Raw genomic sequence first — 51514 nt, 5'->3', positions numbered from 1 at the left:
CGAGTCGGCCAGCTGTGTGGACGGGACCTCGATCACCACTGCACAGACTCTGGCTCCAAATTAGGGCTGAATGATTTTAAAAAATAACGTTTTAAAATTTTTACTTAATGTCATACTCCTATTGTCTTTGAAAAATGATTATGGTGTGATTTTTGTGGGGATCTATACCAAACAAAAGATATTTTCTCAAGTCTGTGTATGATATGTTGGCCAGGACACATCTATTGTTTTTCCAATCAGGTTTAAATAAAACCACACCCACTTCCAGATGATGAGAATGTCTGTGATATGTGACAGCCAATGACAAGTGTACAAGACTGGAAGCTTATTTTTCTGCGGCTGGTTTTAACAAACAACCAACTGTGGTGCTGATACAGCAGATTGTGAGCCAACACATGGACCTCTTAATCTGCGGCTGCAGGAGCAGCAGCCCTGCTAAAGACACTCTTCACTTCCAGAATGTCTCTGGACGAGACAGAGCAGACAGGCTGGGTGTTCACGGGCAGAGCTGTCGCTCTACACACAAAGGGCATGGAAAAGTGACAGGCGCTGCCAGAAATACTTGATTCTGGCAGCAGCACTGCCAAGATGTCAACGGCAGGGGCTACCGAACAGCAACACCCCCGAGAGGAGCCACAGCACCCCAGGCAAACTACATCTCACAACCCGCTGTATGAGCTCTGTATAGGGTTGTGTTACAATCCAACCATAAGAAAAACCAGAGCTACACATAATAGAGCCTCTATTCTCAACTGAAACTCTTAACTCACCCTGAATTAATGTGAAATTAAAGTAAATTAAATTACTGACATTAACTGCCAAAAGTGGCCATTTTAGTTGCCTTTAGAGCTGTAGACTCTGATTGACTGCCATGTGCTGTGTCATGCAGAAGTGGGCGTGGCTTCATCTGAACTGGGTTGAAAAATCAACACACGTTGCCAGGACATCTCTGCAGTGCGACAACATTGAGTCTAAATTGGTATTTTGACACACATTCTGCCTTTAAGATATATTGGCTCTCCTACAATCTGAAAATTATATATTGCAATTAAGACAAAATTTTAATCAAAGATTCAGTGTGTAAGATTTATAGCGATTTGTTGGCAGATTGTGGCAGAAATGGAATATAATATTCGTGGTACGTTTGTATTAGTGCATAACACTTGATATAAAAAGCTAATTCCACGGTTTTCAGAGGTCGCAGATGTTCTGCCACGGACTCCACCATGTTTCTACAGTAGCCTGGAACAAACAAATTAAACACTGGCTGTTGATACAGCTTTTCACAATTTTCTTGAGTTTTGTGGTGACCATAGGTTCTCCTACAGCAGGGCTCTGCAACCTGCGCTCACAGAGCCACATGTGGCCCCTTTTCAGTTGCAGACAAAAAAAAAATTGTATGAATAACACTTTTTTTTTTTTTTTTTTAACATTTTCAAGCAAGATTCTTCAATTAAAATTGTGGAGCCTAAATACCAATTAAAAAAAGTGTATATATATATATATATTTCTAAATCAAAGCAGAGGAGAAAATCTGAGTTTGTTAGACTTTGTTCCCTGCTTTCTGGTGACCTTAAAGAATGAATATAACAGAACAAGTAACATTAACATTTTTTGCTAGCAGATGTCTGCAAATGACTTATGAATGACATTTACTAGCTGGAATACCCAATGTGACCACAGCATTTAGCCTAGTAGTCCAATTACAAACTTGATTCCACTATGACAGAAAAAGAATATTTTACAAATGTTTTTCTGAGAATAAATTCATTTTAAGCCATCTGAAACAAAAAAACATTGTAAATGTGTTGTAAATCTAAATGGCTTGTCTGAAGTCTCCCCAGGCTAGCTACAGACTGACTAAAAAAAAAAAAAGTTGAAGCTCTCCAGACTGACTTTCTTTTTTCCTTTTTGTCCAAAAAGGCTTTTTTGATAGTAAAGGCTGCAGACCCCTGTCCTACATGCAACATGTTTTCAATCTGAAAGCTAACTGTGAGATGCCAGTATATATCCTCTGTACTGGACCTTTAATTGTTCAGCAGAGGAGCTGGAGATGTGGTGTCCATCTTTATTTACAGTCAGTGATTTTCACCTAAAAGGTGGAAGTTTAAACCCTATAATTTCCTGTCAATATTTACCTGCACTCGGCTCGTGTTCACTTTCCATCTTGCCTGCGTTTGTGTCTCTTTAAAACCAGTCAGCTGTTCATCTCCATCTTTCAGAAGCGTGGAGTTGGATGATGATGGTGATGATGGTGTGTCCCCAGTTGTCCACTGTTGGCTTTGTCTCTCAGCATGGTGAGCGCCGTGTTGGAGAAATCCCTTAAGATGTCCACTGTCTCCCGCTGCAGCAGCAGAGACTCCTGCACAAACTCCTGCTGGCTCTCCACCAGCAGCTGCACTGACTGAGCCAACATCTCCAGAGACTGAGACACCGAGGTGAGGAGCATTCGGCTCGCCCGCTGCTGCTGCACGCTCTGAGATGCCATCTGAGCCACGTGGTCCTGGGCCCTGCAGGAGGACGCTCCGGCCGGGAGGGGGTCAGGCAGGTTTGAGCCTGAGAAGGCGGAGGGAGGATTGGGTGGGAGGCCTGATGAGGAGGGCGAGGAGGGAGACAGGTGATGAGAGTTGGAGGATGAGGGAGCAGTAGAGGTGGCGGTGGAAGCAGCAGAGGAGGAGACAGGTGGTGGTGGGATGGAGGAGGTGGAGGGTGCAGGAGGAGAGGTAGAGTCATTGGCTGCAGCAGGTTTGGAGGTGGAGGCAGGAGGAGGAGGAGCAGAAGAAGCAGTCATGTTGGAGCTTGAGGGGGACTGTGGCGGAGGAGGCGCAGCAGAGGATGAGGCGTCGTCTGCGTCAGGGAAACCAGAGGATGAAGAGGGTCCAGGTGGAGGTCTGGAGGAGGAGGTGGTGTGATTCTGGCTGTTGTTTCGGGAGTAGGTGTGGACCGGCTTGACCCTCAGCAGGGCGTTGTCGGGTAGGGGATCCAGGGAGGTGGAGGAGGAGGGCGGAGGGAGAGAGGAAGCGTAGGAGAACGTGGAGTCGTCGTTTTCGTCAAAATCCATTGTACGTTCTGTTAGGTGAGAGACAAAACATGTCAGTCAGTTTAACACTCACAAGAGTAAATTCTTTAAGACTAAAATCAGAGCAGTTTCATTCGTCAACATTTCTTCCACTTTTCTTCTCTTGGTTTCCTGTTCATGATCAAGATGTGCACAAAGCCTGGGTCAGAAATCACAGTCCTAAGATGTTGTGATAACTAATTTATGAACAGTTTCAGTTTTAAAGGGATAGATCAGATTTTCTATGAGGTGCTTATTAGGTCTAACATCTAATAAGAGCAGCAGGTGTGGAGAAAACTAAGTAATGTTCTGCTATGGACAGGATCAGCAGCATCATGTATTCTAGTATCTAGTATTTTCACTCTGCTCTGGTCTCCTGTCAGAAATGTCTGTCTGACAGCAACATAACGGAGGTCAAAGGTGGGGGTGCAGCAGACCATAGCCGCACTGCTGGCAAAAAAATTCAAACTATACCTTTAAACTTGTGGAAAGTTCAATTGAAACAAGGGGCCCTATCTTACACTGATCTAAAGCGGAAGTGGAAAGCACGAGGTGCAAATCCACCTTTGCTGTCTTGTGCCAGGGGTGCAGGGGGATCCTGCCCTGTCCCACCCCTTGTGCCTGCAGCACACAGCAGGATACACCTATCAGGTGTGTCCACGTGCCCTCATTAATTCACTGGCGAGCTTAGGTCAAATACGCAGTAAATCAATCAGAAAGTTGGCTCTGATCATCTTTAGATCAGGGGCGCAAGTTTTGGCAGCATGATGGGGGATTTACCAGGAAGAACAAAAGAGAAGATTTTCAAGCAAGGAGACAGGTCTCCTGGTTTGAGAAGTTAAATTACAAGAGCGTGCACTACATGGAGACGACAGGACGTCTCCAAAGCAGCTTCATGTGTAAATAGTTTATTTTACATTAGCGCCTGCAAAAAGCATTAACTCAAAAAACAACATGCACATCCAAAAATGATAAATACTGGGTGCTGGACAGAAGAACAAATACAAAAAGTTCACTTCTAAGTTTGTTTGAAATGTATCAGGCTTTCTAATTATAATAATAATACATTATTCTTTATAAGTGAGTTTAACTTTAAAGACACACACACACACACACACACACACACACACACACACACACACACACACACACACAGCTGTTAAACATAAATGAAAGGTGTTTTGTGATGGTGGAGGTATGTGTGCAACCCTTAGCCAAGCATGAGACATACACTTCAAATGACACTTAACTAATCCACACTGTGTGTGTGTGTGTGTGTGTGTGTGTGTGTGTGTGTGTGCACCTCGGCTGTGCTGGTTGCTGTCTTGTGCATTCAGACGATTGCGCCACAGACTTAATGCTTCAACCAGGTTTTATCTGGTCGAAGTGGTTTTTAATCCACCTGGCTATGCCTTTGCTTTGCCTTCATTTTTAGACTTCTGGCCCACAGCTGCACAGACCAGGAAGAAGTTCATTTGCTATCTTGCAGATGTGGCAAAAATGGCACTTGTACTAATGTAACATAGCAAAGCCACCTGTACCACCAGCGCAATGGCTCTGTGCTGAGTGTAAGACAGGACCTAATGTTTATAGCTCTTAAAAAATCATTATCACTAAACTGTTGTGTAATTCTAAAATCTCATAAGGTCCTGGAACCAACAAACCATCTCATTATGCTTGATTCATATGAATTTAAACAGAAGTGTTGGGTAATCATTTGTATTTAAACTTCCCCTGCAGCCAGAAACCAACACTCAGCTGAAAACATTAGTTCAAAACTTCATTCTCACCTCCATCATCAGCGAGGTCCAAGTCAAAGTCCGAGGAGGAATGGAAAGGATCGCCTGCAAAACACAGCAGCATCACATCATCAGCTCAGCAACAGTTTGAAATGTTGTAGTGCAAAATTTGTAGGAACACAAACTTTAAGAGTTTTAGAAAAAGAGGCAATAGAGCAGAAACTTTTTTAAGTTTGTAATCACAAGTAAACTGTCTGACAGTCTGTACAGTCATACCAAATTAATATAAACTGTCAGTCACTAATGGTTATTTGAAAGCAGAATAACATGGAAATATCTGTGTGCTTTTCTGTTCTTTATTAAAATAAATTTACAGACATACTACTGCATATTAAATAGTAATTTTGAAACACGGATATTTGTGTTTGCTTTGGTGCAGGACAAGCATTTTACTTATCTGGGTCACATTCTTGAATGTAAATTCTTTGAATTTGGAGTTACAGGTAAACAAGCTTTGAGGAGTGGTCTGGAGTGAGATTCAAAGAGTCACAAGATGTTCCATATTTTTTTCAGTCTCCTTTTTGTTTTCTCACGGTGGAATTCTTGTTCAGATTGTTATAAAGATAAACTAAGCTTTTATTATGATTCTTTTACCCGATTCTTTTAGATTAAGTGCAATTTAACAAAGTAAATAAAGATATTTTCATGTTGTGACACCTCATGACCATCAGACTGGGACTTTTGTCTTTTGTGATCTTTAAAGTTTTCTTCTGAATTTTTTTTTCACTGCCTGATGAGAGGTCTGTCCCCGTCTCCTCTCTGATGTTAGATTCAGAAACAGACTTAATTCACATATAAAAATGAACATGACTTTTTTGTGTTTCTGTTCATTCTGTCTAAAGTCTGTTTTTCTGCACAGTTGCAGAAAAACATCAGGCTGCACAAACATTATTAGTATGAAACTATTTGTAGAATCAGATTCCAGTGCTGCCTGCATAGGATTGTTTCCTTTCTGTTCATCAGCAATTTATTATTACTTCTATTTTGTCTATACCTTCATATATGTAGTACTGACATAACAATATGGTAATATGTATTAGAATTCAACTGTTTAATACTCTGTACAATTATAACAATTTAGCAGTGATTACTACTAAAGTTAAGTTATTATTATTTAGTAGTGATTACACTGGCATCACTACTGCAGTTATGTATTTATACTGTACATTTAATCCAATATACCCTCATTTATAATACTCTGCATCTTCAGCATTATTATTGTTTTACACTATTATGTCTTCCACTGTTGCATAATTTGTTTTTGTTCTTTTTTTAAACAGATTTTTTATGCCTCTTATTTATATTTTTTTCTATATTGTTTTACATAGTGGTAACATATTTCTTTTGTTTACATACTTATGGTTTCGGTTTCCATTATTATATATCCATATGCTCATATATATACTTGTATTCTTAAATGGGAGCAACTGTAACACAAACAATTCCTCTCCAGGGATCAATAAAGCATTTCTGATTCTTAAGTCCAAAACCTTTAATCTAGATCAGAATTATATATATTCACAGATTCTGTAATCCCTGTTTTTATTATTCCAGATAAAACTGATCTTGACGGTTTCGTTCTGGTTTTGCAAAGACTTTTCAGATAAAAGCACTGTGATCCAGGATCACAGAATCTAGACTTGCAGTCTTTGGAAGGGACAAGGTCCTGTTGCAGTGCTGCCATGTGTTTGGGCTGTGATCTAAACCTTCGCTAAGCCCCACCTCTAACAGCAACTGTCCAATCATAGCTTAGCAACCGTAACTAGAGCTGTCAAGCTTTCCATTTCTCTCTATGTTGACATGGTGTGCAGGAGGCTCTGAGGAGAGAGATACTCAGAGTTTCATGAGTCTGGACGATGACGTCTTTTTTGTTGTGAAACACGAGATCACATGTGTGGTTAGTGGATCAAACTCTGTCTTCATCTGCTCTGACATAAGCTGCAAACGTTAGCATGTCCGGCTAACTAATGTTAGCTTACTATCTGCAGTAACTTTACCTCCAGACAAACTTGTTAGATCCACTACATCTGCATTTGTTCTGTGGGGGTTTGAGGAGATGGGTTACACTTACATCTGTTTGATACAGAATCAAAGTGGCTGGCTCGCTGTCTCAGGTCTAAACCGGGTTAGCTTAGCTCTTAACCCGGCTCTCTTCCTGTGGTGATCGTGGTCCAGCTGGTCTGGCTCGGTGACCCGTCTCAAGGTCCGCTGCACTAATCGAGTCCCTGCTCTTCCTTTTCCCACGTTAATGAGTGTATTTCTGTCATCTATCTTGTAGATATACCTGCTGTATTTCACCATCTGACCAATGTTTGCTGAGATGCAAGCTAGCTTTAGCCTCAGTCTGTTAGCATTAATGTTATATCATGTACACATCTGTTAGCTAACTTTACATCAACACTTTCACAGGGTTCTTGTTTTAAAACGTGTCAGATGGAAACATTAAAACAGACTTTTCAGCCAAGTCAAGGAATTAGCATTAGTATTAGCTTACACCAGCCAGCTACACTTAAGAAATCTGTTTGTGAGTCCACAGAAAGTTTGGCAGGCTTAGTAACAGTAACAAAGGAGGACGAGGCTTAGTGAAGGGTCAATTATCAGCCCTTCTGTCACAGTGAGAGACATTGTGCTGTTCAAGGTTACTATGAAGCACAATGCAGGTGAGAATTATGTTGCACACTTTGTGTGGTTTTACATGTCAGGAGTTCAGGCCTGCAAAGTGTCCTTTTAACAGCCTATTTAAATGTTCAATTATGTTTCAAGTTCTTCCAAGAATGATTACATGTGTCATGTGTCCTACATGTCTCCTTGTCCACCTTGAATCCTGCTGAATCCACCTTTCCAGTCGGATCAAGATTATCCTGATTTTTGGCATCAAAATTATCAGATTACCAAATCCATATCCACATTTTGTAGGATCAGGATCACAACTCATGATTTTGAAAAACCCAGTTTTAGGATTTATCTTATCTGCATAATACTGATCTTAATTACAAGTCTTGGTCTCAGAAGACTAAATTTATATGAATAGATAGATGTAATTATTTCAAACATTTAAAAAATTCAGAGGCGTTTTTATCTAATGAAATATTCTGCCTCAATCCATGTTTGCTGGCATTCAGCCTTTCAAAACAACAAGAACACACCTGTATTTCTACCTGCATTTATTTATGTTGATGAAACTAGCAAGTTATGTTCATTTAAGGAAGGGGATTCAATAACTTGATTTCATTAACTAAGAATTAATTGTATAATTAATAACTAGATAAATCAGATTAATCACTTTATTCACATTCAGGATTTTGTTAGAGAACTTTTTTTTATTTTAGGGTGATGACATAAAATATGACGAAAAACATTCAATGCTTCTTTTGAAAACCTAGATAGAAGCTTTGAATGTAAAATCAAATGACATTATGTCCAGTCGTACACTTGACATACTGCAAATAAACATGTCCAGAGGAACCTGTGTACAATGTTAGCCACTGCAAATCCTTCTGTCTTGGTGCACATCAGGAAAAAAAAACAAAAAACTTCTGATCTCACTTTTGGTTTAGCTCTTTCTAAAGCACGTGTCAAACTCAAGGCCCGCGGGCCAAATGTGGCCTGCCACGTCATTTTATGTGGCCCACAAGAGCTTAAAAGGTCTGATTGTCTTATCATAAATAAGTCAAAAGGGTACATTGACCATAAACTACATTTCCCATAATGCATGCCGATCATGTTACCCGTGAAGTGACGGCATCCCGCCAATAGACTGCAGTGTTTCCACATCAACCAAACAAGTGGAACTGAGAAATACAAACAATGATCCCAAAATGTCCAGGAAGAGAAAAACTGATGGAAGGCTGATGCAAGAAAGATGGGAAGGTTAATAACATGTCATAACCTGTTATTTTTCCTTATTCACTTGAATAGTTTGAGCGTTGATTGATGGAGTAATGTGGGTTTCATGACCTGACAAATTAAAAGGATTTATGTTTTAACAGAGCAACAAGCAAACATATTTGTTTTTACATCTATGCAAATATATATATGTAATATTTTTAAGTTGAATAAGTAAAAAATTATTTAGTTATTTAACATTAAGGAGTAGTTGCATTTATTTTACATTACATTTAGCTACATTTATACTGTCTTAGTTACATCTGGCCCTTTGAGGGCAGCCATTATGCTGATGTGGCCCTGGGTTTGACACTCCTGCTCTAGACGCTCTGAAAGTCAGTTTATACAAGTGAACTCCTGCCTCGTCACTGGTGCAGACTTGCGCTTAACTCACCAGGGAGCTCTTTCTCTGGTGACGACAGAGGAGAAATGTCATAGGAGGATCCTGCAGGTATAGAGTAGGAGGAGCCGTCTGTCATGCTGAGGTAGGAGTATGAAGAGGGGTTGGAGGAGGAGGAGGGAGTGCCGTTACTGTAAAGCTTTGGAAAATCATCTTCTTCACCAAAGTCCAGATCACTGTCGCCATCTGACAGCCAACAAATGAACATCAGTTCAATAAGGAGAAAAAACAGTTTAAATCAACTAAAATTATGTTTGTTTCTATAAAGTCTCTTTTTTGTAGCATCAGCTCTTTTTTTTTTTGTTTAAACACAACTGTTGTCCCAGTATGATCCACAGGAGTTTGAAGAAATATCTAATAATGATTATTTTGAGTGATATTGTAATTGTGATATGATTTGTGATATCAGAGGTAATGATAATTTTTACATCATTATTCTTATCTTGATTGAAAAACATGTTAAAATGACTGTGGTTTGACTTATGTGCAGGCATCTGAACCAAACGAAGACATTTTTAAGTCTGCAGGACGTCTCTGTCTCACCACATTCACTCATTTAAAAGCTTTTTGACGTATTTGAACTTCATAAATTTTGCACCTCCTCCGGTCTGAACTGCAGAAAGCAAAGTTACAATTTCAATAAAATCCTGTTTTAATTTTTCAGCCCCGATCCACAGGACTGGTTTAAAATCTGATCCAAGCATATTTTGATAATCATGTAATATATATATACATATAATGATAATTTATATATATAATATATAATTTTATAATGATCATTTATCAGCAACAACCTGATTAATTTAAAAACAGCGAGTTAAAACCTTTTAACAGCGAGACAAAATAACTCGAAGTCTCTCCTCTGATGTTTTGAATGAATTTCGGAAACACGACTTAGAACCACAGATGAGCTGCTGCATTTGATTTGTGGTATTTTCTGTATAATGGAGATAAACAGAAGCTGTCAGGTCATTCCTACAACAACAAACACAAACTTCACACACACACACACACACACACACACACACACACACACACACACACACACACACTCCACAAACCTCATCTTTGTTGCCTTAATAGTAACATTATAAAAAAATCGTTTTATGATTGATGAGTTACTCCTGAGCATCTTTCTTTGACTCTATATACTGAATATTTTCTTAAAAATGTATTTTGCAAGGTTTTTTTGGCTAAAGAATATTTTGAGGGCTTTGATCTCCAGTTCCCGACAGTTCTGGACATGTATGAATATGTACAAACATTGTCAGGTTCAATCAGTAATGTGACCTGCTGATTATGTCTTTTTATATAATTATTCATCCCTGCTGAACGACTTATGAAGCCCTGTTAAATACTGTAGAGGCTTTTATATGTAAAATTTATGATGGATATTGACTTTTTTAGATTTTTTTATTTTAGATTTTCTGAACACCAATTTCATCCACAACGTTGGAATCTGATGAATATGAGTATATTTCACTGCTGTCCTTTATTTACAGGGACATAAGTGATTAAATGTGTGCAGTTTGAACAGGACAAACTCTGATTATTGTTATTTAACATATTATATCTTGATGAATTACTTGTTTTGTTGTTTCTATGATGTGGGGTTCTAATTATTCAATGATGCTGTTTTTAATTGACAATGTAAATGTTTCTCTGTTGGCTCATTTTCAAATATAAACTGCAATATTTATGATTGTAATATCTAGAAACTTGTTTGTAAGTGGTATATTTTCTGTGAATGTGTTTTAATCTTTATGTATTTACTAGTGCTGTCAATCGATTGAAATATTTAATTGCAACTAATTACAAATTAATCACATATTTTTTATTGGTTCAAAATGTACCTTAAAGGGATATTTTGCGAGTGTTTAAAATGTAATTCAAATGTAACTGTATTAAATAAAATACACTGACCAAAAACAATGACAAATATTGTCCAGAAACCCTGCACTGCATTTGGCATAAAAAATAAGCTGAACTAGTAACATCACAAAAACTATCAGTCCATCAGGCACAGATGAACATATTGATCTGCTCAATTTAACATTAAGGCCAAAATGCACTAAAAACTTCAAAACTGTTGTATTATTATTGTTAATAATAGTTTTTTTCTTTAATAAAATCTGGTCCTCTGAGGAGAAAAATCCTCTCCTTTATTCAGCTCAGTCTGTATAATGACGAAACAGTGTTTTTGTATTAATGCAGCAGGATCATTTCCATCGGTGAGGATGTTTTATTCCACAGCAGACAGTAAACTGCACACAGACACACACTGAGGACATGAAGAAGACAGACACAGTCTGGACTCTTCATCATGACTTACAATAATGCAACTCAGAGACAAACGTTTCATGGAGGAGACGAGCGTCTGTCAGTTTGGTCTTTACAGAGACAGATATTTTAATCTGTAGTGTTTAAACCACAGAACTGTACAGTAACATTAGGATTCATCATCAATAAAGTTTTTATATCAGTCGGTACTTCACTCACTCGCTCCTCCTCCCTCCCTCCTCTCTGCAGCTCCTCTCTCCTCCCTCACTGTTACCATCGATCAGCAGGAAGTAATCAAGTAGTTAAAAGTACACAAATCAGACGTGGCCAATATAACAGAACGTGTCTTAGTTGTGTGTTAAAAAAACGGTGGCATTAAAAGGAATTTGCGTTAGTGCATTATTAACGTGTTAACTTTGACAGCCCTAGTGTTGACCCATTCAAACATGTTGGGGACACATTGTTATCATACAGAGTGTTATTTTTCTAACTCTGAAATACTGTTGTGTGTTTAATAACCCATTGATAATTTTGTCCCTTCATTTGCACATGATAAATGTGATTGGTTGTAGACTAACAACCACTCCCTATTGGATTCTCACTGACGCAAACTGTCTGCCTGATGAAGGTCTGCTAAAGAAACATCACAAATAAATGTTATATTGCACATTAAACAATGTGCAGGAGTCCTTCTGCAGCTAAAAAACATTTTATGAAAATATTTCAGGAGCAAAATCTGTCTTGTGCTTTATGTTACTATACATTTACAACAAAGGCCCCACCATAAATTCACTTTGAACTGGCTGAACTGGATTGCACAAACTCTTGTCCTCACCTCCTCTGGGACTCATCATCAGGATCTTATGGACCATCTTCTCCACGGGACCTAAGTTCTTCTTCCTCAGGTTGCTGCCATTCGGGCCCCGGAGGGCAATGATGCGTCGCTTTCCATCACATTTGAGGTCCGCCCACTTCTTCATGATCTGACGCACCTGAAAGAGAAAATCAAACATTCTATTGTCATGGTGTGCATCTTTTCCATGTAAGCGCCTCCTGCTACTGCTGCCTCCACTGATGCTTCAAACTTAGTGCTTTGGTCAATAAACAGAAAATTAACTGCCAAAACCTTTGATCATTAATCAAATACAAACATCAAATCAGAGTCCGGTTCCATATCATCTTCTGTTAGACTGAATAACTTTTTATAGGTACAGTAATGAAGACAAAGGTAATACTACAAGAGGAGTTAACCATTCTTCCTCACCAGATAAATCTGGTTAACAGGACAGAAAAAAGAGAAAATCACTTCTGCTACACAAACAGGACAGATGCTGCTGTGTGCAGCTCAGCTCTGATTTAAAAGTCGTCACATCGCCTCGAGTGAAATCATTTTCACTGATGAAACTCTGCTATCACCATAGAAACAGATCATAAAACTGTGATGTTCATTTAAACTTTGGTGATATCAGCTGTCTTAACTTCTACACAGCTCCTCTCTGCTCACCGCTGCAGCTCTGTCTCACCCAGTCTGTGACACAGTGTGTCTGCTGATTGATCGTGACTTCTAACCAATCAGATGTGCTGCTGTAGGCGGGACATTGAGCCAGACTACAGAGTGTAGTTGTGTATTATACTGTACAGTGTATAATGATCTAATATATGTATAGTATATATAAAACCGTGATATGATCCGAACCGTGAGTTTTTTGATCCTTTGCAGTCCTAACTACAAACCTCTTCCAGCACCTAAAAAAACATCACAAAGCCATTTACGACAGTTGTATGGCTAAAATGCCGAGCACCAGCACGCCACACGCTAAACCCAAGACAGGCATCATTGCCCGACATGTTTGAAAGTGTCACTCTGTATGAGCGTAGTTCTAAACGTCACGGGGAAGTCACTCGGACAATAACCGAGTTCAATGCTAAAGATATGGTGCCTGTCAGCGCGGTGACCAAGCCTGGGTTCACAGCATCGATAAATACGCTTAATAAACGGTACAGTATATCTCCTGTACATACTTCAGTCAGACTGCCATACCAGAGATTTAAAATGATCTTTATTTTACAGAATGTTTAAAAAGTGTATTCTTTTAAACAGTACCTTATTTTCTGTCAGTGACTAAATACATTGAGGCAAAGCCAAAGATTTGTTGCTCTTATGTTTCTGTAATGAGCAGTTAAATAAAAATGTTATTTATCTCAACTCTTGTATCTTACTGTGACATCTTTTAATTCTAACAAAGACACCAAGCCTGTGGGAAAGAACATTTTATACTAAATGTATCTAATAGTGTGATGGCCATATTAAAATAATTCATGACGTTTTGTTGGAAAAAAAAGAGGATAAAATAATAATTTTTAAAAAATCTCATGTTAAGTCACAATATTGGAGAAAAAAATCGCAACTAGATTATTTTCCCAAATCATTCAGTCGTAGTCAAGCAGTTATTTCTCTGTTACTTAAAAAGGATAAAAACCCTCTCAACTGTAGTTTATACCACCGTTTCGCTGTCGAAAACAGATGCTACAATCCTTGCTAAAATTCTGGCACGTCACCTTGAAAGGATTATCTATTATTGCTTCCAATCAGACAGGATTTATAAAAAATCGTTATTCTTTTGTCAACATTGGGTGATTATTTAATATTCTTTGTGGTCCCACTCTGCCTGATCCTGAGAATATTGAGGTGATACTTTCAGTTGACGCTGAAAAAGCATTTGATCAGGTGGAGTGGGACTACCTTTTCAAGACCCGTTAAGTTTTTAATTTTGGACCTAAATTCATATCCTGGATTAAAATTCTGTATTCTCTCCCAACGGCTGCAGTGTGCACCAACAACAAACTATTCACCTACTTTAAGCTCAAAAACACACAGATGATAACGTGTGAGTAAAACACAGAATGAATCTTCACATGGATAAAACACACTTCATAAAAGATAAATAATAATAATTAATTGATTAATCATGAAAATCTCTGTCAGATTGATCAAAAATTGAAAGTGAAAATGATCTTTTGTTGCAGCCGTAACGTATACCTCAAAAAAAACCTGTGAATTTACTCAATGAGTCTGACAAACATGACGGTAACAAACCTCTCTGTGATTCTCTCCCAGTCCATTGATCTGATTGGTGATTTCAGTCCAGGTCTGTTTCTTGGTTTCAGCCGACACGCCCTGGTTAAACTTCCCTGTAGGGAGGAAAGCAGAAGAGACGAACGTCTGGGTCATCATGGTTCACATAACACAGTAAAAGAGTAAAACCACCATAATGCTGAAGGAGGATGAGTGTGTTAGTGTGCAGGGTATCATAAATAAGACAATATGTTGGTCTAACTGTACCCTACTAATCAACAAATATGGTAATGATGTCACATGGTTGCTATTGGCTGAGAGGAGCTAAAGAGAAAAAAAACTGATTTTACAATTCACTGCAAAAAAAATCTGCTTACTTTTAATGTCTGAGTCAGTTTTGGTCAAATTCAGTAACTATGGCGCTACATTTTGTTTACGACTATATATATATGTGGGTGTGTGTGTGTGTGTGTGTGTGTGTGTGTTAGGGATGCACCAACACATGAATAATTTCACAACATTATTGTGGACTTGCAGAATTAATTTTACTATTATAAATGGTGTTATACATGATAATTATTTCATTATCATTTACAGCATATTACCTAGTATTTTAATTTAACCTTTACATGTGTAGTATTGAAGTTTCTTCTTGTCTAAGAGATAATTAGTTCCTTCCTGTCATTGTTTAGGGGGACAGGTATGAGTGTGGCACCATGTGTGTAACAGTTTTGCTGACCTGCTGTGAACCTCAGAGTGAAGTTGTGTGTCCTGAGCTGTCAGGATGTTTTGGTGAAGAAGAAGTTCACAAAGAGAAGTTGTAGCAGCTTATTATGAAGAACAGAGGGTTGCAGACGGTGGCAGTGGTGTTTTTTATTCATCTTTGGATTAATTTACCGAGACATCAACTAGTTTACACTCGCCAGGACTTATTGGACTGCAGCTGCAGTCTACAGCTGCACTCTGTGCATTTATTTCAGTTTTACATGGACTTACATGAAATTTTTTAAGTCTCTGTGATCATTAGTGGATGATGTTGAGGACAGCAAGTCTCTCGCTGATGATGACGGCGAGGCCAAAAACAGTGGGTAAGCATCAGCGAACGTCTTGAACTCTGCGTCGTGGCGGTTCTTTAGATGTTTACTCGTGACGTGGTATCGGGTGTGGGGTATCGGGGTAGTTTTATGAGTATGAGTATGTGAGGACAGCATCAGACTGATACCTGATGCCGGTATCAGTATCGGTGCATTTGGCCTTTAAACAAATATTGTACCACCTGCAATTTGAAAATTGTAGCAGACCATATTGCAATTTTGATAAAAATTAAACTAATTCCATTAAAAGCTAAAATTTAGAGCTGTTCATCACACCTAGTTTGTGAAAAAAACATAATATCTAGGATCTAAAGATGAAACAACTCATATTAGTGGTCATAAACATAAAGGATATTTCTCTCATGTTCTGTGTTAAGAAATATTGAGGATATTAAAAAAAAAACTACTTAAACAAGGAGACAAAATAGGAAAAATTCTTCCAGAACCAGCAGCTCCAATCACAAGTCGACTTTGTTTCACCTTGTTTCCACTTGAATCTGATTCTTGTGTAAGGCAATAAAACAATAGGTGTTTCCTTTTTTCATGGTGGATGATGATAAGTTGAATAACGTTTCAGTCAAATATACAGAGAAATAACACCACTTTCTACAAGCTGTGGATGACAGGTAGGGCCAGGCGTGGCGTTATGGACCACCGACCTCTACAACTGGCCCACTTTAAATTACTGGGAGAAAATATATTTCCTTATTTTTTTATTTTTAATTATTAAAATCAGCATTTTAGGACACCCTTAAGACAAAAAACTTTCCACTGAAAAACATTTATTCAGCTATTATCACATGTGAGGTCTGGACCAATTACAACGGGCCATTATTCATCACTCCAGACATGTTACCCTCATGCACGCACGTCAAACTATGGCGGTTGTTCAGCAGAGGTGATGACCGGTGTACTGAGGAAAGCTTATCATTGTTTTTTACCTGCATATGCATTTCTCATGAAAACTAGAACTTGTAGAAATGGAAATAATACAGGAGGTGGAGCTGAATGTTGCTGCCTGACTTGATTGTCTTCAGATGAGCCTCACAGCACAGATAGTTTATGAATGAACAGCGCATCGCAGCGCGCTCTCTCTCTCTCCTGTTAAAAGTCATTGTAGCTCACCCATCATTCTGATTGCTCGATTTCTCCCTGAAATCAATTTAAAGAGTAATCCAGCCAGATCAATCGAAATGCATTAAAAGGAATCAAAATGTTAAAAATTTTCTTAATGTATTGATCTACTTGATCCATACTGAAAATACAAATAAGGAGATATCCTGTGCCACTTGAAATAAATAGAAACTGTTGTGGTGAAATAATAAGATATCTCAGCACTGAAACTGTTTTTAAAAAAGATTTTTAAAGTGTCATAATCAACTGGAAGTGCTGGTCACCCTCCACAGCATGATACCAGTCATTTTTGTTAAAGTCAGATTACCAGTTGGAAACAGTTTTAACTTCTGAAATGCAAAATCCCACACAAACTTACTGTGACCCACCCAAAACTGAAATCCTGGTGCCGTGCCTGGGTAAGGCTGTACAATTTGGTTTAAAAAAAAAACAAAAACAAAAAAAAAAGTCATATTATTATTTTTGACTGAAATTGTGATTGTGATTAGTGGAAATGATCATTTTTGCATCACCGTTTTCATGTTCACTGGAAAAAAAAAACACTATAAAAACCATGATGATGTGATATTTATTAAACATGTTTCATCTGATTTTTAGTTCAGTTCATTTTTGCACCTCTACAGAACCTCATTATAATGATTCACATTTTTCCTTTTAGCTCTGGTTCTGTGGTTTTGATGCTGCACTTGGCCATTATGATTTTATTGTGATTGTGATTAACTGTGCAGCTCTAACAAAAGGTACCACAGAGATCCAAACAAAACAAAGGAATAACTGCTTCCTACTCACGGAGGATGATGTATCTGTTCCTCTTTACTGCCTCCAACAGCAGTTTCACCTCAGTGAAGGAGAACCTTGGTTTGGCTTTCAACGCTCCTCCTCCTCCTCCTCCTCCTTTAGCTCCTCCCACCTTGAACTCCTCGTCGTCATCACGCCACGGGACCGACATGGCCGCTCCTCCTCCACCCTGTCCACTCACTTTGGCACTGAGTCCAACTTCAGCTCCCTGCAGGACTGCGTCGTACTGATCCACCTGCCAGTCTGTCAAGTACAACACGCAAAATTAACAACTGTTTTTAATGAATTGTTCAGAATCAGTGTCTTTCTCTGATTTCAGCTTCTTAAATGTGAATATTTTCTGGTTTCTTTACTCCTGTCTGGCAGTAAACTGAATATCTTTGAGTTGGGGACAAAACAAGACATTTGAAGGCGTCACCTTGGACTTGGATCAATAACTGATTAGCGGAGAAATTATTGCCAGATTGATCACCAGTTGAAAAATAGGTCCAAACATGTGAAAACAGGTACGCTGCTTGAGACGAGTATCTAAGTAAATAAATAAATGTGAACAATCTCTTTTCTGATTATCAGTGGCATTGACAGCTCCACCTTGGCTAAGCATATTAAAAATTAGAGATGTTTTTTTTCTCTTTCTCATGTGTCTTTGCTTGTATTTGTTTGTTGTCTTGTTGTTGTTGTTGCTGTTGTTGTGCTGTTTGCTTCTTGTCTTTTTGAACTATGTATCACACCTTTACAACTGTTGTTATAACTTGTTTCTTACTTTTTACACTGATTGTAAGCTGTCAACTTTACATCTGGCAAAAGACTACTGATGAAAAAGAGCCTTTTGGCTAATTATGGCCAATCTATATTAATGTTTATTAATATGCACGCTCCCTGAGAATAAATCAATAAATAATGGTGTTTTCTGCCATGTGGATCGTCCTGTCAAGACACTTGGTGACAGTATTAAACAGAATCCAAGAACAAAATTGTGAGACTGAGGTTTTTTCTTACCGAGATAATCACACATATATTACACAGGAAGAGCGACACTTGCTCAACTTTGACTAAAGACTCACAGAGTGATGGACTCTTGATAAAAATTAATTCACCACTAAGATATGATAAAATAAGGATCCTTTACTACAGTAGCTCATTTGAGGCAGCAGAGTTGGTTTCCACTGTGAAGAATCTTTAATCTGCAGTAGAAAATCTATCAAGAACAAGTCAGCCTGAGTTCCTACACTGCCCCCTGCTGGTTGAACTTTAAAAGTAAAAAACAGAGGATGAGTAATGTGACGAGTCCATCTGGATCAAATGACCAAAATATCTGTCATTGTAAACATTGCTCTGTGATACACACACCCTAAAATTATTACAAACAACAAACACCATGAAAATGTTTTAGTACTTTTCAAATTAATGTGGTTGTTTGTTTCCTGTTTCTCTTCTTAATTTGTTTGGTTTGTCTTTAATTATTTCATAAAGAGTGGTTTCATTGCTGAAAAGTCCTCTTTTAACTCACGTAAACTTATCAATTTCAAAATGAAGAAATACTTTATAACAAGAAAAAGTCCTGCATTCAAAATTTTACTTTTCAAAAATATTACAATCAAAACATACTTAAAAGTAGAGCTGAATGATTTTGAAAAAATATCTAATTGCAATTATTTTGACTGATTTTGTAACAGAATATGATTTGAGATATTAGCGTGATCTTTTTATATTATTATTCTTATTTTCATTGAAAAACATTAAAACCATTATAGTGTGTTTTTTCAGGGATCTAAACTAAACAAAGAATGAATGAATGAATGAATGAATTTTTTATTTTTGTGTCATGCACCAACAAGTGCCCAGCCCAAACAGGCTTACAAGACACCATTATTTAGATAAGACAGACCAGAAACCAGAGAAACAAAAAAACAGAACAAAGATGTTTTTTTCTTAAGTCTATGATTTGAACATTACAGAAGGCCGTAACTTCAATTAACTGTTCAGCCCTACTTTAAAGTACAAAAAGTAGAAGTACTGATTATGCAGAATGGACCATTCCATAAGAAATTAGATTACTGAATTATAATTACTGATATACACAGCTATTTTTTTAAACTAATACTACTGAGCTGTTTTCATGGCAGCCATTTTGACACAAACTAGTTGGATAAACACAGGTGTTACCAATGATACTAATAAAGGCTCTGTTCCATTCAGGTCAGAGTCAGGGTGCTGCTATTGAGCATCCTGGTTCACTGCAAAGGCTCTGCTACAATAAATGGAACAACACCTTCATTAGTATAATTGGTAACACGTGTGTTGACACTATTATTTCATATCAATATGGCTGCTGTGAAAAAGTTTCATATTTAACCAACACCCCATAATTTGTTCATTATATTTTCTCTGCTGCAGAGTAAATCAATTCATGGATGTTTATGTTTACAACTAAACACAGAAAAAACTAGACTCAGAAACAAAACTAAAATCAACTGAAGTTTTATCAAACTCACACTATGGCCTACGACAATTTTCAAAACACAGGAGGTGAAATGTGTGTTAAATGAAAATGTTTTAACATTTTAATTTGAACCCGGTGCTGTAGAAATGTCCTGACCTACACAGCAGATGTTTAGACTTGAGAAAACATCTTTGTTGAGACAGATCCTTACAATAATCACTCCACTATTATATGTTTTAAATGAAAATGAGAAAAATAATGAAGACATTAGCCTTCCCTCTAACATCAGCAATCATATGACGGTTGCAATATCATTCAAAATAATCACAATTATAGAAAGATATTTTTTCAAAATCGTTCAGCTCTTGAAAAAAACTGGGATTATTGTTTTGGACAACAGCCATGTAAAGATAATTACTAAATCAGCCTGCTACCACCTTAAAATCAGACCAGGAATTAAAGGATTTCTGTCTTAACAAAATGCAGAAAAACTTTTTCAAGCCTTTATTTGCAGCCAGCTGGATTCAGAGTTCTCTGTGAGTTCAGCTCATTACATGCAAAGATTTTCTGGTTTCTTTACTCTCTGATAGTAAAATTAATATATTTGAGTTGTGGACAAAACAAGACATTTCAAGACATCATCTTGGACTTTTTGAAACGCGGACCATTATCTTTCATAATGTACCAGACAACTATTAATCGATTTAATTAATCTTTTGTTTTTATGATCTCACATGTAATTTTAATATTCTATTAACGCCTAAATTTATTTCTATGCTCCTGTAAAGCACTTGTGTCTGAATGGTGCTTTAAAATAAACTTACTTGTTTACTTGTATCAAATAAATGTGGGGACTATAAAGTACTACATTTCCTTCTGAACTGTAATAAAATAGTAGTAAAAAGTATAAATTAGGGAAAATGAACATACTCCAGTAAAATACCTCAAACTTGTACTCCAGTAACTGTACTCAACTACATTCCGCCGCATGTGAACTCCTACTCGATCTCAGATGATTTAAATGAACGTTGCGTTTGCTCTGACCGCGTGGTCCGCCTGAGCCAATCCGCGGCAACCTTGTCGTGTCTTTGTTGTGCTCGTGCCTGCTTCTTTCCCTGCTGCTGGCTCGTGCCTGGCGGCTCCTCTCTCAGAGCAGCCCAGTGATTCCGCCACCTCTGCTGGACATGGAGCGAGAAAACACCGCTACGACAAAACGGGAAAACTCCACGTAACGCGAGTTTCAGCGTCGATACGTGGATTTATCGTACACGTTAATGCGTTTAAAAAACAGCGTGTTGTAGCGGTTTGTGCGGTGAGTGCAGTTGCCGAGACAGAGGACGAGATGTCTGCTCGCTCCTGCGCTACGCTATTTTTACGTACTGTAGCTATTCACACTTTTTAACGCTAAATCTGCGCGCGTGCGCTCTGTTCTCGACAGTTAACTACGATGTGCGGGTTAAATTTCTGTACATGTAGAAAATTATTACCAGGAAAAAATGGCGTTGTTCTCTCCTTCTCCTCCTTCTTCCTCCGCGGTTCTCCCGAAAGTTCGGAGTGACGAGAACAACGCCACTGCGCAGACTCCGCAGCGCGAGAGATTTTTTTTTCCTCCCTTGAACGCGCAACATTTTCAGCTCGCGCGCCCCCAGCTGCCCCAGATACAGTGCACCAAGCATCTCATTAACATACACACCAACAAAACTCACGAATTCTGCGCAAATAACTCACATTTAGATATACGTTACATTAAAGTAGTTTTCACGTGACGCTATTTTGCACATTTAATATCTTCCTAAACTGTCAGCTCACACTTTTAGCACTCATGTTTACGGCCAAATTTGTGGTTATGCACCAACATATCACAGCAAATTCAGTGCAAATGAAAACGTGTTTGTCAATAAAACCGTTTCTGGCTCTGATATTTTAAGATCAACAGTAGTGACTAAAGGTTGTCAGATAACTCCTCCCCCTCGGCCTTGACATAATTCATGAATTAAAAAACAAACACGCACGCTGTGTTTCTACGCACAAATTTTATTGATAATGTCCATAATTAAGTATTTTACTAGAACAGACACAAATAAACACATTCTTGTTCTTAGATGTCTTAAACCTACTGAGTGACAAACACGGAGGCCTGTGAGGCTCAGTAAAGGTCATGTGCTTTTTATTGTTCAGTACTTCTGATAACCACATCATTAACAGCATCAACTCCAAAATGAAGGTGAGGACTGTCTGTCTGCGAGCAACAATACAGAACACATAAAGAATCAACACAGACACTGCAGAGGATTAAAACAAACACGATCATAGAGGCACAAACTAATGCATTTCATTTCCTATTAATGTTGTGATTCATAGTGTCAGTGTGAGATGAGACTGTCTGTCACATGAGGCCAAACAACAGCGATCCTTGTCATTTCACCACCATTTTACATCAACGTGTAGAAGAAAGAAGATGGAGAGTGAGGAGGAGGAGGAGCTTCCATGTTTGTCCGCTTGGTGTTGCCACAGACCTTCTTCTGAGGACAAATACGTGTTTCCTTCATCAGTGTAGTACGCGGCTGCGCCTGCAGAGGGCGCCATCACGCACGAGTTTGAGCTTCTGTGGAACATTTCGGAGGAGGGAGGAGTGGGAAAATACACTGGGAAATAAAGTGGCTGCTGAAAGTTGTTTATTTTTAATTTTTCTCCCTAAGAATTTTCTGCACATACAGGCTTGAATCTGTTTTATTTTTTATGTCAGGTTATAGAAAAAGGCCACTTTTTGGCTTTAGATGCCCTGGGCCGCTATTAGCTGTTTTGTCCACATGTTCACCTTTTATTATTATTATTATTATTATTATTATTATTAATAATAATAATAATAACTTTATTTATATAGCAACTTTAAAAACAGAGTGCTTTAACTGGCAAAGAAAAAGAGCAGGATACTCCAGAGGCAAAATATAACAGAAGGCAACACAATGAGGGAAAACTGGAGCAAGAAAAAATTAAACTAAAACTGAAGCGAAAATTAAAACAGGATGACATCATGTAAAAGTGTGTCTATAAAAATGGGTTTTAAGAAGTGATTTAAAGGATGTCACTGATTCTGCTGCCTGCTCTCCTCAGGCAGGTCGTCCTGATGGAGAAAACATGGTCACCTTTAAATTTACGCCTTGACTTTGGAACAGCCAGGAGGGCCCCACCTGGAGGGCCCCACCTGGAAGGCCCCGCCCTCAAGGATCTCAGGCTTTGTACTGGCTCAGGGGTCAATATTTCAATGACGTTACTTTGGGATCAGACCCAGACAGGCTTTTAAAGTGAATGGTTATAAGTTAAAATCAATTCTAAAATGCAAAGGGAGCCAATGGAGGGAAGCCAGGACTGTGGTGATGTGATGTCATCTGTTAAAACTTGTGTGAAACAATTTCTTGACTCTAATGTATTTGTGTTACTGTGAGCCAGTTCACCCAACATTGATCCTTAAAGCTTCCTTCTCTGACTCTGACTGCTGACCGACCACAGAGAGGAAACACATACTGTGAAATAAGAGTTCTAATAATCCTATGACACATTTCACAAGGGTTATGTCACATCTGCATCACAGTAAAAAGTGTATCAGAATATAATGAGAGTAAATTGGAACACTATAACACAACATAAGAGTTAATGAACAGCCCAGAGGTCATAAAATCTACTATTTCCAAGAGACTTCTGTTTTTTGCCCTGGCACTCTTTCCCTCAGGGATATTTTATTTCTCCTGATTTATGACAAATTTCCACACTTTTTTCCCTTTTCGATATCACAGCCTGTTTCTGCCACTGTATGTTTAAAACCCTACAACTCTCCACCTGGACAACACACAGGACTTCCTGTTTCTTCAGGAAAGTTTTAAAGAAAAGGGGCATGCATTTTGTAAAATGTGCTGCATTAGTTTTCTTTTAAGGGCAGGGCAAAAACAGATGAATGAAAGAAAACTGATGAATATCAGTTTATGCCAGAGATGTGTACAAGGTCACGCCAGAGGGGCAACTTATTCTCTACTCTTTTCTCTGATCAAACGTGTTTGAGGTAAGGCAGCTTTCCTCCATCCCAGACACAAAACATTATCTGGACCTGAGAGGAGTGGAGTTTGTAAGCCTACACTGATGTGGACTGTGTGTCTTAATGACCTGCTCACCTTTCAGTCTAATGGATCTGAAATGACTCTTAATGTGGCGGAGCCTCCACAGGAACATGAAAACAGAGTGAGTATGAGGAGGGCGCAGGAGCTGAACTGGAATTGAGCCACAGTCCCTACAGGAATATAAAGGCAATTACAATTTATAATTTCATCATGAAAACATGGCTTAAAAAGTGACCTAAAGCAGAGAATAACAGCAGCAGCAGCACTTTGGCACAGCATGCAAAAGCACATTGACTGACAGAAGGATGAAGCAGAAAAAGAGTAACATGGAAGAGTGCTCCGTCTGTCCGTCTTCTTCCGTCTATCGTTTAATGAGGTTGTTGGTTTTCTGGTTGGCGGCGTCGATGCGGGACACATTGAGAACAGCCTGTAGAGAGAGAAAGACAGGAAAAGAAACAGGGAATGTTTATAATGTTTTCGTTATCACAGTGGTTAATCAATTCGCATTTTTCTGTTCTAACTGTACTCTTGACATGATTTTAAATGAGGACACTGCCTCAATGATTCCTTGAGATTAAATAAAGCTTAAATAAAATAAATAAATAAATACAGGAAAATGCTAATAAAAGCATTTCAATGTCCATCACAGTGCCCAAAAAAACAAATGGAAACATTACACCATATCACAGTATTAAAAGGATAGTTCAGATTATTTTAAGCGGTCAGCATATTGATATTGAATTTTTTAGGTGTCTAAAATCCGTGTTGCTGCTGACCCTGTCCACAGCAGGACATGGATTAGCTTCCTACTCAAGTTCTCCTGCTGCTTCTCCAAACTGACCTTCAAGTACTGCAGGTAAAACACTGACTGTAGAGAAGAACATCATACAACCACCACACAATAATAAAATAATCTGAACTTTCCCTTTAATGTAGGCATTACAATCCAACCAGAGTGAACAACAACAAAAAGATTTAAAATGAACTATCAAAAAATCATGTTCTTTATTGTTGGAGGTTCTATCGGTTCCATTAATGGAGGGTTCTGCTCTTGCTGCACTGAGAGACGTGAATGAAAGCCTGAAGAAAAAAGGAGTCAAGATGTCGACTTTCAGTTTCATTTCTGGTTGAAATCATTCGATCAGCTGAGAAAATCTATAGGTTCCATAGGTTCCTGCTGTTCCCACATGGAGTGTCACCATATACTGGTATTCATGATAACCGTGGTTTTTAAATAAAACATCGATATGATGTTAAAAATGCACATATGATCATACTGATTACACTGCGGCGTGAGCTAATACTCTTTTCTGATTGGCCTGCAGATGTGCGTTAAAACTGTTTAATGCACACCGAGTTCAGTTCAAGAAATTCATCTGCTATTGAACTTGTAACCATGACGACATTAAAGAGCACACCTGTCAAAGCTGGTTCATTACCAACCAGCGACTTGATCGACTAAAGACCGAAGAATGGGAGCAGCAGAGGAGAGGGACATGCCGAATAAAAAAAAAAAAAAAAACCAACAGAAAAACAATTTAGAGACTCGGTTTGTAAAGTTTACAGCCTGTCATGCTGTTGTACTGATCTGTGTACAATGAAAAAATAAGAGCTGAAACTTGTTTACCGACCACTCATTTATCTTCTCTCATCAGTCAACAGACACAGCATGTTGGTCACCAGGATGATTTTTAATAAGTAAACCAGCTAAGATAAAAAGATATTGATAATTCCTCATGTAAATGTTCTCCCGGTGTGTTTTTGCAGCTTCTGTCTGTTTTATTGTCTAACTGTGATGCTCACTGACTGACAGAGGGAAACAGAGTCTCAGTGGACTGAGGGGTTGATTTATGATCTGAATCGTGGGCTCTCATTGGGCGGTCTTAGAACCTAGTGTGTGTCATCAGTGTGGTCAGGTGACTTGTACCTTGCCCTGTATGCGTTCGATCTGGTCCTTCTGTGTCTCTATCTCGTTCCCCATGTCCAGGGCCATACTCTTCAGATTCCCGATGATGCTGCCGACGTGAGCCAGGTTCTCCTCCATCTCGTCCTCTCGGGCATCGTTAGTCACCCTAAGACAGAGCAGGACAAAACGCACGTGTGTGTGTGTGTGTGTGTGTGTGTGTGTTTGTCCAGCTGCTTGTGTGACTGATGATGGTAGAATTACATGTCAGTGTGTTCAAAAGAAGAACAAACACACACTCACCACACAGCAGCCAACCAGCCTACGATAACACACTTCATTAAGCTCAGTCTCTACCTCCGTATGTATCCTCCACTCATGATCATTATCTCCCTCTCATCCACCACACGAGATGACGGCGGCTGATTGGAAACAACGCCATCCTGACCGGAGGCTCCGCCCCAAACTGCCTTGTATGCCCCGCTCTCCTCAAAGGCCTTCAGTCTGATAGAGAGAATGACCTCATGAGAGTGTTTTCATTGTGAATTTAGCCTTTAATGCAGAGCCACATTGTACCCAGACTGGACTCAGAGCACAGTACACAATTTATTTTTTATTGACATGCATGGTTTATTCATTGACTGTAAATAAAGGGGGACGACCAGCGTGGCCATTTTGTCCTGTTGATGCCATTTGGAGCCAGAGTCTGTGCAACAGTGATTGAGGCTGGAGCCGCAGGATCAACCGACTTAATGGCGGGCAGATCTCAGCTGTCAATCGTGACATCAAAGTCCCTTTCATAAGACCAGGGGTTGTATAACCAGTAGGTTCCAGGTTTATTTCCAGGGAGTAAACCTGGAAGATAATATCTTTCTATAGATATTTGAACAATATTGTTCTTGTGAATTCTTTATGCAATTATAATAGTGTCATAGTAAAAATCTGACAGTCCTACTCTCCTGTAATGTGTGCATGCTGTCTCTCCAATATGGATACATCAGTGGTCTAGTTATACAGAAGAGACGACAAAAACTTTGTGAAAATGATAAATGAACATATGAAAATCATTAGAGCAGCAGAGTAAGCAGGCAGTAAAAGAAAACTAAAGCAACTAATAAACAACTGATGAAAACAAGTGTTTGCAGCAAAATCGGACACATTTAACAAAAATCATTGTGCAATAAGTCCTGTCCAATGAACAACACTGAAATAAATAGACAGGAAAAATGATGATGATGGAGTACTTACCTCAGAATAACCGGTCAAACATACACACACGCACGCACACACACACACACACACACACACACACACACACACACACACACACACCTCTCCACCTACTTATCACAGGAGCAGAGGCCACAGCACTTGCCGAGGTCAGTCAGGTTTTTCTCAGCCTCCCTCATATCAGAGTTGATCTGATCCAAACCCTCCTCGATTCGCTCCAATTGCTCTACAAGAGGAGAAGGAAGACGAGGGGGTGACAGGCAAAGAAGGACAAGGTGGGAAAGGAGGTGAAAGTATAACAAGAGGAGGAGGAGGAGGTGATGGAGGTGAAAAGGATGATGAAAAAGGAGGAGGAGGAAGGACAGTAGGAAGAATAGAGGGTGAGGGTGGTGGAAGGGAGAGAAGGAGGACGACAAAACAAAATCCAAAAAAAGAAAAATAAAGTTTCCCAAAAGCTCCACAGCTGAACTGAAAAACCAGCCACCAGCAACTGAACATAAAGTTACCCAAAACTAAAATATTCACACAAATCAAAAATAACAGCACGAACTATCACTCTGCCACACTGGAGCCATCAGGGCCACACAAGCTCCGCATGGCGCCCAGCCAATCCCAGCCAATCTGCAGCCTCTTTGCACTCTGGTGATGGTGCCCAGTTCCATCATATATTCACTATCAGGTTTTGGTTGAGCTCTGAGGAATCACATGTAGACTGGACCTGTGTTTAACTTCAGAACTACATGACAATGGTGGAAATATCCGACCACGCACAGTGCACACAGCTGACAATTCATAATCATGAAAAAATGCTTCAGTGGGTGGAAATGGAGCAATTTTGTCTTTGAATCAATTAATCAGCAATTGGAGAACAACAAAGGAACAGCTGGACAAACTAATAGACCAAACAACACAAAACACTTAAAAGCTGCAACAATTAATCTATTAATAACTGACTATTAAATTATTCTGCATCTATTTTGATAATCAATTGTTTTGATTTCTTTATTTTTCTTTATTTTATTTTTAAAGTCAAAATTCTATGACTACATCTTCTTAAAGATGAATATTTTGTGATTTTGATGAAGTGGAGTTTGTTTAAAGAGTAAAACTTGAATTCAAAGGGTGTATGATTATATTTTATGGTGTTATTAAGAAAATAGCTCTAAAAATAGTTCCTTTCTTGACATTTTGTGAGTTAATTTTGTCTGTTTATTAAATTACAACACAATGAGCCAAGGTTAGCTGGTTAGCATGCTAACTTAAGTAGATATCTCTGCCACAGAATACATAGAGACCAGTGGTTATAACATCAGAACTGTTCACATTCTGTTGATTATTTCAGCTATTTTGCAATGTTTTAGACCAATTTTCTTATTTTCTGTTCCTTTAAGCCCTTGTTTATCAAATTAACAGCAATAAGAGAATACACTAGGAAAAAACAGCATAAACCATAATGTGAATAAACTGCCACGCACAGAAGAATAGAATGGACAGATCCCTGGATGGATGGAGTAAATTCCCTCTTTTTCTTTTTGTGGAAGCAAACTTCAATTAACACATAATTTTCATCTTATTTAATGAAACTGGGCACCAGTGTGAGTTTCTAAGGCCACCAGTTGGCTGAAGGCACATATCCTGGAGACCAGACCTACTTCCTGATTGGCCAGATACACAGACCACAGCAGTGAGCCATGTCTGTCAGATTCTTCTCTGCCTCTCTCATGTCCCTGTTGATGGAGTCCATGCCCTCCTCAATTCGCTCCAGCTGCTCTGTGAGGAACACGAGGTTTATGGTGGAGGATTTATGGTGTTGTAACAGGAGCAGAGACGAACAGTGTGTAACAGATGGTTTCAATCGACTGATCTGATTGGTCAAGAGCACATTCAGACCAACATGTACAGGCCCTGCCGGCAGTCCCCAATACATCAGAGCTCACGATGTCCATGAGTAGAACTCAAATACGTTTTCAAACATCATGTTCACAGATCAACTGATATGCAAATTCACCACTCATGTGGACTATTTTTCATTTCTGGGGTCCAGTTTAAAGGGATAGTTCATTCAAAAATGAAAATTCAGTCATTATCAACAGCAGCAGATGGAGGTTGACATGCCCCCAGTACCGGTGTAGGACGCTAAGCTAATGTCCTGCTGCGAACAGGGTCAGCAGGAACATGTGTTTTAAAAACCTGAAGAAATCTATATCACTTTTACTGTACATTGTATTTAGAATATTTTCACCACTTTACCTTGTTGTCAGACAGATTTTTCTGACAGAAAATCAATGTTATATCTCTTTCTGAAGTAACAAAACTCCACTCATAGAATCAGTCACTTTAGTTCACAGAAGACAGGAGTTGTCGGTCTACTGCTGCCTCCATCTGTTGGTGTGTTTGTGTTGATGTGAGAGTTGGTGAATCAGAACTAACTCTTGATCTCACTGAAGTCACACAATAACACAAACTAACTAACCCTAACCAGTCAAATGTGTTCGTGAATTGGTTGCATAAACTGTTGCTAGAATCTTCCTCGGCTGTGCTCATTATGACACAGGTCTCTCCTACCACCAGTTACCATCAGGTACAACCAGTTACCACCAGGTACCACCAGTTAACATCAGGTACCACCAGTTAACATCAGTTACTACCAGGTACAACCAGTTACCATCAGGTACTACCAGGTACCATCAGGTACCACCAGTTAACATCAGGTACCACCAGTTACTACCAGGTACAACCAGTTAAAATCAGGTACAACCAGTTACCATCAGGTACAACCAGTTACCACCAGGTATCACCAGTTAACATCAGGTACAACCAGTTACCATCAGTTACTACCAGGTACCACCAGTTACCATCAGGTACTACCAGGTACCATCAGGTACCACCAGTTAACATCAGGTACCACCAGTTACTACCAGGTACCACCAGTTACCATCAGGTACCACCAGGTACCACCAGTTACCATCAGGTACCATCAGGTACCACCAGTTAACATCAGGTACCACAGTTACCATCAGGTACCACCAGTTACCATCAGGTACCACCAGTTACTACCAGGTACCACCAGTTACCATCAGTTACCACCAGTTACCATCAGGTACCACCAGTTACCATCAGGTACAACCAGGTACCACCAGTTACCATCAGGTACCACCAGTTACCACCAGGTACCACCAGTTAACATCAGGTACAACCAGTTACCATCAGGTACGGCCAGTTACCATCAGTTACTACCAGGTACCATCAGGTACCACCAGTTACTACCAGGTACCATCAGGTACCACCAGTTACCATCAGGTACCGCCAGTTACTACCAGGTACCACCAGTTACCATCAGGTACCACCAGGTACCACCAGTTACCATCAAGTACCACCAGTTATCATCAGGTACCACCAGTTACCACCAGGTACAACCAGTTACCATCAGGTACCACCAGTTACCACCAGGTACCACCAGTTACCATCAGGTACAACCAGTTACCATCAGGTACCACCAGTTACCATCAGGTACAACCAGGTACCACCAGTTACCATCAGGTACAACCAGTTACCATCAGGTACCACCAATTACTATCAGGTACCACCAGTTACCATCAGGTACCACCAGTTACCATCAGGTACAACCAGGTACCACCAGTTACCATCAGGTACAACCAGTTACCATCAGGTACAACCAGGTACAACCAGGTACCATCAGGTACAACCAGGTACCACCAGTTACCACCAGGTACCATCAGGTATAACCAGGTACAACCAGGTACCACCAGTTACCATCAGGTACCACCAGTTACCATCAGGTACAACCAGTTACCATCAGGTACAACCAGTTACCATCAGGTACAACCAGGTACCACCAGTTATCATCAGGTACCACCAGTTACCATCAGGTACAACCAGGTACCACCAGTTACCATCAGGTACAACCAGTTACCATCAGGTACAACCAGGTACCACCAGTTACCATCAGGTACAACCAGGTACCACCAGTTACCATCAGGTACCACCAGTTATCATCAGGTACAACCAGTTACCATCAGGTACAACCAGTTACCACCAGTTAACATCAGGTACAACCAGGTACCACCAGTTACCATCAGGTACCACCAGTTATCATCAGGTACAACCAGTTACCATCAGGTACAACCAGGTACAACCAGTTACCATCAGGTACAACCAGGTACCACCAGTTACCATGAGGTACAACCAGTTACCATCAGGTACCACCAGTTACCATCAGGTACAACCAGTTACCATCAGGTACAACCAGGTACCACCAGTTACCATCAGGTACAACCAGGTACCACCAGTTACCATCAGGTACCACCAGTTATCATCAGGTACAACCAGTTACCATCAGGTACAACCAGGTACAACCAGTTACCATCAGGTACAACCAGGTACCACCAGTTACCATCAGGTACCATCAGGTACCATCAGGTACCACCAGGTATAACCAAATATAAATTTGAGCACAAACATGCACTGGAAGGATTTATTGGTTAGGCAGCAGTAGACCAACAACTCCCATGTTCTGTAAAGTAAATTACTGTTTTGTCAAAGGAGTCTGGTTCCTTTAGCAACAGTGATAGTTGGATTTTATTACACGGCTTTGTTAAAAACTCAATTCTGATTTGTCAAGTACAGCCTGTTATTTCTGTAAAGCAGACTGTTATTATGAAGAACAGACTGTTGATATGAGGAACAGACGATGATCATAGACTCTGGAGGAACAATAAAATAATTGTTAAATCACTAAAGTTGTTTTAAAATTAATATTTTGTATCAAATTATTGATCTCTATGTATGTAACCATGAAACGAGCAAGTTAATGTACAGTGACCAGATTGCTAATGTGAAATTAAGCCATAAAGTCATTTTAAAAATTATCTTGTGCCAATTTTTGATATTTTTCAGTAAGTAACCATGTAAGAATCAGGATGAATCATCCTGTCAGTATTTATTTCACAATAATGACCTGCTCACATGATCCCTGTGACCAAAGGCAGATTTTTTATGTCCATAATATGCTGACTCTGTCCACAGCAGCACATTTCTTAACTTCCTCCAGCTATCCCTTTATAAATAACAGTGATCTCTTCATCTACATCTTCATAACTCTGGATCATTATTGCAGCAAAGCTGCCAACCTGTTGATTTTTCATCTGCTTTTAATACAATCCAACCACACCTTTTAGTTGAAAAGCTCTTAAAATGTTTTAACCTTGACTTTAATATGGTGGGTTGGATTCTTGATTCCTTAACTGACAGAACTCAACGGGTAAGGGTGAACGGTTGCCTGTCTGAGGAGATGTCGACCTCCGTAGGGTCTCCCCAGGGATGTGTCCTGTCACCACTCCTATACATTCTCTACACTGATGATTGCCGTAGCCAGTATGATAACAGATACATTTTAAAATGTGCTGATGATTCAGCTATTGTCAGCCTTCTCCACACAGATGACATTGATCATGGTCCTGCTGTGGATGATTTTGTACTCTGGTGTGATAAAGCATTTCTACAACTAAATGTGGCAAAAACTAAGGACATGGTCATTGACTTTAGGTCGAAGCCCCCTGCTGCCCAGCTCACCACCATTAAGGGTCAGGTGGTGGAGGGGGTGGAGACTTATAAGTACCTTGGTACCGTGATTGACAAGAGGCTGACTTTTAATGCAAACACAGAAATGATTTGTAAGAGGGGTCAGCAACGACTGTTCTGTCTATGCAAATTGTCAAGGTTCAATGTGGACAAGACCCTCATGACCATCTTTTATAAATCCTACATTGAGTCTGTGTTGACATTTTCTTTTATCTGTTAGTTTGGGAATCTTAGTTTAAGTTCGAGGAATGCTCTTTCTAAAATAGTGAAGGTTAGTAGTAAAATTCTGGGTGTCCCGCTAAGCAGCCTCACTGACCTGTACAACAGACAGGTGTTGAGGAAGGCCAAAACAATACTATCAGTTGGTCCCCACCCCCTTCACTCTGAGTTCCAGATTCTTCCCTCTGGGTCTCGGTTTAGATTTCCTGCTGTAAAGAGCAACAGATTTAGGAGATCATTCATTCCCGCTGCCATTTCCCTCCTAAACTCAGGTCCAGGAGGTAGATGGCAGCGTTGGAATCCTGTTGTGACTAATGTGACTACTATTGGTAATGAGGATGATGATGGTCATCTAGGGTTTTTGATGTGCCGGTGATTATGATGATAGTGACATCGTATTGATAGTGTCTTTCATGGTTCTGCCTATTGTACTGATTTTGCTTATCTCATGTATTGTCTGATGTTATTTTTCTGATTACCACGGTTGTTGAACTGTATAGGTTATTCTCCCAAGCCTTAACATTCAGTGCCCCCCCCCCCCCCCCCCCCCCCCCCCCCGCTGTACCCTCTGTAAGTTCTGGTGTGTGTTTTTGTCTGTCTTGCTGCAAAACCAATTGCCCTTTGGGGACAAATAAAGTTGAAAGTACAAGTACCTGCTTCCTTAGAAACAGACCTTTCATTTTACAGCTGGAAACATAAAAAAGAGAAAGAATGATCAATAGAAGGGATTACCTCCTTGTTCATCCAGCATCACCAAAGCTCTGATCCCAGCGTCTTTACTCTGGAGAACATAAAATCACATAAAATACAGATGACATCACAAACAGAGAGATTCTTCCAGGCAGCTGCTGGTTTCAGTACAATTCAAAGAGAACATCCTGCAGACAGACCTCATGTGATCAGATCATGTGGTGATGAGAGACTGTTGTCGTCCAAACTTCCCAGCATCCCCGAACACACCAGTGAGACACTTCGAAACAGTTTCTCCTCACTTCGACATGACCACATGACAACAGATGCTGTTTTACCCAAAAGAGGCCAAAACTGATGTTTATATAAATAAAGTGAAACCAAACTGATACCAAACTGTCTAAACTGCTGTCTCAGCTGTCTGTCCCTGTTTCCATGTATGTCTCTGTCTCTGTCTCTGTGTCTCTGCTGTGTATTTTTTCTCCTCTTTTGTTTTCATCCTGTCAAAGTCCATCATCTTCTTCCAGCAGCTTCAAGTTAATCAGTGTCCGTCTCCTTTAAAGTGATTTCCTCTTTGGAAGCAACAGTGGAAACACAGAAGGATCATTGATGTTAAACTCTCCAGCTTTCTTTATGAGACTGAATCATTGGAGGGTTCCCTCAATCTCTGGATACATGTACAGTATATAATCTGTGTGTGTGTGTGTGTGTGTGTGTGTATGTGTGTACCTCCTCAACAAGCTGCATCATCCTCCTCGTGCTCTCCAGGGACTAAAATGATACAAAATACATTCAAATTCACAACATAACAACAATAACTAAATGTGAATAATAACTGTTCTGACATTAACAAGACGTTATTTTAGACAACAAATCCTAAAACGTCTGGAAGACGAGTCAAACTTCAACTTTGGACAAAAACAGAATCTAAAATACAAAAAGTTTACTTGATGAAGAGAGCTGCTGTCTGAGAGCAGAGATTCACCGAGTGTCAGACTGGATCAAAAATATTATAATAACAGAAAGGAACTTTGTTCATGAAAAATGTGAATTCATATATACTTCATCACTTAACTGTGGCAGAGGTGGTCTCTGATTTCTCTTCTTTATTCTTAATTTCTGGCTGTTCTCACAACCAACGTCTAACTACTGTGCAACATTTGAAGAACATTAATATCTCCATCCTAAAAGGAAGCTTCATCAGTAACGAGGTTCTGCTGTTTAATGTTGTCAATCCAATTATCCATGATGTCACTGTCAGCAGCCAACAGCAGATTTTGTATAAACATGTTCTAACATTTCCTCAACCTAAACATTATTTTAACTGCTCAGTGAATTTTCCTGATAATAATTATGATTATCATCTAATCTGGCACTAATTCTCAATAAAACAGAGTTTGAATTGTATATTTCCAATAAATTAATTCTAATTCTATATAATAACAGCAGGTCAGCTGAACATGCAAAATCAACAGGTTCCCTACACGCAAACATACAATGGAACAACAGTATATATGGAAAATAAAGTTCACAATAATAAATTAATAATTAGTGGATGTTCATTTGAGTTGAAACTGAGCAATTATTCCAAGGAGATTCATCTGGGAACATGGAAATGATCATAAATCCATTTAAACAAAACACAACAAACTGATCCAGTCTTTTCCACATAATTTGGAACAAAACATGTTTTTCTAGGAAATAATTAGGAAATAACAAACCCATAAAATCAAGTGTTAAAAATATTTCAGGGCCAGAGCCTACCAATCCCAAAGTGACTGACGGGTTACTAATATTTTGATGCAGGCACAGTTTTGTTTAGGCAGGGGGAAATTAAGATCAGCTGATTAAGGTTCAAACATCAAATTCTTGTTCATGTGAACAGACATTTAATTCATATGTAGTTGTAAAGTCAGAGAAACATCCTGAATTACTGTTTTACCTGGATAATGACCTGAGTTTACACTGTACTGACACTCACACACTCACTGTCTTTCCACCCCTCGCTGTGTCAGTGTGTGTGTGTGTGTGTGTGTGCGTGTGTGTGTGTGTGTGTGTGTATGTGTCAGTGTGTGTCAGTGTGTGTGTGTGTGTGTGTCAGTGTGTGTGTGTGTGTGTGTGTGTGTGTGTGTGTGTGTGTGTGTGTTGTGTAAATATCATGTCTGCCTCTGGGGAACTTCCCCACTGAGGGGATGATGAGGTGACAAATGGCTTTGACCTGTAGTAACCTTTAAACCCCACAGAGTTTGTGTGTGTGTGTGTGTGTGTGTGTGTGTGTGTGTGTGTGTGTGTGTGTGTGTGTGTGTGTGTGTGTGTGTGTGTGTGTGCTCATCTGTGCCTGATGTTTCTCTGCAGACTGTTGCAGTGGGAGACCAGGTGTCTCCATGGTAACCAGGTGAACCAGGTATCCATACAGGAAGCCTCCTCTCAGGCAGAGTGCTGTCCTCTGTACTAACACTGATCCCGTCTCTTGTGTTTGTTGTTTGACATTTTGTGTGTGTTGTGTAGTTTCTGTCCGTCCTCTTCATTATTTTGAATCTTTTATTTAGTTTGTTATAAACTTCATAAAGTGACTCTGAACGCTGATGACAGCAGAAAGTGTCTGTACATCTGTTTTGGTGTTATTGATATCTTATTAGTGATTTCTTGTTGACCTATGAAAGATTTTACACTTTTCTCTGCAGTTCTTTAAGGGTGTTTGTCTTCAAAGCCAGTGGTTCTCAAACGGGTGTCTGGGGACCCCCAGGGGTCTTTGAGGGGGTTCCAGGTGGTCCCCAGCATAAAGGTGAATCATTTATTTTCACTGCAATTCCACCTTTAAATGACAAAACGACAGAATGATTGACTATCTATCAAATTTAAATAATCAAATTTGTAGAAGTTCCCTCCAGGTGTTCCAATATCCTGTTCACAAGAATGGGACAGACAGGAAGTCACAGTGACTGTCGATGTTTAATCACCAAAATCTAATCAGTTCGTCCTTAAGTTCCAGAGGGTTCAAATTACCACAGGATGATGGTTTAGCACGACACTTAATAATTATTATGTTTTATTTGGCTTTATTGAAGCATTACACCATTAGCATAGCTCCTTTACAGAACAGAGCAGTGCTCATAGCGGAGCTTAGCGGTCAGCTGTCAGTGTGGCAGTAAATGTACAGTTCAGGTTACAGTGTGTCAGTCAATAAACACTGCAGCTTCTCAACACCAAGACAAGTCTCATCTGTTGTTTCCCAACTGCTGAAACAGTGACGGGCCAGCCCTGAAATAAGCTAAGTAGAAAAGGCTAACATTAAGCTAGTATTATTGTTAGCATTATAGCTTTACAACTTCAGCTCTTGTGCAATCGTTTCCCTTTCAGAAGCTTTGTAATCCAGCTTTGAACTGCAGCATCTTCTTGGAGATGTGGTAAAATAAATCCAACACTAAATGTTTTCTGAAGTTATCTATCCATTCTTCCATGTTGAAAACAGTTATTTGTGTAGTCTTTGGATTGCCTGTGAGTGGCTACCAACATGCTAACAACACAAGCATCCCATAGGCAATCCCAAGATGCCTTGGGTTGAGTCTGTTTACCAATCAGAGGCTGTGTTCCTGACTTGTGTGTGACAGCGCTGATCCATCATAGTATTATTAGATCAAGGCACTGATCTCTACATGAGATCGACCCTTCAAAATCAAATTTACAGTGACGAAAGTAATGAGCTCAACCTTGTGTTGGCATCACGTGACTGTGGTATTGCAGTAATGTAGTAATGTGGCTACTGTCACAGCTCTGGCCTGATGTAATAAAATTCATGCCAAGCATTCCTGAGATATCATGTTCACGAAAAAGGGAACCTGACCTTGGACCACCAAAATCTAATCAGTTCATCCTTCAGCCCAAGTGGACGTTTGTGCCAAGTTTGAGGAAATTCCTTCAAGGTGTTCTTGAGGCTCTGGCCGACTCAGAGATATAAAAACAGCACATTATGTACTGAGAACAGAGTCTATCTGACACAGTTTTGGTGAGACACTTTAAAGAAGCTTAAACCAACGTAGTCTGACATGTATTATTACTGTCATTTAAAGGTCTTGCTAAGGGAAAAGATCAAACTCAATAAAGGCCGCTCTGACGTACATATTCTGAAAACTTAATTAGAACAGACAGATTTTCCATCCACTCATCTGCTGTACACCCACCAGCTCTTTATTTACTGAGGAAGACTAAGAGAAGAATTCATTCAATCTGTTAGGACAATGAGACAATGAGCAGTTCTGTATTATGGGTTTTAAAGAAACTGTTTAGCTTTATGTTTTAACATGACATTAAACTGTTGTGTGTGGATGGTTTTGACACACTTATAGACCATTATTATTGTGTCATGAATATGTTTTCTTGAACTCAACTACAACGACACATTTTAGACCTCTCATAAAGACATGCACGCCACTTCAAATAAAGAAGTGACCTTTGGTCCTGGACCTCTGAGTCTGTTCCAGAGTCAGTGTTTATTGTAACTATTAAATCTTCTCATAGAGGGTTTTTAATATTTAACAAAGTCATAACTCAACTATGATCATTTCAGTGTAGGAAACATTTTATGTTCTTGGAAAAAAATCCACTGCTTACCTCATCTGTCATCTGATTGGCTCTCTTCTGCAGCTCGTCCTGCTCTGCCAAGATGGGCGGATCTGAAGCCATATTGGCCATCAGTGTGTGTGTGTGTGTGTGTGTGTGTGTGTGTGTGTCTTCAGTCCCAGGTGACCAGATTAGGCTGCAACATCAGGTGGTTTTGTCACCTGGGGAGCAGAGTGACACCATCATTATTTATAATGACTAACAATAGAATCAGACAGGCAGACAGGCAGACAGACAGACAGACAGACAGACAGACAGACAGACAGACAGGCAGGCAGGCAGGCAGGCAGACAGACAGACAGACAGACAGACAGACAGACAGACAAGATTCTCATCAACATAAAACACTTATTTCAGTTCAGTTCACTTTCCAGGGTGTCCAGGGGACATCATGTGTATTAAAAACAAACAAATGAGAGAATTCAAACTTATCAGAGTCTGTTGATCAGGTGTCCAACTTTCATTTCACATTTGAAAAGCTGCACATCACTTAGTTCCTGTGTAAATCTCTGCAGCTGAGTCCAGATAGTGGCAGTATAATACATCTGACACTTGAACGCAGCATCCCTTCTTACGGGGATTTTATCACCATGGAGAAAACACTTCACTGTATGGTGTTATCATCATAACTGGGGTGAATCACTAATCATCACCTGCTGCAATAAAACAGAGGAAGGAGGAGCAGCAGAGATGAAAGAAGAGAAGAAACACTCCTGATGTTCTCTGCTGCAGAACAGACTAAATAATATATTGATGATATAAACTGATTAATCACTAAGTCTACAAAATGTACAAAGCAATCAGTAAGTAGGTAGTAATAAATTGATCAGCTCACACATACATACATATATATATGTATATATATATATATATATATATATATATATATATATATATATAACAGAGTTTTTTTCAAATAAAGGTAAAATGTGAGATGAAACAGCGTGAAGAACTGTAGAGCTGCAGAGATGCCCTGACCCGATGTAAGAAAACATGTTTGTTGGTTCAGACCAGGGCTGCAACTAACTAACTGATTATTGTCTTGATTAATCAATTAAAAACAACACCGCTGCCACCAGTCTGTAACCCCGTTTTCTTCTTCTTCATCTTTGTGTATTTAATCTTCACTAAAACAGGTGTACAAACACTGAGCTAACTTTATCTCTGGATGTAGCGAAGTTCATAAACGATATGATTCAGAAATCTTATAACCAAACCTGTCTGTTAACATTTCTGTGTTACAGAGTTTGGGGAACCCTGAAACACTTTTATTGGGTCGTGTCTGGAGGGGAACCCTTGATTTGCGAAGTTCTCGTGAGATTTTTTTTATGTCGTCCTTCACTGTGACGTTAAAATGATCACTCTGGCGAGATCTTCCACGGTTCTGGGGTTCCCTTCAAGACTCAACCATCAGTCACAGTCTCCTCTGCTTGTGTCACTTCGACACATCTGCAGTTTCTTCTGCCTGCGTCGTCGCATTCAGCTGTTATCTCATTGGTTGTGTTTGAAAAGTCAGCGGCAAACGACGTCAAGGTTCAAATATTTTGAACTTTGAGCGCAGCGTCAGCGGCAGATCTGAGCGGTGCGCGGCGGTGCGTCATAGGAAAACAATGGGACAAACTGCTGATCATGTGTTGGAGCCTTTAGAGGTTCACAGCAGGTAAACAAAAGTGTTACACACATGGTGCCACACTCATACCTGTCCCCCTAAACAATGACAGGTAGGAACTAATTATCTCTTAGACAAGAAGAAACTTCAATACTACACATGTAAAGGTTAAATTAAAATACTAGTTAAAATGCTGTAAATGATAATGAAATAATTATCATGTATAACACCATTTATAATAGTAAACTTAATTCTGCAAGTCCACAATAATGTTGTGAAAATATTATACTGATATATATCATATACACAGTAAACTGCACAGCTTAAAAGTAACTTACTACAAATAACCTAAAACTATAATGTGAGCAGTAACTATGGTTACACTTTTAGCAGGAAACAGCATCAATGATTTGTTACATTTAGAAAGTGACCATCTAATGAAAATAAAATATGTTTTAAAAGTTACTGTAAGAACTTTAATGGAATTATGAAGTATTCGTATCAGTACACGGTATCAGCAAGTACCCAAATGTAAGTACTTGTACTTGTACTCGGTCTGACAAAAAGTGGTATCGGTGCATTCCTAGTTTAGGTTCATATTTTCTGTCTCCTGACTTCTTCCAGTCGTCACACACAACCTCAACAACGACTCTGATTTTAAGAGATGGTAAAAACCAAACAGAGAGCAGGTCCTCTGATCTCTGGGACAGTTTCCCCCAACGTTCCTGAGAAAATCTAACAAGAACCCCGTCTCTGATGAGGGGCTGCAGTGGAAACATGACTTTTAACATGAAGATCCCAAAACCACACGCCACATTAAAATCATTTCAGCAGGAAGACGTCAATGTGAGGCAGTGTCAACACACACACACACACACACACACACACACACACACACACACACACACACACACACAGCAGGTAGCAAACAATGAACACTTCCTGCCACCTGCTGCACCACTGTGACATCACCTGAACACTTTACACTCTGCATCCACCTGAACAGACTTTAAAACAACTACTGTTTATTTAACACTTTAATGTCTTCAGTGTGTTTATTAACGCACACACACACACACACACACAGAAACACACACACACAAAAAAACACACACACACACAGAGAGAGAGAGAGAGAGAGAGAGAGAGAGAGAGAGAGAGAGAGAGAGAGAGAGAGAGAACGAAACAAACATAATTCGCATCTTTTCAGGACATTTGATCATTGATTTTTTTTTCTGATAATTAAACTCATCTTGTACTGAGTCTTATTGGACCTGATTAGCTGCAGTGTTTAAACTAAACGAGCTGTTAATTCTCTCACGTTTAAACTTTTTCTCAAAACTCAGCTGCTTGTTTTTTTTCTTGATCAGTTGATGATCAGTGACGCACAGACAGAAATTCAGCTTTGAAATAAAGAAAGAATCTCCTTCCTACCGTTCATCAGATCCTCTTCAGCTCCTCTTCAGAGTTTATGTGCAGATTTTTGGGATTAAATCATCTGCAGTCTGCGAAACAAACAACCTGCTGTTGCTCCTCTGATGAGTCTCCTCCGCATCTCTTCTCTGCACCGCCCCTCCGCTCCTCCACGCCGGCCCCGCCCCACACCGAAACAAGCACACACAAAACTGACAGTGAACTAAGAGTTCCGGTAAGATCATCACAGAAATACTGATAATTAAACTGTGATTTTAGAGAGTTTTTAAAATAAAAATAAAAAATACCACATGTTTTGTTTTTTTGTTTTTTTTTAATTGGACAAAAGTTTATGTACAAACATTCATGGCATAAGTTTCTTGTACAGTTTATTAAAGGAACTGGTGCAAATAACAACAAAACAAATCAAAAGAAAAGAGAAAAAAGAAATACATAAATTCAACAAGTCGACAATTCAACCAGAATATAGAATTAAGTAAATTAAACACAGGCTTCTTATGTAAATCATATTTTTCAATAATACTAATTAGTTTAGTTGCATTTTTCTTTTTTATGAGATTGAGGGCTTTTATGAAATGAAGAAATTCATTATGAAACATAAAACCGAGGAGTTTTGTTTATGTAGACTTTGACCAGGATGAGAATGTTGTTTGTGAGAAAATCATCTTCAGTACTGTTAGCGTTATATATGACGTCATTCAGAGAGAAGACGTTCAGTCGGATTGATGTATGAGTCCACAGGTAAAAAAAAATGATCAGAAGTCTCAATATCATCACAGAACACACATTGATTAGCTTATAAACCAAAACGCAGTGGTAAGTGGATGGATAAATACCATTTAAAGTTTTAAAGTGATTTTTTTTATGGGAAACTAGAAATATTTGGATCTTAAAGCGTGTATCATATCCTTGGAGAACACTTGTGAAATTGAATTTCTATAAGAGATCTCGGGGTATGAGATATTAGAAATTTCCCGTAAAGTTTTGTTTGGGATTTTAATCTCCTCAGACTCACAGCCACCGACCAAAAGACGTGGAAGACAAGGGAAGACATGGTTCCTCTGATTAACCCCAAGACAGAACCAGGGATGGCTTTAGATATGGATGTAAATGTTTTGGGGTTTCTAGAGAGACCATATTTAAGATAAAAACTCTCATACGACATCACTGTCAGTTAAATGAAGCACTGACCAAATGCCTTTGTCCTTATTATACAGTGACTTGACTTGTTTTAATAGTAATATATCTGTTATTCTAAATTGGTGTGTTATGTGGAGTGAAGTTACGATTGTATATGAGTTTCCAATATAACATCATTTGTTTGTGAAATAGTGACAATTTAACAGGGAGTTTTGGAATAATAAAATCACATTTGAATAAAAAATCAGTATCAGTTTCTTGAAAATAAACCTGGGGATATGAAACCAAAAAGTGTTACTGTTGAGAAAAGCTTCAAGGTTCCATTTATAGAATCAAAATTAAATAAACTAATGTCTCTTGATAACCAGGAGTTAAGTTTAGCTTGACAAACGTCAATTGTCTTCCATACATTCTTATTTTCTCTTTCTACAGAATCTCTTGATATATGAATACCCAAGTATTTGATGGTAGTTTCTATAGGAATGCTATAAGCCTCAGTCAAATCAGATTCATGAACTGACACTAATTCATATTTATTCAAATAAATAAAGTTTTAGACCAGAAGCTCTGGAAAAAATGTCAATCGTTTGTAGTATGTTGGGGACGTCAGTCAGCTGCTTCATAAAGATGGTCGTATCATCAGCAAGCTGACTGAGAGACACAGGAATCCCAAGTACATGAAGCAGAATGATGTTTGAGTTTTTAATAAGAATAGAGAGCATTTCTGTAGCAATTATAAAGAGAAATGGAGAAATGTGGCAGCCCTGTTTGACCCCACGACGCTGTGTTAGACCTCCTGCTAATGAAACTGAGCTATCTGTATTATCATAAAGGGATTCAATAATGCGACAAAACTTGTCCCTGAAGTCAAACATTTTCAAGCACTGGAAAATAAAGGGTTGCTCAACTGAATCAAAAGCTTTATAAAAATCAAGAAAAAGAATAAAACCATTGTCTTCTATGAAGTGATTATAGTCTAAAAGATCCAATACAAATCAAATGTTGTTATGAATGGATCTGCCCTTCACAAATCCAGACTGGGAGTCACTTAGAAGATTGTGTAAATTATTCTTTAACTTCTTGGCATAAATATGGGTGACTATTTTATAATCGGTGTTCAATAAAGTAATTGGTCTAAGATTATCAATTTTTTGGTGGTTTTTCTTTACCTGGCTTGGGAGTTAAATTAATGAAAATGTCAAATTTTCACTATAGCTTCCTTCAACATAAGACAGAAAGGATTTTTAATAGGTCGCAGAAATGCCTATAGAAATTGGAGGTAAGACGGTCACAGATTTATTTAACAACAAGCTCCCCATAGTTTTATCTAGTTCAAAAGCAGTGACATTAGAGTCACATAACCCTGCAAACTCCTCATCTACAGGGAATGAAATCTTTGAAATGGTTGTAAAAGGAGTTAGAGAAAGCAGAGGTGTATAGTTTACTGTAGAAGGAAACCGTCTCACTGGCAGTTAAGGTTGGATTCGTACAAAGTTGGTCCATAAGGCTTTGATTGAATTTCTCTCTCTTATCTTTTGTTTTGCAAGACACTGCAGGTGAAGACGGTAAAAATTAAAAGTGATATATTCAGATATTTTTGTCTCTTATACCTCTCTGATGCAGACATGATCCAGATTGTAAGTTTGAACTTTATTAAAGTTTTCCCTTTTTTTGTTTTAACCAATCTTTGCCTGAAAGCTTTATTCTGTCATACTTAAAGTAAAACACCAGAAGTTCCCTTTATTGTTTGAGCAGTGACACACGACTGCTGAACTGAATCTGGCAAAAAGAAACACAATTTACATGAAAACAGAAAAATAATCCATAAATCAGCCACAACAACTTAAATGTCAGTTGTGTCACTTTATTCTTTAAACTTTCAGAGTTGAGTTCATAAACATTTTCAGCCTGATAATAAAAATCAAGAACTTTTTAAAATTTGCTCTAAAACATAAAATACAGAGATCAGTAACAGAAGTGTGTTGTAGTGTGCAGCAGCAGCGTCAGCTTCATTTTGGTCTTTAGCACTTTGGTCCCGTTACCATGGAGATGATGGAGAGATGGAGAGAGGGATGAAGAGAAGAAGTTTCTGTTGAGGAGCTGCAGCAGCTTCAGGAATACATCGTCAGCTGGAGCCACTGAGACACAAAGACAGACAAACAATGTCAATGTTTTAATTCATCATTAGATATTTTCACTCATTAATGGACAAAAGGACACAGAGCAGGACATGTCCCCTAAAACCCTACTGTTCTCTTCACTTTCAGATTGATTTTCTGTCGTCTTACTTTCTTTTTACACCTGGAATTCAATTGTGATCTGTGCCTGGACTTGTTAACCAGGTAATAAAGGAAACAATGTTTGTGTTTTTCATGTCTCCTTGTTTTCCTGATTCCGATCAGATCTCTGTCCTCCACAGAAAAACCTGCATCTAAAGAATCTGAGGTGTCAGGAACTCAGCCCCAAACTCCTGACAAAAGTCACGTAGTTTTCTGAGTTTTTGAGTTTGACTGGAGTCCACCTGTGGCAAATCAAATTGATTGGACATGATTTGGAAAGGCACACGCCTCTCTATAAAAGGCCTCACAGGTGACAATGTATTGTAGAAGCAATGATGTCAAAGGAAATACCTGCAGAGCTCAGAGACAGGATTGTTACAAGGCACAGATCTGGGGAAGGCTACAAAAAGGTTCTGCTGCACTGAAGGTTCCCAAGAGCACAGTGGCCTCCATAACTCTTAAATGGAAGAAGTTTGGCACAACCAGGACTCTACTAAGAGCTGGTTGCCCAGCAAATCGGCGATCAGGGGAGAAGGGCTTTAGTAAGAGAGATGACCAATAATCTGATGATCACTCTGACTGAACTCCAGAGATCCTGTGTGGAGATGGGACAAAGTTCCAGAAGGACAACCATCACTGCAGCCCTCCACTGATTCTGGGCTGTATGGCAGAGTGGCTGGACGGAAGCCTCTCCTCAGTGTCAAACACAGGAAAGCCCGCTTGGAGTTTGCAAAGAAGCACCTGAAGGACTCTCAGACTGTGAGAAACAAGATTCTCTGGTCTGATGAAACCAAGATTGAACTGTTTGGTCTCAGTTCTAAACTTTATGTCTGGAGGAAACCAGGCACATCGTCTGCCCAGTACCACCCCAACAGTGAAACATGGCGGTGACAGCATCACGCTGTGGGAGTGTTTTTCAGAAGCAGGGACTGGGAGGCTGGTCAGGATTGAGGGAAAGCTGAATGGAGCAAAGTACAGAGAGATCCTCAATGAAAATCTGTTCCATAGCGCTCAGGACCTCAGACTGGGCCCAAGATTCACCTTCCAATCTGACAATGACCCTAAGCACACAGCCAAGACAACGCAGGAGTGGCTTAAGGACAACTCTGTGAATGTTCTGGAGTGGCCCAGCCAAAGCCCTGACTTGAACCCTATCGAACATCTCTGGACAGACCTGAAAATGGCTGTCCACCAACGGTCCTCGTCCAACCTGACTGAATTTGAGAGGATTTGCAAAGAAGAACGGTTGTTGTATCATACCAAAAAAGGCTCCAGGCTGTAATTGCTGCTAAAGGTGCTTCAACTAAGTACTGAGTAAAGGGTCTGAATACTTATACCAATGTGATATTTTGTTTTTTTCTTTTTAATAAATTTGCAAGAATGTCTAAAATTCTATATTCACTTTGTCATTATGGAGTGTAGATTAATGTGAAAAAAATGTATTTAAACGATTTTAGCATCAGGCTGCAACATAACAAAAGTAAAAAAGTGAAGGGTCTGAGTATTTTCTGAATACACTGTAAAATCTCCTGCAGATTGTCTGGTGGAGTAACTCATGTTTCCAAAGTGACTGATAAACTCGTGCAAACATAAATGGCGTCTTTGTAACAGAGATATTTCTGATGAATCTCTTTAAACAACAATCACTCTGTGTTGACAGTGGAGCACAGTACTGCTTTGTTTTGTTTTCTAACATTTATAATTTTTAAAATACTTATGTATTAAAACACAAAAATGTCCTGCAGGACAGTTTGTCCAGACGAGATCAGATTAAACCACCAATCACCTGTTAGGGTTGAATTAGGTTGTGTGAAAAACTTCCCATCTGAGCAGCTCTTGTGTTTCTGTCAGATCATAGCAGCTTCGTCTCAGAGTCTCATCAGAACAGTGAAGTGAAACAAACTGTGTTTACCTCCTTTACGTCCAGCTGGATGGAGCCACTGTTGTCCTTATCCAGAGTCTTAAAGGCTCCTGCAGGACACATTAGACACAACATATATATTTACATTTACATTTACTGGCCTGATGTGTCAGTGTCAGACTGTAGATGTCAGTGTCAGTCTGTAGATGTTAGAGTGTCAGTCTGTAGATGTCAGTGTCAGTCTGTAGATGTCAGTGTCAGTCTGTAGATGTTAGAGTGTCAGTCTGTAGATGTCAGTGTCAGTCTGTAGATGTCAGTGTCAGTCTGTAGATGTTAGAGTGTCAGTCTGTAGATGTCAGTGTCAGTCTGTAGATGTCAGTGTCAGTCTGTAGATGTTAGAGTGTCAGTCTGTAGATGCCAGTGTCAGACTGTAGATGTCAGTGTCAGTCTGTAGATGTCAGAGTATCAGTCTGTAAATGTTAGAGTGTCAGTCAGTAGATGTCAGTGTCAGTCTGTAGATGTTAGAGTGTCAGTCTGTAGATGTCAGAGTATCAGTCTGTAAATGTTAGAGTGTCAGTCTGTAGATGTCAGCGTCAGTCTGTAGATGTTAGAGTGTCAGTCTGTAGATGTCAGAGTATCAGTCTGTAGATGTCAGAGTGTCAGTCTGTAGATGTCAGTGTCAGTCTGTAGATGTCACTGTCAGACTGTAGATGTCAGTGTCAGACTGTAGATGTTAGAGTGTCAGTCTGTAGATGTTAGAGTGTCAGTCTGTAGATGTCAGTGTCAGTCTGTAGATGTCAGTGTCAGACTGTAGATGTCAGTGTCAGTCTGTAGATGTTAGAGTGTCAGTCTGTAGATGTCAGTGTCAGTCTGTAGATGTCAGTGTCAGACTGTAGATGTCAGTGTCAGTCTGTAGATTTCAGAGTGTCAGTCAGTGTCAGTGTATCAGAGAGGGGAGGAGCATGAGGAAGGTGAATATGAAGAAAGACACTCACTGCACATGGCGTCCAGTCGCACCAGGCAGCCGATGTAATTGTCAAAGTCCATGTCGCCGTGCTCATCACTATAGCGACGGATGATCAGCTTGTAGAGCTGGTCGTTCAGAGGGAAACCTGCACACACACACACACACACACACACACACACACACACACACACACACACACACACACCAAGGTTAATATAGTGAACTAAAACTTAACTACCAACTAGGGCTGCAAGAAACAATTATTTTAATTGCCAATTAATCTGTTGATTATTTCCTGTATATTTTCTGAATTAATTGATTAGGTAATCCTGTCACAATCTTGTCAGCTGAAAACAAATATATGAATCACACAGACGTATATTATTTGGAACTATTTTTTCAAGGTTGCTGAAAAAGAGGAAAAACGATGTGACAAGACGTAACAAATTATTCAAGCTGATTATCAAAACAGTTGCTAATTAACTTAATAATTGATTAATGATGAATCATTGCAACTCTACTATAAACAAAAAGTAGGTGTGAAATAACATCTTAATAAAGTTTATTAAACTGTAATCCAGTTTCAACTATAAAAACTTAACTTAAACTAAAAAACTGTCATGGTTTTGGTTTTTGTTGATTTCCTGTTTTATTTTGGTAGTATTTTGTCCTCCCTCGTGTCTCCTGTTTTTACTTCCTGTCTTTGTCTGTTTCCCACCTTTGTAATTGTCATGTGTTTCACCCGTTTGCCCACCTGTGTCTCGTTAGTTCTCCCTACTTAGTCCCTGTGTTTCTCTATGTCTTTGTCAGTTCGTGCTTGTTTTCCATGTATGTCAGCCTGCGTCCTGTGTGTCTCCCATTTGTTTCCCTTCTGTGTTTTTTCCCCTGGACGGTTTTTGAGTTGCCTTTTGTGGATTCTGTTTTCTTTGGACTCTGGATTTTTGACCTCCCTACTTTTCATGTAAGCCTTTGTTTTGTTGTTTTATTTACTTAAACCTTTTTTTGAACTAGAACTCCTCCAGTTGTCTGCATTTGGGTCCTCCACCAACTAGTTAAATCATAACAAAAACCTGCTCTGGAGACTAAAAACTGAACAGAAAAAACAAAAAAACTTAAATAAAACTAATGGAAAAACACCAAACTACAATAATACACACACACACACACACACACACACACACACACACACACACACACACAGATGTGTGTTTGTCACCTGCAGCCTTGAAGGCTTTGGGCAGCTCTTTAGAACAGATCACACCTGAACCATCAGCATCATGACTCAGATAAACTCCCTGAGAAAACAAACAAACGATAAACAACAACAATATGTCAGATAAACAAAACACACAGCATTCACACACACAGAGAACCCACCTGCCATCTCTTGATGTTGTTCCACAGATATTTGAACTCGTGGAACCCCAGTTTCCCCGTACTGTCGCTCTGAAGAACGTCAGGTCAAAGGTCAAACTCACAAACCAGAGAGAACAGAGCAGGAACACAGAGCAGGAACACAGAGCAGTTTTTCATATTAAAGGTTCTTTCAGTTTGTTTGTGTTCTTATGTTACTCCTGTGAATCCAAACAAACCTTTAAAGGTCACAACACAAACTAATGAGTCGGTCCAGTTATTAGTTCTCAGAACCTTTTCCAGTCCTTGTTGTCCTGGCAACCAGGAACACCTGTCACTGCTGCTAATGTTGCTATTATACACTCTGAGAAATAAAGGTGCTAACTAGAACCACAAAGCATTCTTTGGCTTGTCCCCAAAAGAGAACCCTTATAAAGGTTCCACCTAGAACCCAACATAAGGGTTTATACCTAGAACAATCCACGCAAGGTTTCACCCAGAACCCCTCTATGAGAGGTTCTACAGATAACCCCTCTATGGTATAATGGTTCCACCCAGAACCTTCTCTGGGTGTTCTATCCAGAACTTTTCTGCCTTGTAAGGGTGCTAACAAGAATCCACCCAGGGGGTTCAACCAAAAACTTTTTTCTTTTCCAAGGGTTTCACTGAGGATGCACTCAGGAGGTTCACATGAGAACGTTCTTATATTCCAAGAGTTTTATCTAGAACCCAGGAAGAGGGTTCTAGAGAAAACCTTTATATATTTCAAGCATTTATTCCAAGGGTTTATCTAGAAGGAGGGTTGTATGTCAGACTCAGTCAGGGGCATCTACTGAGAACCTTTATATATTTTTTGGGCTGCATCTAGAACCCAGTGAAGGAGATCTACTGAGAACCTTTTTATATTCTTTGGGCTGCATCTAGAACTCAGTGAGGGAGATCTACTGAGATCCTTTTTATATTTCAAGGGTCTTATCTAAAACCCACCCAGTGGGTTTTACAGAGAACCCTTTTATATTGTGGTACAAAGAACCCTTGACAACCCTTTTTTTCCAAAAAGGGCCCTTTGGATGAAAAGGGTTCTTACTGGAACCTTACACCTACTAAGAACACCTGACAAAGCCTTTCTTCAAAACAAATCTCCAGAAGCAAATTGCTCTGGGTAGAACTCAAGCCCTTTGGGAAAAACCCTTTTAGAAATCTTTTAGAAGAGTGTACTGCTGACAAAGACAAACAATGGTTCTCAGTCTCAGTAGTACTCTTCTGTGTTAGAACCATATTGTGTGAAAGGATACATCCATGACAGCGACCATACTCCTGCACGATTCAATGCTGAAACCATCGGTCTTCAGGGAACCATCTGAGACAAGAGATCAAGAACATTTAAACAGTTTCATATTGTTCCAGAACAAATATTAACTCATTGAACCCTGAAAGAAGAACACAAGAACATTTTAGTAGTTTTTCTTTCTACACTCTTAGAAATAATGATGCTCACTGGAACCACAAAAGGTTCTTAAGCTTGTCCCCATAGAATAACCCTTTTTGGTTCCTGTTGGAACCTTTTATAAAGGGTTATACCTAGAACCATCTGTGAAAGGCAATACCCAGAACCCTTTATGAGAGATTCTACAGAGAACCCTTATAGATACCTTTGTGTAAATTTCCCCATTGTGGGGATCAATAATGTTTATCTTACCTTCCTATGATACAAAGGTTCCACCCTGAACCCTGTCTTGAGGGTTTATCCAGAACCTTTCCATACTCTTAGGATGCCAACATGAGCCAATCCACAGGGTTCTACCAAGAACCCTTTAAATACCATTGGTTTTATTAAGAACACAGTCACAGAGTTCTACTTAGAACATTTTATGTTTTATCTAGAACACATCCAGGGGGTTCTACTGAAGTCATTTTTATACTTCAAGGGTTTTATCTAGAATGCATTCAATGGGTTCTACTGTGAACCTTTGTATAATTCAGGCATTTTATCTAGAACCCACCAAGCAGGTTCTACCAAGAACCCTTGGTGAAAGAGTTCTTTTTCAAGAATCATTGAAGAACTCTTTCTTCTAAAAAGGGTTCTCTGGATGAAAAAGGTTATTGATGGAACCCTTTGTCTTACAAAGAATGCTTGATGAACCATTTCTCTTTAAAAGGGTTCTTAAGACACAAAGGATACTGGGTAGAACCTCAACCTTTCAGGAAGAACCCTTAAAAGTGTATGGATCAGTGTGTAACAGAAGAACCTTCACGTGTTAAACAAACAGACTCACGTTTGGAAATGACTTTGTTGAGGATGTTCATCAGCTCGCTGGGGCTCACCTCCATGTCCTGTTAACACACACACACACACACACACACACACACACACACACACACACACACACACACACACACACACACACACAAGAACATTAGAACATTAGAATGCATGTGTTTCCCCACAGAGGAAATCCTCCAAACAGAGTGAGTCACAGCTGAAGCTGTTTCTGTTTAGTTTGATATTTTTCCAGTTTCTGACTCACT

The 51514-nt window shown here is 39.3% G+C and overlaps 3 protein-coding genes across 5 annotated transcripts in view; all 3 read right to left on the bottom strand.

The window, feature by feature from the left end:
• Positions 1 to 1998: 1998 nt before the first annotated feature.
• Positions 1999 to 21939, bottom strand: LOC146328061 (uncharacterized). 2 transcript variants are annotated; one of them, XM_084716900.1, is made up of 7 exons: positions 21455 to 21938; positions 17516 to 17767; positions 14520 to 14614; positions 12258 to 12414; positions 9137 to 9328; positions 4849 to 4902; positions 1999 to 3069 (listed from the first exon to the last, which is right to left on the bottom strand). In XM_084716900.1, the coding sequence occupies exons 2-7, from the start codon at positions 17673 to 17675 to the stop codon at positions 2219 to 2221; spliced, it is 1509 nt and encodes a 502-aa protein (XP_084573026.1). In that variant the 5' UTR covers positions 17676 to 17767; positions 21455 to 21938; the 3' UTR covers positions 1999 to 2218. The 2 variants fall into 2 exon arrangements, with proteins under 2 accessions (XP_084573026.1, XP_084573027.1); XM_084716901.1 differs by lacking the exon at positions 9137 to 9328 and having other exon boundaries at positions 21455 to 21939.
• A 2082-nt stretch (positions 21940 to 24021) lies between these two features.
• On the bottom strand, positions 24022 to 41523 carry LOC146328060 (synaptosomal-associated protein 25). 2 transcript variants are annotated; one of them, XM_084716898.1, is made up of 8 exons: positions 41386 to 41523; positions 38334 to 38503; positions 34452 to 34493; positions 33765 to 33813; positions 28865 to 28982; positions 26340 to 26486; positions 26007 to 26151; positions 24022 to 24506 (listed from the first exon to the last, which is right to left on the bottom strand). In XM_084716898.1, exons 2-8 carry the CDS (start codon positions 38412 to 38414, stop codon positions 24441 to 24443), a joined length of 648 nt encoding a protein of 215 aa, XP_084573024.1. In that variant the 5' UTR covers positions 38415 to 38503; positions 41386 to 41523; the 3' UTR covers positions 24022 to 24440. The 2 variants fall into 2 exon arrangements, with proteins under 2 accessions (XP_084573024.1, XP_084573025.1); XM_084716899.1 differs by lacking the exon at positions 28865 to 28982 and adding an exon at positions 27327 to 27438.
• A 2845-nt stretch (positions 41524 to 44368) lies between these two features.
• capns1b (calpain, small subunit 1 b) overlaps positions 44369 to 51514 on the bottom strand; it is a 20584-nt gene continuing 13438 nt past the window's right edge. The window contains exons 5-11 of the mRNA XM_084716897.1: positions 51262 to 51319; positions 50281 to 50345; positions 49010 to 49078; positions 48849 to 48927; positions 47661 to 47777; positions 46717 to 46775; positions 44369 to 44663 (exon numbers count right to left, since the gene is read on the bottom strand). Coding sequence (XP_084573023.1) covers positions 44637 to 44663; positions 46717 to 46775; positions 47661 to 47777; positions 48849 to 48927; positions 49010 to 49078; positions 50281 to 50345; positions 51262 to 51319 — 474 coding nt within the window. The 3' untranslated portion in view covers positions 44369 to 44636. The remainder of the gene's footprint in view (positions 44664 to 46716; positions 46776 to 47660; positions 47778 to 48848; positions 48928 to 49009; positions 49079 to 50280; positions 50346 to 51261; positions 51320 to 51514) is intronic.

The sequence above is a fragment of the Lutjanus erythropterus genome, chromosome 4 (assembly GCF_056507025.1).
Source record: "Lutjanus erythropterus isolate fLutEry1 chromosome 4, fLutEry1.hap2, whole genome shotgun sequence".
Classification (NCBI taxonomy): Eukaryota; Metazoa; Chordata; class Actinopteri; order Lutjaniformes; family Lutjanidae; genus Lutjanus; species Lutjanus erythropterus.
The sequence above is the reverse complement of the archived record's forward strand: the minus strand, read 5'-3'. Positions and strand labels throughout refer to the sequence as shown.

What these genes read in the sequence shown, in the direction of transcription:
- LOC146328061 (XM_084716900.1), bottom strand. Translation starts at nt 17,675, where the DNA reads ATGTCGGTCCCGTGGCGTGATGACGACGAGGAGTTCAAGGTGGGAGGA. An exon ending in TGGGAGAGAATCACAGAGAG is followed by an intron (nt 12,415 to 14,519) that starts GTTTGTTACCGT and finishes TTTCTCTTTCAG; the next exon opens with GTGCGTCAGATCATGAAGAA. An exon ending in ACCAGAGAAAGAGCTCCCTG is followed by an intron (nt 4,903 to 9,136) that starts GTGAGTTAAGCG and finishes TGTGTTTTGCAG; the next exon opens with GCGATCCTTTCCATTCCTCC.
- LOC146328060 (XM_084716898.1), bottom strand. Translation starts at nt 38,414, where the DNA reads ATGGCCAATATGGCTTCAGATCCGCCCATCTTGGCAGAGCAGGACGAG. An exon ending in CCAATCAGATGACAGATGAG is followed by an intron (nt 34,494 to 38,333) that starts GTAAGCAGTGGA and finishes GTATCATTTTAG; the next exon opens with TCCCTGGAGAGCACGAGGAG. An exon ending in GATGCTGGATGAACAAGGAG is followed by an intron (nt 28,983 to 33,764) that starts GTAATCCCTTCT and finishes TGTTCCTCACAG; the next exon opens with AGCAGCTGGAGCGAATTGAG.